The sequence below is a fragment of the Cupressus sempervirens genome, chromosome 9 (genome assembly GCF_028749045.1).
Source record: "Cupressus sempervirens isolate cs-2001-9-10 chromosome 9, ASM2874904v1, whole genome shotgun sequence".
NCBI classification, from domain to species: Eukaryota; Viridiplantae; Streptophyta; class Pinopsida; order Cupressales; family Cupressaceae; genus Cupressus; species Cupressus sempervirens.
Window position 1 is genome coordinate 652,273,452 of NC_143126.1, and position 72,089 is coordinate 652,345,540.

Consider the following 72,089-nt stretch of genomic DNA (forward strand, 5'->3'; position numbering starts at 1 on the left):
GAGAGGATACTTTTATCTTGAAAAGGATCTTTGGAAAACATAGAAGGTGTGCTTGTCGCTTGATCTTTAATAGGGTCCTTGGAAATGGTATCTTGATCTTTTTTAGGAAGTGGATTGGAAATGGGAGATGGAGGATGATCTAGCTCTTCAAATGGAGGGAGGAAATCTTTTAAGGAATGAAAGGGGATGAAGGAATCTTGATCTTGATCAACACTTGTTTCTTCATCATTTAGGTAGTCCTCTTAACATGAGACCACTTCTGAGGATGAGGGAGTATCTAAATCTATATCCAATTTTTTTACTTGGGTCTACATGGTGGGTTCTTGAAGTTTAGAGGAAGGACTACTTGGAGTGGACATGATAGACATAGCAATGCATACAGGTCTATGATTGTTAGTCATACAAGTAGTAAACATACTTGCAGTCCAATATTTTTTAGCTTGGGTTTCTTTCAAAGGTAGCCCTTGAGGATACATGTAGTCATTATAAGAAGTGTTAGGTTCTACAATGGATGGAGTCATGTCTCCTATATTGGATGTTGTGGGAGATGCATGACTGTTGGAAGAGGTGCTAGACATAGTGTCATCAATCTAATCTTGAGCAAGAATAGTGTCTTCTTTTTTGAATTTTATTTGAGACAAGGTAATGAGATCTTCTACAAGAAGTGTTTTCAAGGTTACTTTACAACATTCTCTCAAAGGAGTAAAGATTCTTTTGTAAGAATACTTGGGTTTCTTTTTGTATTCTTGCATGTGAAGAAGATTTTCATTGCTAGATTGGAGCATAGCCTCTTGTTTGCACATTGGATAGGAAAATTGTGGAATTTGTCTATTTGAAGAAGATAGCGAATTCTGATTAGATGTAGAAGGAGAAGTTGATTGGAAGGAAGACTTGTTTTGCAAGGTTTTCTTTGCATCCTCTATGGCTTTAAATTTGGCAAGCATGATCTCCATAATCTTTAATTCCTCCAAGAATTTTGAAATTTGAGCATCCTCCATTGTTTAAATGTTTGATGTTTTTGATTATGCAATGGATGGTGTCAAGGTAAAACATCTCGATGTCAAAGAAAGTATTGTATTAATGCAAGGGTGTTGCTCCAAAAAATAAAGAAATTGATAATTGATTACAATAAAAGGTCGGTTTTGTAACAAGTTTTGATAAGTTTCAGCGTCAAAAGGATTACATACCTTGATGTTAAGGCTGAGAACCAAATAGGTAGATTGATTATTGGATAAGATAAACACAACTTGTAATGTTGGATTTTGATCTTTGATAATGGTTTGAGTTTCCTTAACAATTCACTCAAATTCACTTTTGACACTGAGATTAAACCATTTGAAACAAAATGAGTTGATTTTTGTTTAATTTTTGCATAGGATATTAACTAAGTCTTTAATTGGAGGATTTTCTTTTGATGTTTTTGCCCACTTTTAGCTAAAAGTCTAAATTTTGGATTTGTTCATTTAAACATAAGCATCATATTCAAACTTAGCAACAAAATTCCAATCACAAGCCTAGAAAATGCAAAACAGCTTCTTATCAGTTGGCTCTAACAGGCTGGTGACTACTAGGTTTTAGTGGTAGATCATCCAATAGTGTTCAAATTTACCTCTCTTAAAAGAGAGCTTCCCACCAATGCCAAGGAGGTTTTGCGCAATCTCTTATGAAACTACTTGAGGAAGGCTATATTTTGAACACTATTGTCTTGCATCCCATTACAAATGCAAGTCAAATGCTTTCCCTCTCACCGGCCTCATTAAGGAAAATTCTCAGGAGGTATGCCTTTCTATGGTTGTATAATCTACCTATGATAAATCATGGGAAATAGAAATTGAAAGCAGGTTGGGGAGTTTGATCACCCTAAAAGGTGAGAGCATATCCCTATTACTCCAACTTCTCAAACACAACAAGCAAGATTTGTCTAATTACAAGCCTTTAAACTAGAGAAGACATGAGGCTCCTATTTAATCTATGTGTTTGTTCTTTCCGAAATTGATCTCTATAGACTTCTTTGGAATGTTTGGCATTTTGATCAACTCAAAGAATTGAGAGCATAGACCTAATTCCAATGAAATTTTAGAGATCAACTTCTTTTACTTATCTAAGTGTAGAACTTTAAATTGACACAATTTAAAGAAAATTGAAAGGTTTAGGCTTACCTTGTTCGAAGCTAGTAAAGGCTAGGGGCATTTTTAAGAGTCTTCACCTTTTTTTTATTGTTTTATGAGTTTGTCTTTGACATGTCTTTTGCAATACAACTTTTAGAAATTCAAGTTTTGTATAGAAACCTCCTAGCAGCATCCCAAACCTGCAATAAAATTTTCAAATTAAAATTAGTTGATTTGGGTGATAAATGATTTTGTTTTAATAAAAATCATTACAATAAATTTATTAAAAATAGAGGTTTGATCCAAAAACTCTAAGATTTTTATTGCAGGCTCTTGAAATCATCCTAAACCTGCAATAAAATTTTCATATTAAAATTCCATGATTTGGGTGAAAATTGATTTTTATAATGAAAATCATAAAACAAATCACTAAAAATAGCATTTTTTATCAAAAAAAAATCTGATTTTTTTTTATTAGCTCCTGCATGAATCTCAAACCTACAAAAAAAACTTTAGATCAAAATTCATTGATTTGGATGCTAAATAAATTTTTTTATTAAATATAATAAAATAATTAAAAATACACTATTGCTCCAAAAAATATGAATTTTTTATTTTAGTTGCAAGACATTTTCTAGAATCTTCAGTAAAACTTTCAGATTGAAATTCATTGTTTTACATCTCTAAATAATTCACATATAAAATATCAGTAAAAAAAAATAGAAAATATAGCATTTATAAAAAAAAATCTAAAATTCTGCATGTGATTTTGCCCTATTTTTTACAACCTTAAATAAAAATTTCAGACCAAAATTCATCAATTTGGTCTACTTTTTATGATTTTTATGAAAAATCATAAAAAGATTACAAAAATAGAATTTTGATCAAATTTTTAAACTTTATAACATGAGAAGGAAAAATAAAATGAGAAATAGAAGAAGAACAAGATGGAGAAGAGGAAGAGGTCTCTCAAATGCTCCTTCTAACATGATGATTTTTGGGTGTCTTCTTGAAGCATCTTCAGACCTACAGAAAAAACAAGATGATGAGGCTTTCAAGCCCTGCGGTAGGCGCCAATATGTACACAGTGGAAAATTGTGTATTCATGAGACTTTAATTTGAGTGTGTGAGAGAGAGTTAATCTAAAGAATATGTATCAAATATAAACAAAAAAACTCTCTCAACTCAAGAACATCTCATCTCTCCCTAACTACGATGGCTAATTTGCTCTCAAATTGGGCATCTTAGTGACATCCTAGAAAGGGATATTGTATAGCTAACATGAAATGATGCAACACTAGTATGAATATACAAATTAACATGAACATGCAAATGAAACTATGAACTACAATATTAAAAAAAGTATAGATATGAGATTGCTCTACAAATAAAGATCCTAAAAATGGTAATGATAACAATGATAATAATAATGCATATGCTTCTCTTAACAATGAACTATAATGCCAATGCCTAAAAACTTGATGATTTTTCTCTAGAAATGCCTTGTATTTATAGATTTTTTAAATAGCTTGGGGTAAGGTTTGGTTTTTACGAAGGGTAAAGGTTAAATAATAAAATAATAATATCTATGAACCCACTTTGAATATGATATTCATAATGGAGAATCCACTCATTTATTAAATTATTATTTGAATATAATAATAATATCCACTAGACCCACTTTGAATAAAGTATTCATAATGGAGAATCCCACTTCAAATATTAAATTATTATTTTGAATAAAATAACAATATCCCTAAGATCCACTTTGAATAAAATATTATTTTGGAGATATTTGAATATAAAATTAATTTTTGAGGATAAATGCCCATTTTAATTTCTTTAAAATTGAATTTCATGTGTATATTTCAAATGGGTTCAAATAGTTGATTAATTTGAATTTTTGATTTAAAATCAAATTTGATTGATTTATCCTCAATTCTCCAAAATACATATGATTTTAACCTTGAAACCCTTGCTAATTCAATGAAAGGCCTACTTAAAAGATGTGCCCAATTTTAGGTGTCTACAGACAACACTAGAGTAAGCAACTCTAATTCAGCACATGGTGTCTACAACACTGGAGTTTGCATAATTAACTGAGTTGTCATGTAGACAACACAATTATCCACACTCCTATTTTAGCACATGGTGTCTACAACATAATTTTGTGTGCTACACCTTTGTAGGCTTATCCTGTCATCATCACACTTACTCCTATGCTTAATGGAGGATAACCCACACCTGGTGAACATGTGCCTGGTTGTATGACTTATCATGTTACTGATTCCTATGCATTCTAGAGGCCTTTATATATAGGCACTCCTTGTACTTTCATATCGAACATTGAATTGAATGACAATAAATCAATTGTGGATATTGTTATTTTGATCGTACTCTTTTGGTCTACTATTGTGCTTGTGGTTGAGTTCCTTGGTCTTGGGTGATTTTTTCCCTAAGAAAAATTCTTACATGGTATCAGAGCTATACCAAATTCTTACAATATCTATAAGAGGGAATATAGAATATAGCATATGTATATAAGGAAGAATACATAAAGGGGGGAATATAGCTATGTACAGCAAAACTACAAAAATAATTTTGAAAAACAAAAAACAGAGTCATTATCAACCGAGTATTAGCACAATAGTCAAAATCGAGTTATAGACCCAAGTACATCGATAGGGGGATTTTTCACTTATTTGTTTGAGCATTCAGAATTTTTGGTATGGTAAGTGTTTTTGTCACTAATGCCAAAGGGGGATATTGTTGACCTTATGGTTAAATTATCTGTTAATTAGTGCCAAAACACTTGATCATTTGGTTGGTCACATTGTTACCAAGATTCACAGTATTAACTGAGCTACTGCAATGTTAATCGAGCCTCATAGTATAAACTAAGTTGTTGCAGTATCAACTAAACAGGAAGTAAGTGTTAATTGAGTAGAACAAAAAGATAGTGTAATTTGAGCTAGTTGTGTTAACCAAGTAGAGAAAATTTAGTGTTGACCAAGCTTCAGTGTCAACCAAGTTCTACAGTGTAATCTTCAAAACTTGATTTTCAACATTGAGCCGACTTAGTGAAGATTGTTAAACTTGGTATTATAGCCGACTTCATAAGGTAATTATTTGGATTGGTAAATATGTAATATATATTACCATATCCAAATGAGAGAATTTATGAAACAAGTATGAATGTGAGTTGAAGAGTAAAAGGCTACAAATAGTATAAAGAAAAGCAAAGTCTCGTCTATCACAACAAGGTGATCATTTCTACATAAAAGGAATCTCAATCAAAAAACTAAGTTGTAGAGAGTAGAGATCAGCCACTGGTTCATCCTAATAGATGCATCAATCAAATCCTCTAACAAGGTGGACTTAACAATTTTATGCTAAATCTCCTAATCGGGTGCATACTTCATTGTATTGTATAAATCCTTTCACAAGGTTGACTGAATAGTCATTATTGTTCCTAATAGGGAAGATCACCAGAAGTGATCATTTGTAAGCGTTAACATGCCAACCTTATACTATAGTACTAAAGTTTTTGGATATCATCCCCACTCCAGTTTTACTTTCTATTTGGAAGGTTTTTGGGTTACCAAATATTATGTCAATTGTTATGAATATTTTATTGCTTTCAATCTTTCATGCATGTAATTAGATCATATTACCTTATAGAGGAATAATTGGTGAATTGAAGTTAAATTTTGGTTCCTGATTCACCCCTCCCCCACTCTCAGTCACCTAGCCCACCATACATTTCTGACACAATAATATATATTATTAACATGGATAAGTATATATAGGAAATGATGATTACCAATAACGATAATGCATATTAGATCGAATCAATCTGACTAAAGCTACAACTTTAACACTCCCTCTTAGTTAGGGAGGATTGATATAGAACACATTATGCTCTCAAGTATATGAAGAGATACCATATCACCTTTTATAACACACAATTGAACTAAATTCCAAAACTTTAATATAAGATTAAACACCACCTTAAGTGTGGTCTATAATAGTAACCATGCCATGGAATCTGACAAGATTCGGCCCAAAGAACCATTAAAAGTTGGTTATCATGGTGTCCGGCAAAATTCATCCCAAAGAACCATGATGAGTTGGTTATCATAGTGTCTAGAGAAAATCAGCCCAAATAATCATTATGAGTTGGTTATCATAGTGTTTGACAAAATGTGGCTCAAAGAACCATGATAAAAAGTCTACCATTTATAAGATTACCACCTTACAATGGTTAACTTTTGTCTATTCTTTGTCATGATTTCCATCACTCGGAGACAACAATGTAATGAAATCTATCATGATAACATGTCTATCATTTATAAGATCTCCATCTTATAATGATTACCTTCTATTTATATATGTCAATGAAAGAATGTCACCTTTCATTAAATATCATATGTGAAATAGTAACCACCATGAACCTAGTCAGAGGGTGGTACAAAGGCTTTCACCTTAATTTTCTCTCACATAGAATAATGCATTACAAAGAGTTTCACTTAGAACTTCTCCTCATAGATAAGATATCATTCACAAGGGATTGCACCTCAAAAAAATTCTCCCTCCGAACAATGATCCTGGGACATTAGGTCCATTAGTTACTCCCTTAGAGACTTTCTTCCCCAAAGATTCTTGTCAAACTTACTCTGGATCTGATATCTAATTTTCTAGTGATAATTCATCACTTCCTCATGATATACATAGGAGTGAGCCCACCAAAATCATGCAGTTACACACATGTATTTCTAGACTCCCTTAGAGTATCAATCTTCTAAGCTCTTGTGTTGCCTTAGAAGAAGTGTCATACTCCCTCTTAATGTAGAAGAATCTCATAATCTCAATCATCAAAGATGTTTGCTTCAAGAGCCTCGCTTTATCCATCTTGATCATCAGAGTCTTTGGAGCTACTATCATTAGATTGAGTCTAAAAAATATTTGGTAGCATATGTAAAGTATAAACCTTCTTTTCCTGTAAGAATATCCTCAAACATCAAGGAAAAGATCAAGGCAAGTAACCCTTATAGTATGTATAGAATTACAAATAAGAGAGAGACTACAAAAAGTAGATAAATGTAAAAGATAAAAATGCATATCCGCACATGAAGATTTAGAAATTGTCTTTTTAGATTATTTGAGAATGGAACATCTCCCCACTAAATAAGGCTCAAGTGGGAATGAAACATTCACTATTATTACCCCCACAATGTAAAATTTCCACTCATTCTTATATTGTTGAACAATTTTGTATCAAATATGACAACTTCTTTCTAAGTTTCAACTTTCTCTTTTTGTCCATTGAAGGTCCAAACATTCATTTAGTTTAATAGTAGAAGCAAACATGTCTCCTCCATTTTATCAAACTTGTCCACAATACGCCAATATCTTGATTAAGTATGATTGTGCCACATGAATGACTCTACAACGCATATGTCAAGTTTCATTCATCAAGGAGAGACTTGTAGATGGTTCAAATGAATTCTTAAAAACTTCATTAACGTCTCACAATAACTCAAATTTCCTTACAGTAACTTCTACAAATACAAGTGACATCATTTAGAAGTCATCACTTCCACATGATGTAAACAGGGGTTAGGCCCATTAAAAATCACATGATCACGATGTATGAATCACATTCCTCTTGATAGTGATAATTTATTGATGGGTAAAAGCACAAACCTGTGTCACCTTTTATAAAGAAACAGGATATCAAAATGTGACAATTCAACTTTAATGACAAAAAATTTGGTATTTGTGTTTAGAATTTGAAGATGATGTAAACTGATGAAATGTGTAGAATTGGGTGAATTTTATGCCTATAATTTTTATAATTTTTTTGAGTAAGAATTGATTTATTTAAAAAAAATTGAAGTCCCTTTTTTAACTATAAAAAATATAGGGTGTAGTTCCCATCAAACAAGTATATGCAAATCACCTTTTTTTTGTCCTGATCTGAGAATATCTTATGGATGACATGTATAGCTAGGGAACAAAAAAAGAAATAATTATTTTTTATGTATACTTTCTTTGTTATAAAACTCAACATTGACCTTATCAAAATCTAACAATTTTTTCCTCTTGTCAAAACTTCCCTATCAAATCTACACCTTTTTGAAAAAAAATTACATATTCATGAAGATAACACTCTTCTCTAGAGATAAATATAATTTTTAAATTTTTTTGATATGATTTACTATTTTTTCTCCTTTTATGAGGGAACATCTTCTGAAATGTTGAAATATCGAGTTATAATATTTTGAAATTATAACATGTTATAACTAATAAAAAAACTCTAAAATTTATATAATGATGATAGTGAATCTAAGATCTTTAAAAGGGTATTTTTAGTTTTTTTTTAAAGTTGAGTTTTGATAGAGAAATGAGATTTGACCAAAATAGGTTTTGGTATCCTGAAAGGTTACACGGATCTATGCTTTTACCCTAGATAAATCAATCTCAACATTTTTTACTTCCTCTTAATCAATAAGAACGAGATCACTGAAGGTTGACTTAATCATATCCTCTATTTCAAGGTTGCCTCTAATGAAATGTCACTCCCTCTTTTTTCCTACAAGAACATTCTTAAAGGAAAAAGATCAAGGCACATGTCTCTTATGGTATATATAAAATACAAATAAGATAGATACTTCATTGATTAAATAAAATAATCAAGGGTAATAAATAATTTTGTATAATAACATAAGATCTATATAATGCAATATAGATAAATATCAGATTTAAAGATATAATTTAATCTATATTCACTTATACTCATAAGAGATTATATTACTATCTTGTTGCACATCAACTAACCCTCTTACATTTAATAAGGTCAAATTATTAAATAACACTTTTGTATGTATGTATGTATGTATGTATGTATGTATGTATGTATGTATGTATGTATGTATGTATGTATGTATGTATGTATGTATGTATGTATATATATATATATATATATATATATATATATATATATATATATATATATATATATATATATATATATTAATCCTTTCTCTTTAACAATGTCAAATTATTTTCATCTCATTACTAAATATTATCCTTAAATATTTGCATCTATTTATGTTTTCATACTTAATTATATACTTACCATATATCTATAGCATATCAATAATGTAAGGACCTTTTAATAATATTTTTAAAAAACTTTAAATAATACACCCCATACTTACCTTGATGGGATCGAGACTCAATGTCCTAAACAACCTTCGTGATGTGTCTCAGTGCTAAATTGGCTTGTCTTAATTGCGGTGTGTGACCCTTGCCAACCACGTGGCTTGTTTCCATTAGATCTTGCAAGGTTATAAATGTATATGATATATTAGTATGTTAGAAACACTAAATTAAGAAATCAAAAGCATTTACAAACTAAAATATCATAACATAAATGAGAGACTAAAGAGGAAACCCCAATTGGAAATGTGAGCCAAATGAATGGACTCTCCCAATAGGATTTAGCTCTTTGCTTGGTAGATAAGTCTAAGGATTGGGATGTATGCTCAAGCTTCAAACTAGCTTCAATGGAGATTTTTGGGATTTTTGGTGTGGATGTATGAGATTGGTATAAAACTTTGTCTTAAAATGGCATTATAACTTTAGCTCAAAAGTTGTGATGAAATGGCTTGGGAGGGGATTCAATTTATAGGCTAAGGGCTTGAGGGATGGAGGGTTAAGATGGAAGGAAAGGAAAAAGCTTAAGGAGGGCTAGGATACACTCAAAGGGGAGCACATGGATTGTGCTTGTTTAGCACCAATCAGGGAGTGACACATGTCACAAGGTGAGTGGATGGAGGAAAGGGGAAGGATGAGTCAACAAAGGAGGCTCAAGGGATAATATCTTCATAAAGACCCTTCATTATGGCTTGTAAGAGCTTGTAAGAGTTTTTATGGCCTTTGTAAGAGCATTCATTGTTGGGTGGTTGGGATATTTTGGAGGGAGTTGAGATTGTTGACTTTCCTTGGCTTAGGAAAGTCTTAAGCTTGCTTAGGGAATGTGACAAGTTTAGGAGGTGGATTAGGCTTGGGTTTAGGATTAGATTAGGCTTGTTAGAGATTTGCAAGTGGATGGCATTCATGAGGGTGGGTGAGTTAGTGGCTAAGCTTGGTTAGTATGGGTGGATGGGGTGGATTAGGCTAAATGAAGGGTTTAGGAATAGGTTAGGGGTTATTAGATTTGAGGGATTTATTTATCAAATAGATTTATTTAATAAATGAGGATTTTGGAATTAGATAGAAGAATAGGATTAATTGATAAATAATAGGTTATTTGATTTATCAATTAGGACTATAGATAATTAATTAAATTAATCAGGTAGGGGATGGCAAAGGATTAATTAAATAGAAATTTAATTAATGATGCCTTTATAGATAACTAAATAGGATTACCAAAGCGATGTAATCAGATTTAGGTGTCTACATTTTGCCCCTCTTTGACATAGTGTTGAGACAACACTATTTCAAAGAAGTTCGAATGAAGAAGACACAAAGAAGATGTTTTAGCAACAAGGTTGCCCCAGTCTTGAATAAAAAGACGAGAGACTAGACATAGAGATGCCCCCTCAAGAAGGCAACAGGAAGAGGAAATGAGGCTTGATGACTTCTTGAAAAATACAAGAATTCGGGATGGGAGGACGAAGAGTGGCTTAAGAGAAGAGGCTAAATTAGCTCAAACTCTCCCTACGGGAGAATGATAAAGGGGAAAATCAGAAGCACAAGAGTAAATAAGCTTAAGACTCACAGGATTGGGGGGAGGATGAAGGAGCAGAGTGCTATAAAAGGAATCCAGGATGGGGAGATGGATGAGGGGATTAAAAAGCTGATGCAATAGGATTTTAAAGAGTCAGATTGGCGAAAGATGGGCTTCAGAGATCCCTAGGACTAGGATTGTGGATCTCGAAAGATGAGGCTTGGTGGATTGATTTGGATTGGTGGATCCCTAAAGCTAAAGGTGAGGAGTGATTCAAAGAGATACTAATGCATAAGCTGGGGGAGGAGCGACAGATGTTGGAGATGGATGGGGGATAATGGAGATGAAGGGAATCCATTGAAGCTTTTTTTTTGAGCAGGGGGATACTTCAAAGAGAAGTACCACCATGTAGTTGAGCACTAGATTTGCTATAGGACTGTTGGTTAATTGCCAAGGTTACCAAGAACATCAAGGCCTTTTTACCAACTGTCCAGAGGACTGACGGACTGACTCAAAAAAAACACACAAGGATTGCCCCAGCATCACACATGAATCTCGAAAGAATCAGAGTGGAACCGACACTGGGTAACCCACAAGAAAAAGAAAACAAACAAAAGACTTGATCAATACCTTACACTCAGATTACCCCATTCGTAGCATGCCATGATATGGAAGATCATGGAAGCCTTGAGGAGGGAACAAAAAGATTGCTTGGAAAAGATACTTCAAGACCCAAAAGGGAAGAGTCCAAATCAAAAGAAAGCGAAAATCCAAAAGAGAACCGTTTACCAACGAGATGGGTAGGACGAGGTACTAACGGACCAAGATCAGACATGAGGAAAGCTATATCCTGCAAGGATCTATCAGAGAGAACCTAAGCTAATGGATCTGGATGAGTGATGCGTCTGGCAAGCTGAACTAAGAAGGATAACACTTTGGTGACAGGAGATCTAGCTAAACGATGCATTGGAATAGCTAACCAAGGGTTGTGCGATGTGTGCAAGATGTTGATCAAGGAGGAACTAACACAAAATTTGGATAGATAAAATGGTACTAAGCTAAAGAGGATGTACAAGCTGACGGACCAAGATATGTTACAAATGTACAAGGGTTTGTTCATATTTGGGTTTTGTGAGATGGAAATATTGGTGAAGGGTGGGATGTCTGTAATAGTTGATAGGCGGATAGGTAGATGGTTTGCAAAAAGCTTAAGTAAAAATGGGATTCTTTGTGTGCATGTGATAGGATACAAGCTAGGATACAAGCTTATTTACAAGCTTATTTACAAGCTAGAATATGGTACAAGCTTTGGACAAGATTTGGATATACAAGAGATGATACAAGATTTACAAGGTATAATACAAGCTTTGATACAAGATTTACAAGCGAAGGTACAAGATTTACAAGCTATACAGGAGGTATTTACAAGCTCCATTAGATTTTGGATATGTGGTTGGAACACCAAAGGAACAAGCAGGTGTGTTATGGGATGGTAGATGAATGGATGAGGGATAGGATAGTGATAGATAATGGATTAGTCTTAGTACACAAGGCACTTGAATTACCAGGTTTTCACCAAGGTACCTATCCAAGGCGCTTGAATTGCCAAGTTTTCACCATTGGACACTTATTTCTCTTTACTATTTTTTTTTTGTATTTTTAAAAAGCTGGGTATACCAAGGATCTTCAAGCATAGAACTTCTTGAGATGAATGATGTTAGTAGGATCATTCAAGAGTTCCCCTTCTAGTGTAGATAGCTGATAGGCTCCGGAGCCAAAGGATGCAGTGAAAACATAAGGACCAAGCCATGTAGGTTCAAACTTTCCTTTCTTTTCTTGATCTGCTTGGACTTTCATGTTTTCTTTGAGGACCATGTCACCTGGTTGAAAGTGTCGTGGAAGCACCTTCTTGTTGAAATTTTTTTTGAGACGAGTTTGATAGACTGTGAGATGATCATAGGCTTGTTGTCGCTTCTTATCTAAGAGATCTAGCTGGGTGAGTCTGGCTACTCTGTATTCTTCATCTGATATTTGCCCTTGCAAAGATATGCGCAAGGAGGGAAGTTCAACCTCTATGGGTAGTACCGCTTCGGCACCATAGACTAGGGAGTATGGAGTTGTTCTTGTGGATGTACAAAAGGAGGTTCGATAGGCCCATAGGGCTGGATTTATTTGTAGGTGCCAATCACGGTCGAAATCATTGACAACTTTCTTTAGGATTTTGAGGAGGGTTTTGTTAGTTGCCTCTGCCTAGCCATTACCTTGTGGGAAATATGGGCCAGAAAAGTGGTGATGGATGTGGAGGGAAGTGCATAATTCCTCCATGTTGAGATTTTCAAAGTTACCTTTGTGGTCAGTGAAGATGGTGGATGGGACGCCAAAGCAACAAACAATGTGGTACAAGATAAACTTGGAGACCTGAACTCCTGTAGCTGAGACTAGGGGGACTGCTTCCACCCACTTAGTGAAATAGTTTGTAGCTGTTATTATCCATTTATGTCCATCAGATGAGAGGGGTGTGATAGTTCCAACTAGATCAAGGCCCCAACAAGCGAAAGGCCAAGGTGGTGCAATAGGCTGTAGATCCTGTGCTAGAGTGTGTACAAGATTTGCATGTTGCTGACATGGGAGACACTTTCTGACAAAGTCACATGAGTCTTCTTCAATGGTAGGCCAATAGTAGCCTACTCTAAGGATTTTTCGTGCTAGGACAATACCACTCATGTGGGCACTACAAAGTCTGGAGTGTACTTCTTTTAACACCATCGCAGCCTCATTTTGGTCTAAACATCGAGAGAGAGTATCGTGATAACCCTGACAATGTAGAGTATTGGCTATGATAACATAGCGGGATGATTTTTGAATCATGTTCTGGCGTTGGGTACATGTGAGGTGAGGGGATATGATACCATTGTTAAGGTAAGCATGAATCTCATGGTACCAAGGGGATTGGGGACCAACCAAGATACAAACACGATTTGAATCCTCATTCGCATAGGTGGGTGTGAGGAGCTGCTCGACTAAAAACTCATACTGTGTAGCTGCTTGGGGGATTTCCAAGAGTGAGCTGATAGTAGCCATAGCATCTGCTGCTTTGTTCTGTATTCGAGGCACTTGTGTAAATTGAAGCCTTGTAAAATGCTGGGTTAGCTGATCAACTAGCTCTTTGTAGGGTAATAGCTTTTCATCTTTGGTTTGATATTCATTTAGGGTTTGCTTGATGATGAGCTGAGAATCGCCAAAGATTTGTAACTCAGTGATGTTCCATTTTGTAGCTATCTTTAATCCTGCTATGAGAGCCTCATATTCAGCTATAGTGTTGGTGCTAGGGAATTGTAGCTTGAAGGCTTTTGGAATGTAATCCCCTTGAGGTGTGACCAACAATATTCTTGCCCCTGATCCACGAGATGTGTGTGAACCATCAAAATAAAGCTTCCATGGGGGTTGTTCTTCAATTAGGCAGATATGCTCATCTGAAAATTCTGTGATCAAAGGATATGCATCCATTAGAGGTGCATCAGCTAGGTGATCTGCTATAGCTTGCCCTTTGATTGCCTTTCTATCCACATATTGGATGTCAAATTTGCTAAGAAGCATAACCCATTTGGCCAAACGGCCTGTAAGTGTTGTTCTAGAGAGCATATACTTGAGAGGGTCAATCTTGGAGACTAGTTGGATGGTATGACTTAGCATGTAATGGCTAAGTTTTTGAGTTGAGAAAACAACTGCCAAAAAAGCTTTTTCCATAGGAGTGTAATTGAGTTCATAACCAACTAGGGTTCTACTGATGTAGTAGATGGCTCTTTCTCTACCGTAGTCATCAAGCTATGTTAGAAGTGCCCCTAGAGCAGTAGGCATTGCTGATATGTACAAAATTAGGGGACGACCAAGAACTGGTGGAACCAAGATAGGGGGATTGGTGATATATTGCTTGAGCTGATCGAAGCTGTGCTGACATAAAGGATCCCAATTGAAGTTCTCATCTTTCTTTAGTAAATGTGAAAATGGTGTACACTTATCTGCAAGCTGAGAGATGAAGCGTCGAACAGATTGAAGCTTTCCCTGAAGAGAGCGAAGCTATCGCAGTGTCTGGGGAGGAGGCATGTCTAAGAAAGCCTTGACCTTCTTGGGGTCGATCTCTATACCTCATTTAGAAACTATAAAGCCTAGAAGCTTGCTAGATGTGACCCCAAAGACACATTTCTTGGGATTCAACATGAGATGATATTTGGCTAACCTATCAAAGACTTTCTCCAGGTCAGCAAGATGATCCATGAAGGTGTGAGATTTAACCAAGATATCATCCACATAATCCTCCAAAATGCTATGGACGAGATCATGAAAAATGGCTGTCATAGCTCTTTGATAGGTAGCCCCAGCATTCTTTAGGCCAAAAAGCATCATGTTGTAACAAAAGGTTCCCCAAGGGGTAGTGAATGTTGTCTTATGCTGATCCTCTTCTGCAATCTTGATTTGATTATACCTAGAAAATCCATCCATGAGGGACAAAATTTCATGTCCAGCTGTAAGATCTACAATCATATCTATGTTGGGCAAGGGAAAATCATCTTTTGGACAAGCTTTATTAAGATCTCTAAAATCAGTGCAAATTCTGATGTCACCAGAAGGCTTAGTGATGGGGACCATGTTGGAGATCCACTCTGAGTAGTCGATAGGTCAAATAACCTTAGCAACTAACATTCTTTCTAATTCAGCTTTGACCAGTAATGCCACCTTTGGGTGCATTTTTCTAAGCTTTTGTCTAACGGGCTTGATCTTTGGATCGACTGCAAGATGATGAACTACAAGCTTTGGATCAAGTTCTGGCATGTCTTCATATGACCATGCAAATCAGCCAATATTCTCTCTTAAGACCTCAAAGAGGAGGTCAACTTGGTCTTGTCATAGGGATGCAATAATGTGAACAAGTTTGGGGATCTCTGAAGAACCGATGTTGACTTCTCTAGTATCTTCAATTAGAATAGAAGACACCTCTAGTCGATTATCTTGAGGAGGCAATGCTAAATCCTCATGTTCTACTTGTGGCTCTGGATGTTCTTGCTGAGGGGTTCTCTTCACTACCATAGCTAGTCTCGGATTCACCTTAGTTCCAGTTTTGGGTGTATCGGAACTAGGTTGGGGATTTTCTCCAAAATACCCCTTGGGATCTAGCTTGTAGATATAGGCAGAATCTGGCTTTGTTTTCTTATGAGGAGTTTCGGCTCCCATGAATCTCAGAAACACTTCCTCTAATGTGAACTAATCAATGTGTATGACGCTTGTTTGGTCCCAATCTATGAGTTGTGGATGGGTGAGTGGTAGGTCAATGAGGTGGATGGATAGTTCTTGGAGAATAGAATCTTCGAGGGAGATTTGGTCTGGGATATCATCGTAGGCTCTCTTTTCAACTTCCTTAGGAATTTCTTTGATTTCAACAAGGTCATGGTGAGTGTTCGAAAAAGCGTGACTGTCCGTATTGGTGCCCCTAGTTGTGGGTATGCCAAAGCCAAGACCTGACTTCGATTCCCACTTGTGTGCGTCGATGGGGCACTGCATGCCTCTTTCTTCTGGTCCTAGACCACCACCTTGATAGTTCCATTTGTCAGTGATGAGCTTATGTTCTTGGGGATACTTTTCGCTAAAGTGATCAAGGCATGCTTGATTTCTTTGAGGTGCATCCTTATGTAACCAATTGTTGATATCTGGAGTGAGCTCCTCATAAAGAGGGATTTTTGAGGATACAAAGGTTTTTGGGCCAAACTATTTGTATCAAGGAGGTGGAATCTCCTTAGCTTTGTGATATGTCAGTTGCCCATGGGCATGTGGATCAAGTGGGAGTGCCCCGACAGCAACTGCATTTGACAGACTATACTCTCCATAGCCTTTGTTATTGATCTTCACGGTAGACAAGGTGGAGGCGAGGATGGTTTTTGGGTCATTACAAGTGTGGGATGAGTTGGCGATGGATGTGTCAATATCAATTCTAGGGCAATGGTTTGTATATGAAGCTTCAACCGCATTGCAGTAAGCAAAGGGTTCTGGATCAGCATGGATGGTTACCTTAGTGCCTTGATGCAAAAATTTGATGCACTGATGGTAAGTGGATGGAACGGCTTTCATGGCATGAATCCATGGGCGACCGAGGAGGATGTTAAATGGTAGGTTTAGATCAATAACATGGCAGAGAGTCTCTTGGATGACTGGCCCAACCTTGATTGGCAGCAAAATAGTTCCTTCTATGGTTCTTTCCAACTTGTCATAAGCTTTGATGGTGATAACCTCACTAATGATATCTGCCTCAGTATACCCAACTTGTTTTATGAATTTTAGGGTGCAAATATTCAAGGCTGATCCATTATCTATAATTACTCTTTTCATGGAAAAATTGGATACCATGATGGCTATGCAAAGTGGAAGGGTGTGATCTAGCTCGACCACGGGCATGTCGGTGGGTTTGAATGATAGGGCACATGAGGAGGATTGGTGTCCAACAAGATTACGAAAATCACTAGCGTTGATATCTGAAGGGACACAGGATTCTATAAGAGCACTGTCAAGGATGTTCTTGTACACAAGATTGGTGCGAAGAAGGTCTAAAATGGAGATTTGGGCTGGCATGTTCCCAAGGTGTTCCAAGATATTGTACTGGCTTTTTGATGGAGCTGATGGTGCTGGTGAAACTGGTGGGCCTGCGATGTTAAATCGCGCTCTTCGAGTGGTGACTGCACACTCATTGTTTCATCCTTGGATATTGATAACATTGATAGAAGGCTCTTTCTTGGATATACAACCTATAAGGCTACCATAGTCTATGTAGGATGAAGTGTGGTCATGTTCTTCCCATGCTGTTGGTTTGGCTAGTGGTTGTTGGTGTTGTTGTTGTTGGTTTGGATAGGTGCTTTTCCAAGATTTTGGTTGTTGTGTGGAGGAAAAGCATTTTGATAGATCTGTAGGCCTACATTGGGAGAGGTTTGGGCACCAACAGTGATTTCCTTTCGATCAATGAGGTCCTGCACATAATCTTTCAGTTTCATGCATCTGAGGGTGGTGTGACCTTTTACCCTATGAAATTTGCAGTACTCATTGTCTTTGTACCATGCAGCTTTGGATTGGCTTGGGTCAATTTGCTGGGTAGGAGAAAATTTGATGAGGTTTTCCTTGACTAATTTTTCAAAAATGACATCCAAAGGTTCACCAAGGGGTGTATAATTTCTAGGTGCAGGTTGGAATCTGGGCTTTTGCCCTACAGCTACATTGATGGCATTAGCTTGATTGCTAGACCCTTGGAAGTTGGTTCTTAGATTGTGGTTTTGATAGCTTTGGTTATTCTGTTGTTGGTAGTTGATAGCCTGCTGATTGTTTGATTGATATGGTGGGTTAGACGTATTTTGGGAAGGACCAACAATATTCACATGTCTGGTGTCAGTGACACCATCTATTGCAACATGCTTGTTTTTGTTCCAATACCTAGACTTGTCATTGGAATGTGATTGATTTTGGTTGGCTTCCTTGTAAATCTTGACCACACCATCTTTAATGAGTCCTTGCTCAAGGATCATTCCTTTCTCTTTGATATCTTTGTAGGTCTGCAAACAGTTCATGATCATGTGGTGAGCCAAGCTAGGATGGGCATTATCAATAAACATTTTCACCAAATGGCACTCTGGCAGGGTGCAAGATATGCGAGTTGTAAGGGTTTGCCATCTTTGCAGATATTCAAGAAGGCTTTCTCCACCTTTTTTCTTGGTGTGGACAAGATCAACTACTGATAGCTCTGTTTCAACAAGATGGGCATATTGGGCTACAAATGCCTCAGACAATTCAGAAAAAAATTTAATTGTGCCATAGGGGATTCTATAAAACCATTCAAGAGCTTGTCTGGCCAAGCTTTTGGGAAAGAGATGCAAGAGGAAGACATCATTGTATGCCACTTCTTAGCAATGCATGTAAAATTCTTTGATATGTGTGACAGGGTCTCCTTTTCCTCTGAATTTGTCAAACTTGGGTGTCTCAAAATGCTTGGGAAATGGTGTCATGTAATGGCTCTGTCAAATGGGTAAGGACACACATTCTCAAACTTGAAGGTTTTTGGATCATTTCCCTCTTGGATGTTCTTCAAAGCTATTTTCATGGCTTCCCATTCTCAATTAATGGGTGATGGCTGGGGTGCCCCCAATGTAGGAGTGCCTTGAGGTAGGTATGTGCTAGATGGGGCAATGGAATACGGATGGCTTTGAGGTATGGGTTGGTAGGGATTATACATGGCTTGGGCAACTGAATGGTGGATGATGGGTTGCTGAGGTGGAGGTGGCACATATTGCTGCATGTGTTGTGAGGCTTACTGTTGATATTGGACTTGAGGTTGGGATTGAGGAACATAAGCTAGCTGTGGGATAAATGGAATGCTTTGTGGAGGTAAGGTATAAGATGGTTGTGAAGCTTGGGGAAAGGATCAGGGAGCTTGTGGAACTTGACTTTCGATTTGAGGAGTTTGACCAATATATGTGGGTTGTGCCCCCGTCTGGGAAGGTGTCTGCATGGAAAAAGAGGCCAAGTAATTGGTGGTTGGTGGTGGTGGATTTCCTTCTAGAAGTGGCATAGAGAAATAATTGGTAATAGGAGGTAATGGATTGGTTGGTGGTGGAGGTGGTGGGAATTGAAAGCTTGGAAATGGAATTGATGGGGTTTGATAGCTTGGTGGCTGAATTTGAAAGCTTGGTAGAGTGGTGGCAGGAGCTTGGGTCACTTGAGAGCTGGGCAGAACATTGGTAGTAGCTTGTGGGGTTTGATAGCTTTGTGGAGTGAGGGTAGTAGCTTGTGGATTTGTGCTGATGTCACTGAGCTCCACGGACCTAGTGGAAATGATGGAATTGTGTTCTGAGCTGAGGTAAACATGCTAGGGGTGATGAAGGGTTGATTACTTGGCCCCATGGGTGGCATGCCTATTTTTTATTGTTGAGGTTGGCCAAAGATACTAGCACTGATTTGAGAGATGGGTGGATTTGGAAGGCTGGGTTGGAGAGTAACAGCAGCAATAGTGAAGGGAGTGAATGATAAGGTGTTTTGGGCAAAGGGGGTTTGGGATGAAGTGGTATGGACCAATGGTGGAGTGGTGGTGGCTGGATTGGCTTGTGGAAGGGAGATTTCAACTTGAGTGGAGGCTGGTATGTTTGGGTCTGTTGGATCATATGGACTGGTTTGAGGCTCTTCTTTTGGCATATATTGAGGATAATTCGAATCATAAGAGCCTATAGGTGGTGGGAGTTGCTCAAACAAGGGGTGAGATGGATTTGATAAGGGGGGAGGTCTTCCAAAGTCGAAGGCTCCAATGTTGTCCCTTCGAAAGTTAGCCATGATTGTTTCCTTATTTTTGTCTATAATGGCGTTCACCAATACTACATTTCTTAGTTGTTTCATGAAAGCTTCAATGTCAATAGGTGATGGTATAGCGTTCTTTGGGCTGAAAGATGGTTGAGTCCTCAAGGGGAGAGATGTTGTTGGATCCAAATGATAGGGCTCCATTGTTTCCTTCTTCTTCTTGCCTAAGCGAGTGACGGGTGGCATAAAAATGCAGAATGTTTCCTAGGGATGAGATGCAACAATATTGATGGATGCAAAAGGGGAAGGATTTTCTATGCAAATGATTTCCTAGGTTGAGGCAAAGCTATATGACCAAACCTAAGGGGGATTGGGTTGGGGATGATAACTTCAAAAATATGTTGCCAAAGCACGAAAGTTTTGCTTTCCTATGTGCAAGCTTGGTGGTGATTGTGTCAACTTAAGGATAGACTGATGATCCTTTAGGAAGAACACAAGATTGACCACTTGTGGATCCCAACCTTTAGCTCAAGGTGATGAGGGATAACAAGTGACAAAGCTAGATTACCCTAGACAAAGCTCTTTCAAAGGGATAACCTTGGTGAGATTTGTGGATTTAGGAATGGCAAACTTTTGGCAAGGTGACAACAATTTTGAAGGCTTGAATGTGAAGCTTTTGGATTGCTGGCTAGATGGTTTGGTTCTAAATGAGATGGATGAGCTAAAATGCTTAAGGGGATGACCTAGAATGGTTGGCTTTCCTACAAAGATGACTCTAAAGTGAAGCTTATGCAAGAAGATATGGAGAAACAAGGGGGTCTAATCATAGAAATCATGCCTAGTTCGTAAGGCATAAGCATTTTTAACTCCTGGATGTTGGTTAAGTTGGATGGTGCGATCTAACCAGACGTCTTGAAGGGCTTTGTCAGCAGCTTTATCCTCTGCTTTGTGGAGTTTGGCAATTCGAGGGCTTGGTGTTAGTTCTTTTCTCTTGGCTAAAAGTTCTTGGTATGCCTGAGATGGTTTGAGTTTAACTTTGTGAAACTTCTGTTTGGGTTTGGTTTGTTCTTACATGAATTTTTGAATCTGCTTGGTTTTGAGAGATCTCGATTGTTTTGCTTCAACTTGTTCAACTTCTGGAATAGGTAGTGACCACGCTAAGTATGCCCTAAGCTAGGATTGACCAAGTTTAGCAAACATTAATTCAACAAATAAAAAATCAAGCAATAGATAGAAACAACCAAATAGAAGTTTTTGATTCTCAGAATGTGATACTTGCGCCGAGGAGTGTGTATGTTCTAAAAATGTTTCGATCAGTCACTTCAAACACATTAACATCCTAGATGGTTGTCTACAAGGCTGAAAGTTGGTTTAGCTAGGGAGTCCTCGATATACCCAAGGTATGTGAGGCCCAAATTTGTAGATGAAACCAAAAAGATGTCACACAACCAAGAGGAGTGGTAACCCACTTCTCCTCTTTCACTTCTCAAGGGTATAAAGTTCCTTGAGGCTTGGCCCGAGTGACAAAATCTTGATCCCAAGAGAGGTGTCTTTCAATTCACCTCTCGATTCTTATACTCCACCAGAATGTTGGAGTTGAGGTCATCCCAAGGGGTGATGAAATCCCCAAGCAGGCCTCCTAAAAAGAGAAACAAGGTTTTGGATCCTAATCTTATGCACCCAAGATGGCCTCGAGAGACGACAAGGGGAGAGAAGACTTGGATGACCTTGGGCTAAAAGACAGGATTCTTTTCCAATTGACGCTTAAGTTTTCTGATCTAGACTTTGCAAGCACTCATGTTTAAGAGACAATGTTCAATTCCAACTTTGAAATGTGCCAATAAAGAAAAATCGATCGAAGAATGCGGACAAGAAGAAGAGTTAGGGTCAACAAGAAAGTAAACCTGCGCGCCCGGAGGCCCTCCATGTCAAGTATCGATTAATTTTCTTTAAGGCATTCAAGATTGAGTGTTTGTTTGTTTTAAACCCAAAACAAAGATGTGTGAAACTCGATTGTCAAGCGCGCGCCCGGAGGCCCTCCACGTCAATAGTTGTTCAATTTTAGTGTCCAAACTTGAAGTGTGATCGATTTAGTCTAGAGTTTTGGTCATTTAAGAATTTTGATAAAGTTAAAGCAAGCGTTCAAAGACCAAGTGAGTGAGTTAGATTGTGGAACATTTAACACCTTTTTCAAGTAGACCCATCCCCATAAAGGGCGCTGAGATTGCAACCAATGGTTAAATTGATGGGTGATTAGAAAAGAGGTGAATCCAAGGAACTACTCAAATTGATTTTTGCAAATTTGTGTTTAACTTAACAAAGTTTTTTAAATGTCCAAAAATCAAACTTTGCCTAAATTGCATATGGAAAAGAGATTTGTTTTGTTCAATTTTAAAAGCTCCAAATGAAGTGTTTGATATTGCAATGGTTAATTGATCTTTTGCATTCAAGATTGAGTTGTTTGTTTTAAGCATGCATTCAAAGGAAAATTGATTTTAATCCATGGCATTCAAGAGTGTGTTTTGAACAACATACATTCAAAGAAAAATGTGTTTAACCATTCAAGTTCATTCCACGAAAAACCTAAAAAACATGATTAAATCTGTTGCTCCAACCTGCAATAAGACAAAAAAAGCAAATTGATTAGTCACCAAAAATCTTCGAAAATGAAAGCTTAACTATGGGCTAGGTGTAAAAATGCTTAGAATGGTCTAAATCCTACGGAACCATTAAAAGTCAAATTTTGATTTATACTTCTTTTTATAAAAAAAAAAATTTAAAAATAAAAAGTGTAGGAACTGATATGCTAAAACAGAAATGTAACATAAACAGGCAGAGACGACATTTCATCAGGCGGAGACACCAAAATTTGAAGACGTTGATCTACGGAGACACCAATCTACAAAGATGTCGAAACTCGCAGACGCTGAAACTCGCAGACGACAGTCTGATGAAGAAGGCAGCTGGCAGCATCGGAGACGATAGTTGGCGGATTGTGGCGGCGAAGATGATAGTTTGACTGCTGGTGGCACCGAAGATGACAGTTTGACTGCTGGCAGCAGCGAAGACGATAGTTTGACTGCTGGCGGTAGCGAAGACGACAGTTTAGCTGCTAGCGGCAGCGAAGACGACAGAGTGTGTTTTGAATAAGAAAATTGGCCAGGTGGAAATGGTGGTTAGAGGCAGAGATGACGATAAAAGCCAGGCGGAGACGCTGATCTGCGCAAACAACAGAATTCACTTTGGAGATGACAGTTCAAGATTCGGAGACAATAGTCATCCAGTCGGAGACGCTGATCTACGGAGATGACACTGCACAGAATTGGGTTTAAAACACGCAGATTTTTTTCAGAAAAATTTTGAAATTTGATTTTTGAAGCTTTGTTTTTTTCTCCCCAATGCTTCCTTTAACCTGCAAGAACAAGATTAAATCCTACAACACACTCAAACAACAAGAAACATTAGATTATTAACAAAAAACAATATATAGATAGAAATAGATGATTAAATGACCCATAGTGGGGTCCCACTGGGCGTGCCAAAATGTATATGCTATATTAGTATGTTAGAAACACTAAATTAAGAAATCAAAAGCATTTACAAACTAAAATACCATAACATAAATGAGAGACTAAAGAGGAAACCCCAATTGGAAATGTGAGCCAAATGAATGGACTCTCCCAATAGGATTTAGCTCTTTGCTTGGTAGATAAGTCTAAGGATTGGGATGTATGCTCAAGCTTCAAACTAGCTTCAAAGGAGATTTTTGGTGTGGATTTATGAGATTGGTATAAAACTTGGTCTTAAAATGGCATTATAACTTTAGCTCAAAAGTTGTGATGAAATAGCTTGGGAGGGGATTCAATTTATAGGCTAAGGGCTTGAGGGATGGAGGGTTAAGATGGAAGGAAAGGAAAAAGCTTAAGGAGGGCTAGGATGCACTCAAAGGGGAGCACATGGATTGTGCTTGTTTAGCACCAATCATGGAGTGACACATGTCACAAGGTGAGTGGATGGAGGAAAGGGGAAGGATGAGTCAACAAAGGAGGCTCAAGGGATAATATCTTCATAAAGACCCTTCATTATGGCTTGTAAGAGCTTGTAAGAGTCTTTATGGCCTTTGTAAGAGCATTCATTGTTGGGTGGTTGGGATATTTTGGAGGGAGTTGAGATTGTTGACTTTCCTTGGCTTAGGAAAGTCTTAAGCTTGCTTAGGAAATGTAACAAGTTTAGGAGGTGGATTAGGCTTGGGTTTAGGATTAGATTAGGCTTGTTAGAGATTTGCAAGTGGATGGCATTCATGAGGGTGGGTGAGTTAGTGGCTAAGCTTGGTTAGTATGGGTGGATGGGGTGGATTAGGCTAAATGAAGGGTTTAGGAATAGGTTAGGGGTTATTAGATTTGAGGGATTTATTTATCAAATAGATTTATTTAATAAATGAGGATTTTGGAATTAGATAAAAGAATAGGATTAATTGATAAATAATAGGTTATTTGATTTATCAATTAGGAATATAGATAATTAATTAAATTAATCAACTAGGGGATGGCAAAGGATTAATTAAATAGAAATTTAATTAATGATTCCTTTAGAGATAACTAAATAGGATTACCAAAGCAGTGTAATCAGATTTAGGTGTCTACAATAAATAGGTCACCTTATGTTTTGTTTTGTTATTGTGAATCGTCGTGTCTTTTTTTGTCACCTCTGATACGCCGTATTGACTGACAAGCATTCTTTGTTTCTATCTGTTGGCAGGGAGAATTTTTACCAATGTTAGAGTGTTATCTTGCAAAAATGTATGTGCTCTTTCATTCTTCTATTTCTTATCCAATGATATGCTCTCTAGCATTGTTCATGTTTAACAAGAGAACATTTTTCCACCAAATAATATAACCATTGATCACTTTATCACTTCCTCCTTAGCTATTCTATGGGGCCCAATGTATAATCATATTTCTCATCCTGAAAGTGTGGCGCCTATGAGATAACATTTCACTATGGTATCTAGTCAATCAATTCACTATTTTGGGAAGAATCTTTCTCTACCATGTTGAATATTCATACACTATGTGACAGGCATGACAAATGCATGCAAAGGTTGTTGAAGTGTAGTTTTAACCTGTGATTTTCATTCCATGAAGAGAGATATCTTTAGGCATTCTTTGTGAGAAATAACACCTCCTAAATGCCCATTCCATGCCTACTAAAAAAGCATTTAATGTCTTGCACATGGGAAAATCCACTACGTCCAATGAAATATTTTTTTAATTACCTTGCTAGCTCCAAACAAAATTTTGATGGTTAAATATCCATATAATATAGTTTCTACCACACTTTATTTCCTTGTGGCGTGACTCCACCACCAAGCCCCTTTGATTTTGTTTTATCACATGTCCATATTGGAATGACAGAGGGGGATCAATCCTTATATGAAATCAAACTTCCCATCTATATAACAAGATGAATCAGTCTGACCAACTCAGAATGGATGTCTATGTTTGTTATTTTGTATCACAATTTCCAAGCACAACCCAAATGATATATCTTGCATGTGGCTCATGGTATTTGTTGACAAAGATCTAGTGATGAATAAGCTTGTGTCAACTATTGTAGATGCCATTCAACTAATTTGATCTTTGGCAATATCCACTCTTTATTGTTGGTTCTAGATTTATGTGTTATTACCTTTCAAACTCTTATTTTCCATCCATTCAATATTTTTATCTTATTTTGTTCCATTTAACACTTTTTTTTGTGATGATGTAGCTATTAACGATGCCAATGAGTTCATTCTCTATCCAAGTCTTTCGTTCAAACAAAAAAATTGTACGTTAACTCTCATTTAAAACAATGATTGTCCTCCTTCATATCTCTACTTGATGAGTCAAACCTCTGTTCTAAGATATCTCTCACGCATTTAGAACCCACCACTGATGTATTTAGAACCCAAAATCAAAGAGATATACACAGTAACAAATTTGTGTATCAATAAAAAAAAGATAAATACCAGTAGTGGTAGAAGAAAGATTGTATAATTATATAGCACAAACACAAAATCTTTCAATCATGTCTTTGACAACTTTTTTTTTTCTTTGCATTTATAGTCGAGCTCTGATACCATGTTAATTTCTAGGATTGTTTCTGCAAATGTAGAATCATGGCCATTGTTATTGATGATGTCCAAATGCGGATTTGGATCTCATATAAATATGAGGAGACATGTCTCTATGGTGTAATCATCATTTAAATAATATTATATTAACATGAATAATAATACATATAACTATACATATATATATAATATACTACAATATATATTTGTATTATATAAAATAATATATATTATTAACATGGATAAGTATAAATAGGAAATGATGATTACCAATGACAATAATGCACAATAGATTGAATCAATCTAACTGAAGCTACAACTTTAACACCTCTGAATTGCATAAGCTATAACTCCCTTGTTAGATTTACAATGAATCCCTAATCTAAATAAACATGTATATTTTTAACCCAAAAGTATGAAGGTAGTCCTACTTATTCTTAGATAAGTGACTTCACCAAATGTAATTTTGAACTGATCACAAGAACTTGGATAAAGAGCAAAGCTTTCTAGGTTCTCATGGAAATAATTGAAATGAACATCTAAATGACAATAGTTGAGCTTCAACCATAAATATAGTCAAAATGAAAAGATAGTTCAACACATAAAGGTGAATATTCTCAAAAGAAATATCGCATTCATCAATATGAACACAAAAGATTCAAATTGCAATACTATCTTTTACCACTATCAGAGTTCTAAAGATTGAGATAATTTCATTTATAGCATGTAAATCATATCAGGTTCAACTTGTCAAAATAAAAAAATAGATCAAAACCTCTAACTAAAAAATGATATAGTCATTTTCTGAAATATTTTTTCTAATACCTTAATCTACTTCTAGTTCTCTATATATAGTTTTAGATTATCATGAGGTCTCCTTGAAAACTCAACCTCTTTGTGATAGTTAAGATAGTTAACAAAACTAAATAATGTATGGAGGACACTTGTCCTTTGAGTTCAATCATGCCGGGAAACATAAAATAGAGTGAATCACCCTCTAGTTGTTTAGTTTGCTTGTCCTCTCCAATGGTTCTATGTATCAACTTCTAGTTTTGGTACGCATTTACCATTTATTAAATGACACTTGTGTTGGGGATCTTCAAGCTCAAGGTTCTTATCTTCTAGGTGTCTCTATCCCATCTCATCTTCAAGATCTTTTCTGCATAATTGGGAAGTTGAGTTGTACATAGACTCCATATGTGTGATCTTCATGAAATCTGTCGTTGTAAGCTTTAGCTCTTCTTTAATTAGTTTCATGGTGTCTTTGAAGGCTTTGACCACTGTATCTTGGTCTAGATTACCCTTTTCACAATGTGGCAGACTAGTTGGATTGACAATTTTCATATATTTAATCAAATTGTCTTACATATTTTAGATTTTGTTTTCAATAACCTGAGCTTGGACAATCACAAACCCATGTATGAAGCATTTCCATTCCATATTTTTCTTCAATACAAAGAACATTCTTGCATCCACTATCTTCATGAGATTCTTGATTAGGAACTCAATAACTCCATATTGTTCTATTTTAGAAATATGAGTAACTCTTGCCTACCATTTTGCTTGGTTTGCCTCCTAGAGTGGTAGTTGGGTCTAAAATTCTCCAAGAAAGGCCTCTACATCATTAAAGATTGTGTTGGGTTCCTAAATGAACTTCACCTCGTCTTCAATTATTTCGTCAACCCATTTATCCATTGTGACAATGATAGTGTTCCCTCTTTGCAATTGGTTCAATAGTTTTTTGCTATCAAGGGAATTAGGGTTGAAAGCCTATGGTGTTTGTGCTAAAGGTAATGCTCCAAAACCACAAAGGAATCTATGTATTCAGCAAGGGAGATGATAATCTATTTGAGTTAACCAACATATTCTAAGTAGACTACTCCAACCAATGCTCATTGGTCTCTCTATTAATCACCCCTAAATCCACTCTAGTTTTTTCAAAATCACTAGTGCTTAAGTCAATGCAATCCCCTTTGGGTATTTGATAGGAAATTTTAGCAGTAACCTCCCCTGTTTTCGAATAAGTGAACATCTTGGTGGAATTCTTTGTTCGTTTAGTCTTAGGAGTCTTGACAATATACTTTCTCACAATGTCCTTAATTTAAATGGACATAGGGACCAGGCTGCGCTATTTAGTTATAGAATTAGATAAGCCAGTTCAGCACCACTTTTGATGTTCCTTTCATTAATGTGACCTTAACTGGAGTAACTAGTGTATCAACTACCTAAGAAACGATATCCATAGGTCCTTGAACCTGGAGTTCACTGTCCATGGGCATGACATCATGTTCCTTGTCTTGATCCAAATTCATTACAATAGGTTCTTGTCATTCTTACACACTTTTGAGCTTTAGTATTGGACTAGGTTCTGCGAACAATAGGCTAGTTGTCGATTAGTTTGTGATTGGTCTCACTTAAACTCTCTTTCTCACCTAAATGATCAAACAAAAGAATTTCATTAGCTACAAGGAAATATTTTGAGATTTTTTCTAGTACTTTTGATTGTGTTCTAGGTGTTTTCCCTTTTCTCTTTTGTTTCAACCAGGTACTTGTGTGCTCAATAATGGGCTTAATCCTTTGGGTGATGTCAATCTCTTCATCCTTCGTCCAATCCATAATAGGAAAAGTCACTTCTTCCTGGTGCAAATATTCTTGTTCAACAACCTCTTAACCATCTTCCTGCAACCCATGTGTATTCATTTTCAATTGGAAAAAGACATTTTGGGATAGTGATAATCTCAAGTGATACTTCTCTCTCATTGAGATGATCTTCCCATAAATCTTAAATTTGAGGGGAAGAGGTTATTTTCCCTTCTAGCTCCAATGTTCTCCTTGTAAATCCCTCATTATCAAAACCTTCTCTACCTTCATAGAATTTGAAACCAAAATTACACAAATCACAACCTATATTGATTGCATCTTTTATCAATTTACATGAGAGTTTACCTAGTTTGACAAGCAAAATGGTCTCCCATTTTTCCTTAGGAAGGTATCTATTTACTACAAATGCCAACTATCTACATACTTTTGCCAATACAAAACAATCTACAAAGTACCTAGGTAGCTTTGTAGGTTCATCTTCAATATTAGAGTAATTAGATATTTTCTAATTAACTATAGTTTGCTTAAGCTAAACTTTAAGCATCTAATAATTAATTCTTTTATTAATTATTATGATGCAACCTAGGTTAGATTTTTTTGGGGGTTTTGATCTCCTTTATAAGGATGATCTCACATTGAGAATCAAGATTAATTCATTGTTGATTATAGCAATCTCTTTTTTTGCTCATCAAGAATGTCTCATCTATGGATTTGGCAATTCCAAACTCTATAGCTTCTCCATAGCTTTTTGCTTCTCTCTTCTGTGATAGGTGTTTGCATGCAAGTGATTCTTGGGAGTTGTGGGGTTGATCTTTCATCAACTTCGACATGATATCAGAGCTTTGTTTTTTTGCATTTTGGTAGATATCTTGGTTGTCTCAGGTCTAGGGATCAATTTCTTTGCTTCAAATGATTTGTCATGACTTGTACTATCTATTGTACTAGTCTTATGTCTCTTCTAGTCTATTTAGACATCATTTGTATGCATTCTTGCAAACACACTGAGATAAAGTGTGATACTGCATTTGTATTTTCATTTCAATTGTTTGCCTTGTTTTGCCTTCTAATTTGAGAAGTGTCATCTAAGGACACTCATGCAGATTATTGTATTCTTGGGATTCATTATATCTTGTGCCTTATTGTACATGCACTACTATGATAAAGTGTCATGGTGGGTTGATGTTTTGCCTTTGTTTTCCATCTTCCTTTGTCTAGTGAGTGTACCTTCTATGACATTAGCCTTATGATGTTTCTGAGATTGATCACCTCAGTACACACATATGTACTCTTTTGTACATCTTGATCATGGTTCCTTGACATGCAGTTCTTTTGGCCCACTTTTTCAGTTGCCTATCACACCACCCTTATCTACATTAGGGGGGGTTCTGTTGTTGTTTCTCATGCTTTCTTGGTTTGACTAATCAACTCTTCAGGCTTTGGTGTTTCATGCCATCTATATTTTCGAGTTCACTTGTTTGCTTCTGTGTGCCTCCTAATTTGATGCAGATTACAGTCTTCTCTACTTAGTTAGGTTCTATTTTAATGGAGGTTCTTTAGATCAACAATTACTTTTGACAAAGCTTTGAAAATTCTACATTCTTTAGTGATGTTTTTCATGATCATTTTTTTGTCCATATCTTCTAGGACATTCCTAGTTTGGAGGCTTCTTCAGTTCTTCACTAGTTTCTTTCAGTGTGTTTTCCATCTCTTTTTGGAGTAGGGTTTTTCCCATGTGGTTTTTGTTATTTCTCCTCTTTTTAGAAATTTGGTTGTGCTTGGGTACCTCATCAAGCCTTGTTTCTAGGACCCAAATCTACTTTCAGTAGTAATTTTTGGGTTTTTAGCTACTCTCTATGTTTATCTTAAGGGGAGTATTAGAGCAATTAGATATTTTCTAATTAACTCTAGTTTGTTTAAGCTAAACTTTAGGCATCTAATAAATTTTATTTTTTTTTAATTATTATTATGCAACCTAGGTTAGACCTTTTTAGGGTTTCGATCTCATTTATAAATACGATATCTCATTGAGAATTGAGACTAATTCATTGTTGATTATAGCAATCTCTTTTTTTCTCATCAAGAATGTCTCATCTATGGATCTAGCAATTCTAGGCTCCATAGCTTTTTGCTTCTCTCTTCTGTGACAAGTGTTTGCATGCAGGTGATTCTTAGGAGATGTGGGGTGGATCTTTCATCAACTTCAACATTCAAAACCTTCTACTCTAATGTAGGTGAACCTAGGGAACTAAATGTATACATTGTCATAGGTTTGAACCACTTGATAGGCTTCAAGGAATATCCTCTATTCTAACACGCCAGCCAACTCAAAACATAGTCTACTCATGAACACATTATTCACTCTATTATACTTAGCCACGACATGATCTCTCTATAGAAAGGGGCAATAGTCATAAGAAATATTGTCATTGGTCCAAGGTTCATGTGGGATTGCTACTAGGTTTTTTGTGCATGTTAAGCAGTACATCAGGTATGAAGACATACAAATTCTTTCTTAATTGTTTGAGTAAGTTGCAATTCTTCCCTTAGCGAGCTAGGAATTAACTCTCCCCAATCCATATATTATTTCTCATCCAAAATAATTTCTATATAGCCATACATCTAGTCCTCAAAAAGATAAGGTTCGACAAACCCCTTAACCCTATGCAAAAAGAACACCAAATCGTGTATATAGGGTTTCATGTGATCCTTATTCAAACTCCTGAGCAAACATGAACCTCCCTTACACAATTTATTTCTCCAAGTCCTAGTTATGATACTACGATTTTTCTCAGGGGCTTCATTGAACACGACTAGGGATTGGGTAGGAGTGTAGTTTGAGAAGGTCTTATTAGGGATTTTGAAATCAAACATGATAGTTTCCCAGTTTACCCATAGCAAGACTTTTCCTTCATTCCCCCTAATGCATTTGGACTTGACATCATAATGTCTTATGCACTTCAAAATTAGCTCAGGGCTCACAACATGTGGGAAAGCGGTGACTGACAAACAAACCATAGTCAAGAATTTCATCGGAGAAGGGTTTATCTACCTAATCACACAACTTGATCATGATGGTTTCTACATTTACTCATTTGAAGTCTGTATATGTAACCAGGGGCCCCTTACACTTCATACAGTGACCACTACCAAACGAATGTAGAGATGACTTCATAGCTTTTTAGTAGAGGATAAATAAAAACAACCAACTTATGTACAAAGGAAACTGCAAGAAAACAATACTGAGTAGAGTTGTAAAAAATTTAACTTGAAGCAACCGATAAAGCCAGATAAGATAATGATATTAATGTCCAACAAGAGACCAACTAGGGTCTATGGGACTGAAAGATACAACAGTGCAAAAAAGAATAACACGGTGGGAGTGCCAAAAAGGCGTCTAGGGAAAAGAACAAAAACAAAAAGCAACGATCGAGAACCACCTCGACAAGGAGTAGGGATCCAAGCTCAGAGAGAGAGAGAGAGAGAGAGAGAGAGAGAGAGAGAGAGGAGAAAAAGTGTTGTCACCAAAGAGATGCTTGTAGCATTTAGGGCCTACTACGAACTCGACTCCCAACCAACAGGGAAAGTGTCTCGAATCACAGCCTTGAGGTTTCTAATCACTACCCAGAGGAAAACTCTCTTGAACCTTTGTACCTCACCCTCTCAGTCGATACCTTCATAATTTAGCAAGTTGTCACCTTGGAAATGCAATTTTTTTACTAAAGAGATAATTAATAGCAAATATCGAGGCAAAAAAGAAAGATTTGCATGTCATGAAGTTTTAATGGAATTGACATCTTGCGGCCAGCTAAATAAATACTTGCCTTTTCATTTTATTCATTCCTTACTTCATAACGATTAGTACCATGTGAGAAGCCTCCTTTTATTACTTAAACCACGTGAGACACAATTTATTATCCATTACCTCACAATTTAATGATTGCCCTTAAATATTAGTACCATCTAAAATGTCATATTTTTCATCAGGTTTTGTCATGTCATGGTACTCTATTACACACTTCCCTGAGCTCTCGACCACTTTATTTTATGATAGTACTATTATCAGAGCCTGAGTTTCTACATTGGGAGCTCTGGGTATATTGGAACGCCACTAGTGTTAACTAGTTGAGCAAGAACGAAAACTTTAAACTATTATGTGTATTTTTTTAAAACTGAAACTTGAAATAGTTGAACTGAAATTAAACTTAAACTTTTAGTTGTATATTTTTCATATTTCAACACTTAGACTTTAAAGTGAAATTATACATAAACCAAAACATAGGCAAAACTGAAAACTGAACTTACTTTTTCAAAGCATGTATCTTTTATCTATACATCATAACTTGTATATTTTCCAATGAATTTGGGATGTTGATCCTTGTTTAGAATGTTTTAGGGAATCTTTTTCAGTATTTGTTAAAGGAATGAATGTTGGATCAATATGGTTTTCGGTTTACTATTAAACCAGAATTATATTGCTCTAAGTGTGTTGTAGTGTTCTCAGTAGAGTCATATTCTCCCACAAGGGGAAAGGGTTCAATGGGACCCGCATAGTGAGTCCTTAGCTTTACTTTTCTTGTAGGTTTCCAGGAGTAAGCCTAAGTCAAGGGGGGGTGGATGTAGTGTTTGCCCCTAGTTTACATTTCTATTATCATTATCGGACTCTTTTAGGCTAGTTTATGCTTATGATTAGTAGCATTACTTTGAGTTTATCAGATATTGTTTTACATTCAGTTTATTTTATAATGAGATTATGTAGTACTCTATATTTCATGTATGTATGATGATTATTCAGTGTTTTAAGATATTGATGATGATTAGTTAGATGGTTTATTATCACATGTGCTTCCTTATGGATACTTACCCCATACTTGCATGTGTATGGTGTGCGTGTTTGTTTTCTTTATGTATGGCATGCTTGATGTGGTTAAGGAAGGGAGTCGTAGTCACCTGCTAGTCAGGATCTACACGATGCACCACTTTTTGCCATTGTCTGTTTAGCTTAGAATATTGTGTCTGTACATGCATGAATTTTATGCAGGTTGCAGGTACTGGGTATCGACTTCCCTGAATTGTCAGGATGAGTGTACCCTATCGAATTATCTCAATGGTAAGAGGGGAGATAAATTCTTAAGTCCAAATCCTAAACCTTTAAGCCATTTGTCCTAATTGATAATTAGGACAAGTATCTGAGTCGAGTACCCTCTGAATGTGTCGGATGACGTTAATTCGTGATTATAAACCTTTAGTTTGATTTACTATGTGTTTTGCTTTGATGGGTTTTCGTATGTTGCTTTATGAGTCTTTCGTGTATTCTCTATTAATTAAGTCTAATTAAAAGATTAATTAATGATTTAATTTAATAAAAATTTAATATGATATTTTTAATATTTAATTAATTGAAAAATTAATTAAATAAAAAGAATTAAATTTGGAGATAAAAGTTTAAGGATAAATTTAGAACGTGATAATATTTAGTTAATTTAATAATAATATATTTAGAGTTTATTTTTAAATAAATGCTAAATATTATTGTTATTTAAGTTAATAAATATTTTATCAATTAAATTCTTAAAATAAATTAAAAAGTGAAAGGATATTAATTTATGAAAAGTTGTTAGTTCGCATGACGTATGCATGAGTTTAAAGTAAAAGAAATTAATTAAAAAGATAAAATAAGTGAAAATAATAATGTTATTTTAATAAAGCGCACATGGGATTAAAAGTAATAAATTAATTAAAAATAGAAGTCAAGTGGAAAATTAAATAAAGTTATTTAATTATGCATTTAACGTGCATGGAAAGGATAAAAAAGAGTAATGCAAGATAAAGCAAAAATTAATAAAATGTTAGTATGGAGTTAAAGGTTGTGAGCAAGGAGTTCTCTCGGGTGAACACACAATCAATGCCCTGATTTAAGGAGAGAACTCTTTATCACAATTAGAAGGTTCATTTTAGAAGGACCGCAGATTTTGGACAGGAATTGGGAGACGAATTTGGGAGCAAATTTTGGAAAGAGAAATTTTGGGTAAGACTGTTAGAAAGAAGTTCTTGGATAGAAGCAATTTTTTTCGCAAATCTTCTGGGTGTTGCAATTTTAGCATCAAAACCAAGTAGGTTCTTATGTTTTAAATCACACAATTAATTACACTATTTAAATAATTATGTCTTCTTCGTGCCTGTCGATTGTAAATCTGAATTCTCTGTGATAAAACCCTTAAAACGTTTCAATATTATAAATTGTTAAATACTAGCCAATGTCTTCTGCATGCGTAGAAATTGGATAAGTAATCAGAAACCCTTGTTACGTAGATTAAAGAAATTAGAAATTTAAATTTGGTAAAGGTTTAATTTGGAAGTGAAAATCCTAAATTGAAAATTCGATGGTTCAATTTATTGTTCCTATCAAATTAAATTTGCAATCATTTATAGTACTTATGAAAGAATTGTTTTTAACAAACAAGATTATTTAAAGAATAATAATAATAATACACTTTATGAAATTTTAAAAAAAAAAAAATTTAATAATTGAATTTACAATGCAAATTATATATATATTAATCAAATTAAATTGGAAGAAAATTCGTTATATTAAATTTGATATAAACAAGGTTTTATAACAAATAAAGTTATAATAATAAAATTGGATTACTTGTAATCCCATGGCATGCATAGTACTGTACTGTGAGTTCACAGTAGTACGGCTGCTGCCGCATATATTAAGCTGTGCACTGCAGGCGTACACAGCGATTTTCATATCGCTCGATTATATGATTTAAATCAGCATTTATATGCCTTGTCTTAGTTACAAAGTTTGTTTTTTTTTTTGAAGTTTTTAAAAGTTGTAAACTTATTACTATTACTATTACATTGTTACGTATTACTAAGTTTTAAAGGATATATGTATAAAATAGAATTGTTATTTTTAGATAACTTTTTTAATATGATTTATAAATAAATTGATTATTATTTTATATTTTTATTAATAGATTTTAATATTAAATATATTATTAATTAATAATACTTAATAATAGGTTTTATAATGTAAACTTATTATTATATTTATTGATAGATTTTATTATTTGTTCATTAAATATTAATGCATTTTAATATAGTTTTTATAATTATTAATTTATTAATAGTTTTTAGTTAAATATTAATAAATTGATAAATAATGAAAATATCAATATAAGTATGTAGATCAATAATTATTAATTAATTAAAATTAGCTTAAATAAAGTTAATTAATGATGGATATTATTTGATTATATATATATATATATATATATATATATATATATATATATATATATATATATATATATATATATTATTGATTTAAAACATGATGGAAGGATAATTCTAGTTTCATTCGAACAAGTGAATGAGTCAACCTGTAAGTTAATCTAGAAATCTTTTGAACTTGAATCATACCTTGAAACGAAAATTGAAATTCTAATGTTTAACTCAACTGCGTGTTTTCAAATCTAAACTGTTAGACTATTATTTTCTCTTTTTATTGTCTATGCTTTGGGGTGTTTCAGGGTTGATTTAGCGTGACCAGTTAGGTTGTTATCAGAGGCTCGGGGGTTATGTGATTGTGATGTTATGATTATTTGTTCTCGATCTTTCTAAACCCAACCATGGTGATGTGTGATATGCTCTATGATGGATGAATTTACTGATCGTTATTGCTTTCCAGTCTTCTTGTGTGAAGCTAAGGTGTATGTTTATGTGATACCTGACTTGACCATTTTGGAGTCTTCGATCAGTATTGTGATCTATTATTGGGATTCTTTTTGGTTGCTCGTTGGAGAACTATTGGATATTGTGATTTATCATTGATGCCTTCAGTTGTTGATAGAGAATTGTTGTGATCATTATGATTATTATTTGATGCTTTCTAGTTTCTCATGGAGAACTGATGTGATTATTGTGGCTTATCTTTTGATGCTTTCCAGTCGCTTGTATAGGGCTGAGGTGATTTTGTGATTTGTGATTTCATGAGCCTAGGGTAGGTTATCTATATGTAGTGTCGGGAAGTGGCTTGCAACAGGGGTCGGGGCCCTAAGTGGCTGCCAAGGTAACTCATTGTAAGTTGTTTTAATAAATGATAACATTTACACTAAATGAGAGTAAAATGAACCTAACAAGATTAATTGTATGTTCTCTCCCATGCCTTGAGTGCTAGTATAGACTAGGATGGGGTAGAGAGAACGCTTGGTTACGACCTTGCATTTCGTAGTATGCCTCGTCAATATGAGAGGATACTAGTGGCTGCAGGGATCATTAGGGACCCGAGATTTCTAAGGGATTGCTCGGGTAACTTCTACGTGACTTTTGCGATAACACTTTCCCGCTTGTAGAGTAGATTCTTACGTGTCTTTGTGTGCCTCTGGGTCTAGATGTCTATCTAGGTTGGAACCTTTGAGTTAGTGTACTTTTAAAATTTCCTGGACTTAGAGAGTATATGTATCTTGTGTTTTGTGTTCTGATATCCTGTTTGGGACTTGAGACTATCTCCTCAGCGTGGTGGAGTGGACCATTTAGGTTCCACACGGTCGGGTGGTAGTGCTTTTTACTCTTACCATTGAGATCCGTTCGTAGTCACCATAGTTGGGGCTTCTTGGTATGCTTGTTTATCATGTTTAGATGATGTTGTATACTTATGCTTTATTCTAGTATGTTAGATTTCTTTATGCATATGTTGTAGCATGTTTAGGTGTGGCATCCCTATTATGATAGTACCGATGATCTCTTTGGTGGCTTGGGATGTTACGCGTGGGGGATGGCTAGGGCCCACGATGGTCTAATGATGCTATTGATGGTTGGGAGGAACCACACATTTAGTTAGTTTTGTTTTATGATGTTATACCTTTATGATTGATAGATGTATCATGTATGTTATTAGTTTCATTTATTTTATTATACTTGTATCATGGATCCGAGGAGAATGTTGTATTTTATAATTCTACTTATGTATATTCTTTTAAGCCTTTCATACCCTGTGACATGTACAGTGGATGATTGAGTATTCTGAATTAATTTGCCAACAGGCATTCAAAACAAATGTATATTATGGACATTGGACTTTCTTATTATTCTTTCATGTGGATGTGGTAGTTGTTAGACTTACAATTAATTAAATTTAAATGTGACTCAACGTCTTGGGATCCTTAAGGAATGTAACCTGTTATGTATGTTTGTTGATAATTACATGTTATTGCTTCCGCTACTATGTGTTTGATGTGTATGTTATACTTTCTTACTTCAAAAAAAAAAGTGTTTAGCAAACTTAGTAAAACTTTAGGTTAATTCTTTTGGACCCCTTGGCTGGGCGTTACTATCTAAAAATCCAACTTGGAGTATGGGGTCCACCACCATCAACAACTTGGAACATTTTTGCAACTGCTTGACCTCGTTTAAACCATTTTGAACCCGATTTAAAGTGGTTCAATAGGTTCAAAAAGGTTCGAAAGTTCAAAATCTTCAAAGAGATAACTCAAAATACCAAGGCTATTGTACCAGAAAGAAATAGAGCAGCTCAAGGGAGAGTTCGACAATAACTAAAGATGAGGACCATCTAATCTGAAGGGTATTTGGACATTAGGAATCGAATGAGTGGTTCCAAACCACAAGTTCAATCAAGCACATAAACAAATTAAAAAGGTGACTCATAATAGCAAGGCTAATATTGATTAATATAACTATTTACAATTTGTGGCAATTTTTATTATTAGATTTTTTTTAAATCCCTTTGAAGTTTCCATATTGAATTGTGCTACTATCGATGCACTTATGCACTATGTTAGGGAATTCAATTTGCAAGGTAAAGTATTGGGAAAGAAACATTTACATTTGGGAACTTATCTGATGTAATTTGAGGGTAATCAATTAGATCAATGATCGATTAGACTAACAAATCAAAGAGAGGAAGAATAAAGAAAATAAAAAGAAGTTGACTAACAATATATTAAGAGAGAAATAGATTAAATAGGACAATGTCATATAGTGTTGTCAATTGCAATTAATGCCTAATCCCCAAAAATTTGCAATACAACTCTTTGATGGATAAAGTAGTGGTTTCATCTTATAATTTGTTTTTTCACAACAAAATTGAAATAAAGTTTGGTTAAGATGCTTCATTGTTTTTCAAAAAAAGAACACTAAGTAAAGATGTCACATGATTTTTCAAAAAAAGTAGACTTACAATAGACACTTGCTCAAATTGAAATCTACTACTTCGCTTATGAGAAGCGCCACCTTTTGAGCACTCCATACAACTGCACAATTAGCTAAGTTGAAACTTTACTATTTGACTAGCTTCCATGAACATCCCATAAGACATCTCATTTTCAATAACTCCAACTACCACTTTAGAAAGAGAACTTCCAAACCAAACTAACAATCGGGTCATAATAAGTTGTATAGATTGCTATTAGCACTATTTCTTTCAGAAGAGTAAATAGGTTTTAATGAGCTCCTAAAGCCATTTACAATTAAGCAGCAACTGAAAGCAATAGTCCAACAACAAAATAACTAGCAATAAAAAAAAGTTACAAAACAAGGTTCAATAGGGCCGTAAACCTTAAAAACAAGGGCACCACAACTAACAAAGTCATTCTACAACACTACAACCAAGATATCACAAAAAATAGCCCACCTTATAATATGTTTAACCCTTTCCTTCAACACACATACCCTTAACTCAATGATGAGATTTTGAAAATCAACCCACCTTACAAAATGTTTAATCCCTTTCTTGCAAAACACATATCCTTAACTCGACGATGAGAAGATAAAACAACCCACCTTAACTCAGCGATGGAAAGTTAAAACAACCCACCTTATGATATGTTTGACCCCTTCCTTGCAAAACACATATCCTTGACTCAAGGATAAGATTTTGAAAAACAACCCGTACGATATGTCTAACCCCTTCCTTGCAAACACACCCTTAAATTGTGGATGAGTTTTTGAAAAAGATTTAGGAAGATTTCCTTGCACCATCACTGAAGACATGCCATACTCTATCTCCTTTGATCATGAAGGTGGAAATCCTCAAGTGACTCCTCAAACATATTGACCTCGTGCAATGAGGAGTAATATCTAACTAAAGAATAGGAGCAAGAGCCCCTGACTAAACAACTAGTTAGTGGAATTAAACAAGAGATGATAGAACCGGTTCAAAAAACTGTCCAAGCAAGAATTGACAAAATCTACTAAACCATGCCTACCTTAGATGAAACCCCCATAGGAACCTCCAAGATCATATTTAACTCCACAAACACGAGGGCAAGACAAGAAGACTCATCCACTAGAGAGTTAGAAATTGCAGAAATATCCCCAATCAAATGTTCAAGAAAGGCATGCCACCACCATGTATAGCTAAACCTAGTATACTATAGCTATACCTCGCTTTTAGATATTCAACATAGCAATCAAATGTTCAAGAAAGGCATGCCACCGCCATATATAGCTATACCTCCCTTTTAGATATTCAACATAGCAACTCTTCCTATAAACAATGTGTAATGTTCTTAACAGAATTAAAAAATCAAAAGAAAATATCCCTCTATAGGACCAATGTAGCCTGGCAAATTGTATTTCTAATAAGTTGTTTAACTTAACAAAATAAACAATCCAAATATACTATGTATTCTGGCCAACTACAAATTTGAAAGCTTAAGTTGAAGATTCTCTTGAAGTTCAAAGCTTCCATCAAAATTGTAAGGAAATTATTTATAAACCATTTAATTACAAGCTTCGCTTCAATCTTAGGAAACGTACCTAGCAGACATCCAAAATAGGAACAGGCTAATCTCCATCCAAAATGCACTAAAGACAACAAAATCAAACTTCTTTTTTTCCAGATTCACGAAAACATAGTGATTTTTTTCTTAATTTTTTGTTGTTTTCGGCTACAAACTATGCAGATGATGAAGATCAAATGCTGAAATTTTCAGAAAAATCCATGATGTTTTTTGTTTTTTGAAAATTAGTCAACTATACAATTTGGATGGAGGATAGCCACGTCCTCCAAAATATATTTGGTGCCTTAAGGGCATTTAAATCGTAAACCTAACCATAAAACAACCAAAAATAATAAATTGTTATATCAACAAAGCTAATGAAATACTAACAGTTTTACAATTTCATAGCTATGCTCCGGCTCTTGCGCCTAGCTTTAGCTTCGGCTTCGGCTCCTGCGCCTGGCTCCAGCATCAGCTCCTGCGTCTAGCTCCGACTTCGGCTCTTGCGGCCACTTCGGCTTCTGCTCCTGCATCTGGCTTTATGGCGGTCACTTTGGCTTCTGCTTTTCGGGCTAAGGCTTCTCTTGATTTTGGTTTTGCTTCCCCTCGAAGTAAGGCAACCTCTTATGCTGATGTTGCTGCCTTTGAGGCCAGTTTGCATGGTGCCGCCCCTTTTGCTGATCTCTCTTCTGGGTCTTTTCATCCCCGGGAGGCTTCACCTAGAGTGTTTCTAATCCTGTAAGGGTTGTTTTAGATCAAGTAATTGCTGATGAAATCTACAATATGGCAGAGGAGTTCTCTTCCTTCGCTGCTATCTTTCGTTTTCAGGGGTTCTGGCCCTCTCTTTCTAACCTTCATGCTTGGATCTCCAAGCATTGGAAACCAATTTTAGATTACGGTGTTCAAATTTTCTCGATTGCTAAAGAGTTCTTCATTGTTAAGTTTGCAACTGCTGAAGATAAGAAGTCTATCTTGTGTGATAACAGCTTCTCTTGGCATAATTGTTACCCTCTTATGGCCAAACCGTGGCATATAGATTTTGATCCATTTATGGAGTCCTTCAATAAAATCCCTATTTGGGTTCGGCTTTCGTATCTCCCTATGCATCTTTGGCTGGATTCTGTTTTGGAATTTGTGGGGAACACTATTGGAGATTTTTTGTTTGTGGACTCGGCTACTTCTAATATTTTCCATTCTACTTGTGCACAGATCCTTGTGGAGTTGGATGTCTCAAAGGGTCTTCCTGAGAAGATTTGCTTGTCTCCTTCGCGGGGATATTGGAGACAAATTTTTGGATTATGAAGGAATCCCCTTTCGCTGCACGAAATGTCACATGTCAAGTCACTTGGCAGCTCAATGCTCTATTAAGAATGTTTCAAAGCGATCACCTTCTTGGTGGTCAGGGGCCTCTTTCGAGCACTACACGGTGCATAAGCCTCAGGATGTGGTTCAGGGGCCAACGAGGGGCTCTTCTCTTGTAGCCACTTCTGTGGCTACTAAGCATGTCTGGTCTTCTAGTCAAGAACATCTTTCTGCTGATCAAGATTCTGTCCTTTCAGCTGCTTTGTTGCCTGAGGCTGCTGTGAATGTCCGGATTGCTGGTATGGATCCTATCCTCACTGCCAATCAAGATCCTGTACTTTCTTTTGTCCCTAACTTTATTGTTCCTTCTGCTCTTGTCGTGGTTTCTCCAAATGAGAAAGTTGAGATGGTTGCTTTTGCTCCTCATGTCTCTTCAGTGTCTTCGGGGATTTGGCAACTACAGCCTGCAAAGGTGGAGGATAGATGGACCGCTGTAAAAATGAAAAAATCTAAGTCCTCTATTCCTCCTCTAGATATGAATCTCAGTTCCTGCAAGGGAGGCTCTAAATCAAAGAGTAAATTGTATGTTCCCTTGTTGTGATAGGCCTTTTTAAGTTTTGAGTTGGTTGGTGATTGTCTTTTCTTTCATGGGGGTTGCCCCTCTGCTGGGTTGGTAACCTATTTCACCTAGGTCCGTTGTTTCTTTTAAGATAGTTCTTATTGAATATCTTTAGCATTGTACAGAATTTCAGGCACCCTTTGAAGCCTGTTTTTCTTAATCAAAAACCAAAAATAATAAATTAAGTTCCATCAAGTATTTTTAACTAATCCCCACTTTTACCCAGGTTCTCTAGACGCTTGTCAACCATTCAGCGTCGTTCAAATTTTCTTACATTTTTGTCAAAAACACCATTGTCCTCACATCTGCAACTAAATCAGCATCCTTTCCTTTCGTAAAAAGAATTTCAATCAATGTCTATAAACCAAAACCAAGAGTGTGTAGCTTAAGCGAAATGTTGCTTTATATGTTGAGCCTGCAATACTTTTTAGGCCTTGCAACATCTGTCACTATTACAAGACCTGAAGTTCTAAACCAGCCATGTAGTGACTACAAATATGATCACTTATTTGCTGCAAGGCCATTTAGATCAATTAATAATATAGTTTCTGACGGATGTCCATGAAAAGTCATCGTCCAAATGATATTTTCACTTACTCCTGGTATTTTGGCTTTTCAAGCTCTGCGTAGCTCTCAATACTATATTACTATGTATGTTCACTTTTTTATATTTTCCGTTTGGCCCTGTCATGATCTTTCTAGAAATCACCAGGAGCTCGGAGAAGTTTTTAGGTCCTTAAAAAGGTCCATATTTTAGAGGTTTCTATCCTGGTCTGTTTTCCATCGCTTTCGTTGTCCTCCTCCCGCCAAACTTTGAATGTAGCCTCCCCTGTTCACTAATGGAGTCTGCGGTAGTTCTATTCCATGTCTGCGAGAAAAGAACTATGGCATTTAAAGGGTCGGTCAAGCCAGAGAGATGGAACAAACTATTGAACCCCATAGATGATATGTCTAGGTTGGTTGTGTCTAGGGCTTTAGAGGAAAATATTTTCAATTATGAGTTCATATGGCGCACCAATGATCTCCCTTATAGCTTATATGGCCAGAGTGCAGGTTGGGAATGGGGAAATTATCCAACTTCGCAGATTTCTATTTGATGAAATTTGGTTGGAAGGCCTGGAAAAAGCAGCATTAAGTATCTCTCCGACTTTAGAAGTCTCGTATGTTGAAGATTATATGGTTTGTCCCCCTGGTTCTTTGACTGAAGCAAATGTCCTTAGACGCCCTATCCTGCACATCAGATATCGCAATCTCTTGGACGAAATTTGGCCCAGAATGAAGGCTAGCATCCATTTTCTTATGAGATGGACAAATATCATGGAGGACGTGAACCAGAAATGGCTATTCAATTACTTACGAGCATTCGGGTTCTACGCAGCGCCGGAGGTGGATTTCTTGAACTTGAGCAAGATGGAATTTTCCACCCCCCAATATCAACAAATCGAGGAAAAAAGGAGCATTCGTCCTTATACCTGGACAACTGGAGGTCGATCTAGATGAGGCAAAGGACTATATTGTGATCTATATGAAGGACCCCTGAGTAAGCTAATTAGACTCCCCAAATTTTGGGTTGTATTAATCGATTTTGTAAATACAAATTATCATTATCTGGTTTCGGTCCTTTTGTCTTTTAGACTTCCTTAGCTTTGTTCAGCTCCCTAGCTGTCTCTTGGTTAGGCCAATTTTGTTAGTTCTGGCTCTAACTTTTGTTTTCTGGTTTTTGTCTCCGTCTTATTTTCCAGACTTGGCCTTTTTTGGCTCATAACTGGGTTTGAAGTTTCCTTAGGAACTATATAGGTCTGTCCCTTTCCTCCTGCATCTGGTGCTCTGTCCGAACAAAGGATATTATAGCATATTAAGAAATAAGAATTTGGTGTCCATCTTAAATGAATGAATGAAGTAAATCTCATCTTCAGTTATCTTTATGCTCTATTCACTATAGTTTCTACTCAGTTTAAATGAGGTGGCAAAAGATTCAGATACTTCTCAATAATTAATGATTTGAGACAATAACTAATATTAACACTCATTGATTTAATTTTAAAAACTCACTCAAGTTAGCATTAACAACAACTGTATAACATAAGGAAGTTCTTCGACAAGTGATGGCAGGCTGGTACATTATCAGATTTTCAATATTTCTCCCACTATACCTCTACCCTCTTATTTGACCTCTTTCCGACCAGGTAAATCACAATCCTAACATCATTTGAAGAAATCTTATTCAATCTATGACATAAATTTATGCGACTCAAATCAAAGGATCGACTCTTGAGAGTAGTTAATCATGAGACTTTCCCCTGGGTTGATAACACAAACTATGACTCTCCTCGGTCTCCTTCAAACTTACATTGTGCTATTTGGAAATTCAATTCAAATTTCAAAAGGTTTGTAAAATGAGTAGACAATGACTCCCCCCTATTTTCGACAAACTTTCTTTGCATAACCAGGTAGACCAAATCAATAAGGTTGTTAACATAATAAGACTGTCGATGCAAAACTAATTCCTAAATAGTATAATTCGGATTCTTCTTCATTTGTTGGACAAATCAAATAGTTAAACTCTAGTACTAGTTTCAAATTATGATAATTTGAAAGCTACAACTTTTCTTGCAAGATAAAAGCAGTATAGGTACCACCGGAATCGCAAACTATAAAATTTAATTATAAATAAAATGCCCAAGGAATCATGAGGATCAAAACCTATTCCCAAAGTAGAGTATCAATCCCTGACTTGGATCAGCACATAACAAGGTATGATTTAAACTCTCTAGGATCTGAATAGCATTTTATACTTAGATATTAGACGAGATTAAGAACTTCCGGTCACCCAGATAACCTTTATCACGATTTCCTCTCTTCCACCTCTTATATGTATTTTTAAAAAGTAACGTAAGTTTTCAGCGACTATCAAAACTTAAAACTGAGAAATCATGTAAATTATAGCCATATTTTCTAATAAATTATCACTTCTATCCTAAATTGTATTCTCTAACCCTGAAATAATAGATAGCAATAATCTCTATACTTTGATTAAATCTTATCATACAAAGATATCTCAGTACGATAAGAAGGATACAATTAAATAAACAAAAGAATCTCGTTAAACTAACCTTTAAAAAGGCCCTCTTCTATTTAAAGACTAAATCACCAACTCTTTTATTCGAAAGAATCATAGCTAACAAATCGAATGATGTTTGAGACTAACGAATATGGAGTATGAAGTTTTGTTGAGAGGTGCAGAGTTCCAAGGGAGTGCTTTGAAGCCAACAGGAAAGTTTCTATTTATAGTCATTTGAATCTGCAAAAGGCTCTCCACAATGCAAACTCGGCTCAAGATTCAAATGATAGCCAACAAAACCTAAGAAGCATGTAAAGGAAGGAATGCCTTCCTAAGTCCCCAAACATAAAAGGGACAAGTGTATATAATTATTCCAAACTTAAAAAGAACTCATGTTTGCAAGATACCAACAATGTAATACTGGTGTATGCCCCTTTTTGTTTCTGCAATCTGTATAGGACTATTGTTCCTTCTCCTTTCTTTCCTACGGGTGCCTATTTGAATGGAGACTCTTGCAAAATTTTGCCATTTTAATAAATAAAAAATATGGCTCTGGCCTTTTACCGATAAAAATAAAACAAGGACGTATATCTTTTATAAGCTAAATAGTTGTAGGAAGAAAGAATGTTAAATGGAAAAAAGAACTTTGGAAATGGTAGTTCCTTATAAGTCACCCTCGTTTAACAATTATATCTTTAAATACCCGATGCCCATGGCAACCTTCAATAACAAATTTAATTTCTATTTGTTTTCACAATAGCATATAAATTTGAAGGGATAACTTCAAAGACTAAATTGTAATGATAAATAAAAGAGACTTAACAAAGAAGCCACTGTAAAGGTGCAAATAGTGCTAGAGCTATGAAAGATCTTGTCTATTGCCAACAGCATTTGATTATATTTCCTTAATAATGCCTTTTTGTACATATTATTCCTTGTTCCAGGTAGTAAAACCATTTTCAACTGCTAGAGAATTAAACCACTATCTGACTCTTTTGTCCTCAAAGATAGCCTTTCTAGAAAGCATGTGCATATTAAACAGTGCAACCCGTACCGTACAGATAGTATTCTAAAACTTAAATCTATACAGAGCGATTTGTTTAATGAACATGAATTTGAATGCAGAATCCAACTCATACAATTATAGTAGCAATATTCTGTTTCAACTGAAAAGAGCATATTACCTTGGATTACTTTTCCACTCGATTCTGGCTACTTTGAAGCCTTTCCCAGAACAAGATATTTCTCACGTCAGGCTGTTCTCCCATATCCTTTATTATTATTATTATGTACTGTTTCTTCTCGGAATAGCAATAATTGTGCCCTAGGATAAAAGGATAAAGAATCTAATGGAAACTTCTTATATTTGTCAGTTTGTCGTTTAACGAATGTTGGTTTTTTAATTTTTGCCGCAAATTCTTTTGATATCATATTTTAACCACAGTAAATAGTGACGTCCATTACACTGTAGCGCGCTTATTGCAACATTTTTCCTAAAGAACAAAGAATGTATACCCTGTTCAAAGTTTAAATTGTGCTAGGATGGTACTCAAGATAGTGCTAGTAGTAGAAATTGCAACAGTACTGGACTAGAGATTTAACTTTAAAAACATGGAAATAGTTCTAAATGAGCAATCAGAGCAAAACTATTTAAAACTGTAGAAAAAGATATAGCACTTAAACGTTAGTACTTCTCAATATGCTTTATATATATATATATATAAAGAACTCGTCACTTTATTGATTTTCTTTCAAATTCATGGATCAATTTCATATCGACCAAGTGAAAAACAGCAAGAATCCATACCCCAAATACATATTACTTGTTTATGACCCAAAATGGTCAGCTACTATTATATTGGTTTTGTTAACACCTTTCCCCCATAGCTTTACATGAAATAATCCTCAAAATAAATTATAACATCTTAAAGATTTTTAAATACTTAAAAATAAGGCACATATTCTACTTTTTTGGCAAAAGTATGTTGGTTAAAATAATTTGAGGCATGGGTGCCATAATAACAAAATTCATTGCATTGAAATGCACCTGTAATCTGAGAATGATTAGAATTGGTGGATTCTCACAGAGACAAGCCAGGAATCAGGCCACTGAACACAGAACAGCTAATCCTTCCTGTGTGTGATTCAAAAAAATAAGAAATACTACCACGATTGAATTTGAACATTATCATTCATCGCTGCTTGCAACATTTATAAAGTGCTAGTCCCTAGGACACTAGTCCTTATACGAGCATAGTCCTGACTTCATAAATACAACTTCAGTCCAAGAAACATCGGCATGGGAATAAACAGGAGACTTCAATTGGAGAACAGGCATAATTAATAGTATTACATAGTATCACATTGTTCTGAGAACACCAGAAAAGAAGAATATTAACAGGGAATGAAGAGGAAAAAATGACCATCATTAGATTCCAATATTTCTATTGATTTACACTTCATTGCGAAATGTCAACATATATGTGCTTTGGTTATATTAAATATTTTGACCTCAGCATCAGGAGACATTAGTCCTGACTTCATAAATAAAACTGCAGTCCAAGAAACATCAGCATGGGAATAAACAGGAGACTTCAATTGGAGAACAGGCATAATTAATAGTATTACAGAGTATCACATTGTTCTGAGAACACCAGAAAAGAAGAATATTAATAGGGAATGAAGAGGAAAAAATGGCCATCATTAGATTCAAATATTTCTATTGATTTACACTTCATTGCGAAATGTCAACATATATGTGCTTTGGTTATATTAAATATTTTGACCTCAGCATCAGGAGACATTGTGCTCATGTCTTCCCTCTATACACACATTGTGATTCAAGAATAGAGAATTACTTTTTATGCAAAGCAAAGTTGAGATTGCAACTAGGATGTGAAGAATATGTCAAGGAAATTGGAATATGGCAATAACAGCAATCTGATTCAAATTTCCAAACTGATTTTACAGATAAGCTTAGGGATCAAACTTTAGTGATACAACTCGAGACTGTCGATTATGCTTTGCAACCTTCACAAAAACAGCAGACAGGCAGGAAGGAGCCCACCAAGGCCTGCGAACTTCTTGCTCGCCTTTCAGGCATGCCACTGGAAATCAAACAATCAAAATATATCTCAACACGAGCATCAATATAAAGCATGCCATTAAATCAGACATTATAAATACAAGAAAATGGAAGAGCTTCTGACTACATAGATAGTACCTAGATAGTGATGGATACAAATTGGGAATCAACTACAAAAGATTTTAGCTACTGTCCTAGAAGCCTTATTTAACACAAACATGACACCTACCTTTGATAAGTCGTAGTTCTTTGCACAATGTTATAAAATCTCCCCATTTCATGTGGCACCGCCTAATAAATCGCAAAATCTGCTCTGTGGTGAATGTAGATAAGCTGTCCAGATATTCTCCATTAACACCATTCTCTTTAAAAATTTGTCTGTAACTGCCAAGGCCAATTTCATCTAGCCATACCCCGACATCCTGTATAATACTTTTAAAAGTCAATTTTTGCTTGTTGAGAAATCTTCCTACACTTTCAAGATTAGTTTTATAGAATGTAATGGGGACTAAACAATCAAAGATATCAAACAGGTGTCGTTCAATTTCACAAAACTTCTAAAATTGCAAACATATATATGGAAAAAGAAAATCGGTTCCCCCCAGCAAGTTCTGTCATCCTAACTCATATGATAATGTAGAATTGTCCCTACAAATTCAGAAGTAGCCCACATTCATGCAATATCTAGCATCAACAGGTCATAATAATATCTAGTCAAATTGCAATCTACACCATCATGCAAATAGATTAGTAACATATCCAGTGCCTTGTCAATCTTTGCAAGTGCTAGATCACAGTGCCTGTGCCTTCTGTCCTGAAAGAGTTGAACTTAATTTGACTCAAAATAAACTTGAGTTCTAATCACACAATAAATCTTGGGTGCAAAAATCTAATTCCCTAGTTTATTGCAGCCTCCATGAATGCTCACATGAAATCCTTAAAAAAACTGTCATATCCTATATCTATGTATTCTTCTCCAAAAGTCACATACTAGGAGTGTTTCATGTCTGTAAGGGTGTTCCAACTTCCTGCACAACCCTATATTTACACAAACTTTACATACATCAGGCAGATCATGAACCAATACAAATAAAATCTTGCAGTTCATAAATTTAATGTGGTAAGAGTCTTAAAGCTCAAGATCTGAGCCCCATTGAGGGAAAAACATCTGGTATATCCTATTATCTTGTTCAAAATTCTGATATGAGATATGGAAGACTATTGAAACAACATTAAAGTTTCAAACAGAGTAAAAGGATTGCTACAATTGCACCTGTAGTATATTTGCTGTGTTTGAAAATACAAGGAAACTTCTAAAGACAGAAAGTTATGGTTCTAAAAATAAAAATAATACATGTATGTATTTACTATTTATATATGAGACTATATGAGTGACTAAAATATAACAAAAGAAAAACCACTGATTATGAATGCCATTTTCTATAAATGGTAACACTGCATATGATTATTTCTCATCATTCATCCCCCGCCTACTTAAAGCTAACTCCAATTCTATATTATATGGGGAACCCTTTTTGTGAAGGCTGATTCAGAGAGCCACTTGGCTTGTGTTGAAACAGTGCCTTTGCAGCCAAGCAAGAAGTGGTTTTGTTTCTTGCTAATAATGTGAGCTGTGAAATCAAAGAGAAAAACAATGCAAAAAACAATGGACCAACAAATTCAGAGAATTTTGTATGGCTTGTAACACAATTTTGGTTTTGAAACCCGTGCTTATCCAAATGAAACCAAATACAGGCACCAACTTAGACATAATGACATACTAGGAGCAATCTGAATTAGGCCCAAGACTGTTGTGGGATATCTTAAATTTTTGCATTAATTTGGGCCAAATTTCAAATAATAATCTTGCTCTTTGATATTGTCTTTATCGTTGCTCTTTTATAAGAGCAAATGGGAAGACACACGAGAAGTCCGGTTGTAGTCATGAAAATAATAATAAAAATTCTACTGTTGAATGTAGATGCAGAGAACATCGTGTAAGGTGCAATTGATGATATTGGTCTGGCCATCAACATGTGAATATTTGGTAGAGGAGAACAATGTTTGGCACCTATAGAGCTTCCACAGTGATTTACGAAACAAGCTCAAGAAGGGAGATTGAAGATAAGAAATAATAAGTGGCACCCGAAAATTGCTCTCAGCATGTTTGAAGAAAGTCATCAGCTTTTGAGGCATTAACTGTATAGCAACAAGGCATAAAAGTGTCATAAAAGACAAAGACACACTACAACAAGGATAAAGTATCATTTACGCTATGCTGAGGGTATACTGCTTGAAATCCATGGAATGAATCACCAAAGTTACAAGGGTGCCAAAAATGGCTGATACAATTAAGTGGAATAGAAGGCTACAAAGAGAGTACTGCCAAATGAGATTGCCAATTTTCTTCCACACAAAAGGCCAAGAAAAGTAATGCTTCAAGCTTTGCAAGTCCTTATGCATGCAATCATGAGGACAAATGGGCCTTGCTGAGTAGATGTTGCAGAAAAGGGCTAATATAAGCACAGATTTGAGTAAGGTTGTAGAATAAGCCATCTCTCGAGCTGTGTTCAGTGAAATGCATTTAGTTATCCACTGTGGGCTGCTCCAAAGATCCAATGTTTGGACTGAAGCAAAGCCCCATTAAACATAAATGCTTCCATTCATCATAAGCTCCATATCAAACGTCCCAGATGACTCGGACAATATGCCACTATAATAGTGATGCACATTTTATGCTTGATCACTAAATGAAACTGCTGAATACGAGACACCTTCAAATCCCAATGTTCTTCAGTCTTGAATGGAGAGTTCAAAAGCCTCAATGGAATGTTGACCTTGAACAGACTGACCACCTTACCAGGAAGATAATAGCCCCACTTCTTGAGTGATGACTTGGACATAGTATAGAATTTATTGTCATATATTTTATATTGAGTTTAGATTATGAAAAGACCTCAATATACTTTTCCATTAAATGTCCTACAAGCTTAAGCACCATGCCTCTACATGGTAAGAAGCATTGGTTTCAAATCAAATGGTTGTTGTTGATCAAGGAGGGTACGCTTGATAATGTGGTAGAAAATTAGAAAAACAAAGAACTTACAGTACTATAATTTGATATGTCTTTAGCATTTACCTATATTTTCATTTTTTTGCATTGAAACATCTGTCTATTCAATCTTGTTTATATACCACAGCAATACACATACATACATGTGTGTGTGTCCGTGTGTGTGTGTATTTGGACACGCATGAAACTTTTTCTCATCAAATTTCATATAAAAACTATAATAGAAAGGAAAATAAAAGTTTGCGATCCATTTACTATTTATATAACTCAAGTGAATAAACTCAATGATTTGATCAAGTTATTCCATAGGCCTCAAACAGCACAACAAGAAATTGCACTGTCAAGAAACCATTGAATATAAGCTTTCTTAAAAATGTTGGTAACATTCAGATGGCTGCCTTGCAGGTGAAACAATAGAAGAAAAACTCAGCCTATTTTCGCACAAGACAGGACGAAAAAAGCTTGCCCTCCCACTGTCAACAACATTTTGCTTAATTGAAATTCAATACCCTCAAAAGAGAGAAAAGGGAGTGCCGAAGGTTGACCTGAGCACTAGTAACCTTGAAAAACATTTCAGATATTAAACTCCAAATAAGAGTCAAGACTTAAAACACTTGTATGAGATTAGCTGTCCCTTATATGAAATTGGCTGTCTGAATAGGTTAGTATTGGCAGAGGACTTAAACATTTAGTTAGACAAGTATTTTGGACCACTTCAACATTCTAATATCAGACTCAGACCAGACCAGGGACAGCAGGTTCATCTGCTGGAACAGCCTATATAGATAGTCCAAAAGAACCAACAACATTTCTTCTGCCTGATAAGAAGCCTGTGAGCCTGTGATAGAGGTCCATAGTACTGTTCAGTAAAAGGAAAATCCTCTTCAGCTCACAATAAGCATGCAAAACAATTCCACAAATGAACACATCCATGTCCAACCTAAGACTTCCTTAGCATTCAATTATCCTTGGAAGCATAACACATCAATCAAGGCTGTCCATATAAAAACACAAACCAACCTAGATAATAAAAAATCGACGAATGAACAGAACTATATAGATTATTGGTAAGAAAAAACAGAAAAAAGAAAAAGAAGATGCAACAAATTACAGGGAAGAAGAGTGCACAATCATGGACAAAAAGTTTTGTATATATTATAAAACATATAATTAAAGTTCAAAGAGAATTTGTGAGAATGCTTAAGATCGTATGAATCATAAAATGGCCATTATCAAAATTCAATTAGCTTTCCAGGGTAACTCAATAAATCAAAGGAAAGCCAAAGTTGGTTACTTGACCATAAATTCCAATCATAATTTACAAATAATGTCCCTAGACCCAGCCCTCTCCATTACAGTTTTAAGTCAAAAAACAAAAAATCTTCACAATGTTTATAGATTAATTGGACCATAAAACTGTGTACCATCAACTCTTTCAGAAACAATTGATGTATTCCCAGCCGAATCAAGTGCTTCAAAAAATTAAAGATTTGACAATTGAAACCTTTTGCTCAACATCCAAAGTTGAAATAAAAAATTCTTAAAGAGTCGAAACAATCCTACGATGAACAAATTGAATAACAACCAGCAAAAAGAACAAGTCTTAAACTCTAATTTAGCATAAATGAAGTTTTCAGAATCATTCGGTACAAAGAGGTTGCTTTAATTTGATTGAAAAAAATAAATCAAAGATTCAAGCATATAATTTAACAGTAAAACTACATAAAACAGAACTCAGAACAAATTGCTCGTACTCTTTAGTATTATATCTGTTGCGATAAGGTAGTACAGGAACTTTCACATACAAATGCAATCTATGAAATTCCCCAAAAAATCAAGTCCCTAAAAATCAAAGCTTTGATACATATGAATAAACCGCATCAGAATTTACTCCGGCAGCACTAAAATTTCTCAGAACAAGACTGAATACAACGAAAAAAATCCAGGCACTAAATTTTTCAAAACTACCATGATGATAATTTCTCGAATTTCTAACTATTGTACACCACACAATTTGTCCTGAGTAATTTTATCTGTCATTTGTTCACCGCACCATAAAATAGTAAATCATCAAAACTTTGGCAAACAGATACAATCTAAAGAACACTACCAGACTAGTCCATCAGCAAATTGAAAGCTTTGACTTCACAAAAGTTAAGTTAAGATCTAATGATAATTTTCCATGCCATTCTCTCTCACTATAATTTAAAAAAAAATCAAAAACAAAAGAATCTGAAATTGCTCATAATGAACAAATCAGAAGGCAACCAGCAAATACTGCGCGGAATAAAACCTAAAATCCCTCAAAAACCATTCCTCAATCCACAAAAATCCTTACTTTCCACATTCCACAAAGTCGTATATTGCTCACCTCACCAAAGCAAATCACAAAACCAGAATTGAATAAAAAACAAAGCAATAGCAATACCTCAGAAGTCCATATAAAGAAATCCAAGGGTTCGGGGACGCCGCCTCCTCTATTCATCTGCCTCACCCGCGGGATCTTCAAAAACCAACCCCTCCCACTCCAAAAATCCAACGGTCAAATTTTATCTGAAAAACGCAGCCATTGCTTCCATACCTTACCAAATCCAGTCCTTCAAAACCACACAAGCCGCCAAATCCCGCACTCAACTCCCACACACTCGCCGGAGACGAATAAAAAGGCAACCCTGGGGGCCAAAGACTCCTCAAATCTGCTGCAATTTACAACCTTCCTTCAACAGCACACATCTCACTGCAGGCTCCGCCACATCAAAACACACGAAGCCACGATCTGCTGAGAATCGATCCTGGACCCTACAGGACGGCGAATCGATTCACGACACACAAATCCATGGCCTCCTTTACGCAACGAACATTCCAGGAAGCCTCTCCATACAAACCCTCCGAGCCTACATTTTCCATGACGGCCCAGCAATTAGAAAGCACCTCGTTAAAGCCCGTGCATTTCACCCCGATCGCTCGGACGCCAGCAATCGATATGACGTCACTAGCCCCCGACCGCTGACGTCACCCGCCGCTACTTATTTTCTCGGCTTATATATTTTTTTTAACTGGTGTTTGTGTTGATAAGTAGGAGGTGTTGGTGTTTGTGTTTTTCAGTTTTCCCATTTTGTTCCTTCGAATCAAACCACCAGGTCATATGGGTCTTCCATATGACCCTGGGCTACGCATGACACGTGTCCCCTGTGGGATTAAGGGTGCCAGCTTTGCTTCAATCATTACAATCTAATCCACAGATATCTGTTTTATACAGACTTTGACGGGAAATTAATTAAGTGATGTGTATATGTTTGTTATATATTCACTGGATATATGTCTGGAGAAATGGGTGATGTGTATATGTTTGTTATATATTCACTGAATATATGTCTGGAGATACAGTTCTCTGTATAGGGATGTATAGGGAAAAATAGTAATGAACTCGGATTAGTTGGATATTTTACACGTCAGCGTCGGCGGTTGAACTTGTTTTGTGGTCCATTATTGTATGAGCTGTTTTCTATATTTTTATTTTTATTAATTTTTATAGTGGCCTTTTGGAGGGGTCATGGTTGGATGGGGTTAAAATGTAGTACATTGGCTATGTGGAAGTGGTGGAGGGTGACACGTGGAAGATGGTGGAGACAAGAATGTGACATGTGGAATGGTGTGACGTTGAGAACAATACACCTCGTGGAAGAGGGCTCCATGACACATGTTCCTTTACCCAAAACAAATAATAATAATTAAAATTATTATGCCTTTTTGTTTTTCTTGAATTTATGGGAAATTGGGATGAAGGGTGTAATAGAGCCCTCGTTTGTTGGGTGAAGGTAAATATGGGTGAAGTATTGAGATTTTTGGAGTGGTTGATTAATCTATTTTGTTTTCATTTTATGCTACTTTCTTGTATTTTATTTATTTTCAAAGTTTAAATATTTATTTTCTTTTATTGATGAGGGAGAAAACTTTTAGTCTACATAAATGCACAACATTTAATATAAATATTTCAAACATGCCAAAATAGTAGTCTTATGGGGGACATAAAGCTCAAAAGTATATTAGTTCAATGAGGATTTAGAGTACTAAGTACATTTATGTTTCAGCATTATAGTTTTATTGATAGATCTGTGATATGATTCGGATATAAATTAAAGGAATTGTTTTTATGATAAAAGTTTAAGATCCTGATTCACCCCCTGTAACGCCATTCACCCCCTGTAATGCCCCGCCACATAACCCGAAAGAAATTAACCTAAAATTTCACTAAGTTTGTCAAATATTTTGTTTTTGAAAGATAATAACAACAAGAGATAAAATATAGTGGAAGCATTAACTCACATACATAACAACCATCATAAAAAGGTTACATCTCTTAAAGGTCCCATGACATTGAATCACATTTAAGTTTAATTAAATTACAAGTACAAATCCACCATCAAAGAAAAATTACAAGTAAAAATCCACTCAAACAATATACAATTAAATAAGATGCCACTTTGTGATATTGCTATCAGGATTTAACTGTGTGATTTTTGAGTCAAACTCATTGACCCATGTTTCATGAGTAGTGATTCAACATGAATCCATCTCTCATGAGAATATATGGAACACTTAGCACTCATTGGATCTAGGTGATGCTCACAAGGGTGAAGCACCGGGACTTCCATCCCAGTACTACTCCAGCCTAAGCGCACTTAACTACAGAGTTTCCTCCATGGTTAAACCCAAAGCTTGCAACCCCAATTGCAAAACCTTCACCAAGTGTTGTGCCTTATGAACCATTCATTAGAAAGCCCCTTAAGCTCATCAATTGATAAGTAGGAGATAATTTCCACAAGTCAATTTGTGATATTGTTATCAGGATTTAACTGTGTGATTTTTGAGTCAAACTCATTGACCATGTTTCATGAGTAGTGATTCAACATGAATCCATCTCTCATGAGAATGAATGGAACACTTAGCACTCATTGGATCTAGGTGATGCTCACAAGGGTGAAGCACCGGGACTTCCCAAGAGGTCACCCATCCCAATACTACTCCAGCCTGAGTGCGCTTAACTACTTGGCAATAATTAGAATGCTTAATCATCTGTTGTACAAGTCACAAGGTATGAAAAGCTCAAAGAATACACATCATGAATATAATACATCATCTCATAAGATCTTTGATAATCAAATACAATAGCATAGAGTATAATCATTCAACAAAATACAAGATCAGATGGAAAGAGACATCTGCACAAATACATCTAGCTGTCGGATCTCAATGGTATAAGAAAAATGCACTACCACTCGACTTCGTGGAACCTAAATGGCTCACTCCCACTACGCTGAGGAGATAGTCTCAAGTCCCCAACTTGATAACAATACCACAAGTCATAACCAACATCTAGGTCAGGGCAACACCTGAAAGCAAACTATCTCAAAGGGTACCAAAACACAAGTATCATCTAATCCTAGAGGCAATGAAGACATGTAGGAAATCTACTATGTAAGTTGGAAAGTGTCATCGCATGAGCCAACTCTAAGGTTACCCTGGCAATCTCTTTAGACTCTAGCCCCCTAGTGTCTTTATGCGGCACCAATATCCTCTCGTACAGGCAAGGCATACTAATGAAGCAAGGTCACAACCAAGCATCCTCTTTACTCTCATCCTAGCTTATACTAGCACTCGGAATGGGTGAGGAAAACACTGACTCTTATTAATTGATTTTATTCACATTTAATAAAATCGTATTACTTATTAAAACAACTTACAATGGGTTACTTAGGCAGCCATTCTAGGCTTCAACCTCTATTGCAAGCCACTTCCTAATGTACACATAGATTACCTACCCTAAGCTCATAAAAGTATAACTCATAGAATCATAGTTTTCACCTCAGTCCTTTACAAGTAATTGGAAAGCACCTATAGGTAAAACATAGTAATCACCTCAGTCCTTTACAAGCAACTAGAAAGCACCTAAAGACAAATCATAACAATCACCTCAATCCTATGTAAGCAACTGGAAAGCACCACAAGACAAATCACAATAATCACCTCAGTCTTATACAAGCAACTAGAAAGCATCCAAAGATAACTAATTGAAGACTTAAAGGTTACACCAGAAAAGTCACACCATTCACCTTAGTTCTACACAAGAAAATTGAAAAGCAATAACAACCAACAAATCAAACTCATCATAAAAGACATGTGACTACATCACAATGGTCAGGTATAAAAGATTATATACATAACATCATCATAGAACATAACCCCAAGCCTCTGGTAAACATCCTAATTGGTCAAAGTACTAAGTCAAACCCAAAATCCACGACAATAAATCACACATCACATAAAGTACATACAAAAGTAACTTTCATAATTCCTTAGGTTTTGAAAAGATAAAGGTCAATTTTCACTATGGTTTTCAAGTTTCCATTTCGTTTTCAAGTATTACAGTTTGATAAGTTTTTCAATTACAATTCAAGATTTACATTTTCATTCTTCCAAAAATAATCATAATTGATAAAGTTTTCATTTACATTCCTAAAAGAAATAAAAATCAATTTTGTATAAATTGAATCCAACTTTTAAAAATAACACCTTATAATTTAATACTATTATTAAAATTTATTAAGTATTATTAAATTATTAATAATTATTATTATTAAATTACTAATAAAATAATATATAAACTATTATTTATTAACAATAATAATTATTAAATTAACTAATATAATAATATTAATAATAATAATAATATCTCTTTTATTACAATTAATATTTCATAATAATTAATAATAATTATAAGTTATTTTTAAAAAAATAATTAATAAAAAACTATATTAAAAAAAAGATTTATTAAATTGTCCCCCCTTCTCAGTATCTTGTTGCTCATATACTTTTTCCAACAATTGGTATTAGAGCTAGTTCTCTTGTGAGGAAGCGTAACAACTTGAGAGGATAAAATCATGGAGATGGAAGTGTATAAGTTGGGAAAGATCATTGAGAATTAGATGATTGAAATCTAGATCAGGTTGCAACAATTGGAAATAGTAAGAGAAGAGTTAAGGAAATCTCTAAAAAGGAGAAGAGAGATGGCTATATAGCTTCATGACAATCAATACATAAAAGTTTATACAGAAGGATTGTTGGACAATGGAAAGACTAGTAACAAAAATGAAGCAATGACAAAATTGCTAGAAAAGAATAGTGTCATAGTGAAGGAAGTAAAAGATCTCAAGACATAACAAGAAATTCAATTAGTTACACTTATGAAGCTATTGAACAAATTAAGGAAGAAAGCAATAGAAGATAAGCTCATGGCTGAAGATGACAAAATGCAAATAGTAAGCAGACTTGAAGAAACATCATTTAAAGTTCAGAAGCCTACAAACGATCAGCTTGACATGATAAACCAAAAGGTAATTGCAAATCAGGAAGCAAATAGAAAGGATGTGGAGATCACAAATCTAAAGTTACAAAATGTGCAATTGAAAAATGAGTTAAGGCATGAAAAGAAACTCATGGAGAGGATGAACAAACCAAATGAAGCAATCAAGCTTTTTGAAGATATGATGAAGTCTCCCAAAGCAAAAGACACCTCTGGACTTGGATTCAAGCAATATTCAACTACTGAAGGAGAATCAGCCAAAAGTGGAGAACAAAGGAATTTAAAATCAAAAGGCAAACCTACATGTTATCACTATGGGAAAATTGGACACATAACCAACATTTGCATAAGCAAATAGTAAACAAATCCCTAAACCTAAGCCAAGCGATAATTGTCTAAATTACAAGAAAATAAGACATCAAACACATGAATGCAGATCAAAGAAAGATGACTCAACCAAAAAGGTATCTAGATTCTAAGGACATTGCAACAATTGTCAAAAATATGGACCTAGAGCTTATGAGTGCAAACTTAAGAAGAAGTCACACTTGTCACCTAAGAAACAAACTCATACAACAAAGAAAGGCAACTCCTACAATTGGGATTATAACACGTGGTACAACTATCACTATTGTGGAGAGTATGGACACATTTTAGAGAATTGCATCAAGGCACACTTCATAGGAGATGAAAAAGAATGGCTAAATGGAGAGATAGTATGCTTCACTTGTCTCAAATTTGGACACATTAGTAAGAACTAAAAAACCAAGACACTAGCACCAAGCAATGGAAATGACAAATGAGAAGGAAAGAAGACATGGATAAAGATAGTAAGAGGTAGAAGCAGCAAAGTAGAAGACATTGTGATCACCCAATCTAATGGAGTAGGTGATCACACCACATCTAACTAAAGAAAGAAGGTATGTAGGAATTGTATGCTCAAAGCTATATTGTACATCAGTTCCTAGCATAGAAGTAATGCAAAACCATATCTGCATAAATTAAGATACATAAAGAATTATTAAAAGTAAGAAATAAGTAAGTGTTGAGCATCACTGGTATAGTCTATATTGACCAAGCCTTACAGTATAGACCAAGTGATCAAGAAATTTTGCTTATTGACTAAGTGAAATGGTTATGACTGAGTGAATAACCTTGGCCAAACTAAAGTGGAGACTGAGCTAGCTATCATACACTATATGAGTACGAAGACATTAAGTACATACCTAAAATGAAAAATTGAAAGTATTTATCGAATTTGGACATTAATTTTTGCTCATCAAGTGATCATAGATCTCACGAGAAGATTTAAAGGTGACAGAAGTGATTTCAGCTACAGAGAAAAGAATATGAGCAAGGTATCAGAAAATTTGTGAAGAAGTAAGGAATACTCTCATTATTGAGTAAGGTATTTAGTGAAGGTAGTATGTGGTATTGAAAACCCTAGTTCATAATGACATTTGGTAGTGAAATAGTAAAGGATAGTAGTGCACAAAACATTATGAATGATCAGATACCTCCACCAAATTTTAGAAATTCAGTTAACATCGAAACCCCTATTGATGATATTGGAGCGTTGTCATCAATTCAACCTAGAGTCTTAACTGTTCAAGATATCAGATCATGCTATAGATGTAAGATTAGAGTGATTGGAGATTTTGAAATAAGAGTAGCATATGACAAGCTATACATTGATGGATTTCTAAAAGATGAATTCAAGATCATTGTTGACAAAGGGCTTTCCTGTGCCCTAAGTCTTTGTAAAGTTTTCAAGATTGAATGGATCAAGATTGTGTTTAGCTAGGTGCATAACATGTAAATATGGTTGGAAGGGGGACTAATAAAGATAAACAAGGCAATCATTTGAAGGGTAACTGGGTACCCTACATTGGATCGACCAAAGAGCATAAGGAGTGGAACCAAGAATAAGATTTAAAACTTGACCAAGGTGAAGTGGAATGGTCATATAATGTCAATAGACAATATTGAGGATCTATTAATTGAATTTGTTGCTCGTGTAATTGCACACAAGTTCTATCAATCAAGTAGATTGTATAATGTACCTTGTATAGCAATTGATTTCGGCTACAAAATTATGGAGCAAGATCATTCATATGACCTTGTTGAGCTGTAGTTGCATCAACTCATAGAGAACCTAGAAGCAATAAGGAAATCAAAGAACTCATCTTGTAAGTTTGGCTCCTTGTTAGCTTATATATTTTTCTATGTACATAATTATTTTCCTACCTTTGGAAGGATTGGATGGGATAGAAATAGAATTGTTGTAGAACAATTAAATGACCTAATAGATAGGTTGGGAGTAAATTTTGAAGTAGCAATGGACAACTATTTTGAAGAGTTTAAAGCTAAAATGAAGAACATGATGAGGATTCCAAATCTGTTGTAGACAAATATTATGATGAAATATGTTTCATGGTAGACACAAATTTTGTATATGCATAGGCAATATTATTGAGGGTATCATGGTTGAGGCCAATGCCTTATAAGGTAAACGTAGATGATGTTATGGCTGCAGTTATTGCACTGTTGGCTAAAGATATTAATGCAAGTGCCAAGCAATTTGGCTCATACAGAGATTGTTATTATCGAGCTAACTACAAATGTTGGCACACCTAAGGAAAGAAAGAAAAGGAAAAGAAAAGTTGTCAAGGCTAGTAGGATGGAACAAGGAGAAGGGTTTGGAAAACCCTCAGAGGTCGAGGAAGGAAAAGACAAAGAGCTTACAGTTGTAAAGCCAAAGGCCACTAGGCAGAAAAAGTTTGTAATAATTGAACCTAAGGTAAAGGAAGACCTTCAGAAAAACATGCAAGAAATAGTGACACCACAAGGCCAAAAGGCAAGGTGATCATCACTAGAAGAAGGTTAGCATAACCTCTTGCCGAGCTATTACCAGGAAGTCCATCAAAGAAAAGGAAGTAGACAGATGTGCAAGTTAAACCAACAAGGAAACTAATCATTGCACAAGAGGAGGAGGAAGATGAAAAAAAGATAGAGTCTGATGAGGCCAACAAACTACAAGTAGTGAACAGACTCCTTCTAATGATTATAGATCATATATTAAAAAAATTGAAAGAATCAGACAATATTATGGCACTCAAAAGTTTACAGTATGATTCATTGGGAAATGATGATCAAGTCAAACTTGAAGTCACAAGATTACATGTTGATCAAATTCAGATGTACACCCATGGAATTAGGACTTGGAGTTCCAATAGGATTGTACAATAGAGTGGATACCAAGTGGAAATGGGCATTGTCCATTGAAAAGCAAATAAGAGAAACAACATTAGCACAAGTTATGCTAGATTTGGGAAAGACACACATGTATATAGCCCTTAAAGATTTTGTTAAGAAGTTTATGCTGAGGGACATGGCATATACAATTTTGAAGAATAAAGCTCCTAAATTAAGCAAGATAGTATATGAGTATGGAAAGAATCATTTGGAGTGCTTACTCCAACAATAGAGGAGAGGGAAGGCTAAGATGTTATAGAATTTGAAGATGATTATAATCAAGAAGTGGCCAAGCTAACAACAAAAATTGAAGAACTTGTTAATGGATATGAACAAAAGGACACTGTCAAAATTGAGGATGACACTGACACCCCTCTATCTAATCCTAATATACTGACTGTAGAGGAAATTCAAAGTTTGATGAAGGACTCAAGAAAACTCTATACAAACCTAATTTTGTTACAAATAGTTGAATAGCCAACACTTGAAATCAAGATGATTGATGATATTATAGTCACACCAGTTATTGAGGCTATAAGTGTCAAGTAAATTGTTAAGGCATTAATTGTGTATACATCACTAATCTGTATGAAAATTTTGAACAAGGATATAAATTTTGAGAAAGATTCATACACCCAAATGACAAACGATGAAGTCACATTGAAAGAGAAAGAGGCCACTCAAGCTCTTATTCAATTGTCAAGTGCAAAGGATGCTAAACCTACACATTTGACACCTATGAAATGGGTGATATCTACACCAGTACAGTAGCCAAAGGAGAGATCAAGTGAAAAGGGGAAACAATTGCAACTATCACTGTCGAGTGATGCACCCTTCAAATCTTAGGATGCGACTCATCTAAGGATGATGATGATGAGTTAGTGAATCTTGATGAGGTAATTACATTACCTAAATATGATTTGAATAATATTCCATTAGAGAAAATGCAAGAATTACAAGTCTTATTGAACCATAAGGAAAAATAAGAACAAATTAAAATAGAGCAGAAGAGAAGATAGGTATTACATAGTGTCAAAGATATTTTTACCGATGCAATTGAAATTAAACATGTAAACAATCAACATCCAAAATTGGACCAACTAGTATATATGGTTGACAAAATTCAGACAGATGATATAGAGACAAATGAGAAGTTGTTACAATGGTATAAAAGGAGAATGAAGCATAAAGTGTTACATAAAGTCTTGCATGAACTTAAACAGAGACAAGTTGAGCTTTCTACATCTAATACATAGTTGGAAATAATTTTCAACATTATCAATTCATTACATGTAAAATTGTGTGATATATATTTCTTTACTATGGATACTTCACACTCATTAGAGCTACTACATGCAAGCATGAAAGCTAATGTTTGTTCATTGGGGAAGAACTTGAATTCAATCTCATTTTCTTACAATGATATTACACTCAATCAGACAAGGTTAGCTGAGCTCACAGCTAAAGATGTAGTGATAAGGCATAAGTTGGCATTGATTCAACTTCAACTATTGCCACACATAGAGATAATTGAGAAGGTAATCTTTGTAGCTGGAGATATTTTGAAGAGAGAGACAATTTTTTAGACATTGTAGGATTTATTGACCTAGTTTTCATGCTAGAGATTCAATTTCAGCTTTTGGAAAAGGTGCAAGAAAGATGGAATACTGGCTATGCCAATATTGTGGCAAGTTATACACAATTTTTTGAGAAATATCAACTCACCCCAACAACCCCAAGTTACATCAGTGACAAAAATAAGGGGGAATGATGAGAAATGAGAAAGGATGAAAGAACAAAGGGGGAGATAAGAATTAATGACTGAACATAATCAAATTTTGTTTTGGTCTCAAAGAGGAGAATACATTTTGAACAAAATGATTTCATGACAAAGTGTTTTTGCCACTAATGTCAAAGGGCGAGATTGTTGATCTCTAAGCCTATGTTGCCAATTAGTGTCCCAACACTTAATTATTTGCAAGTCATTTACTAGGCAAGATTACAAGGTCATCATTATGACTGAGTTATCTAGTAATGACTGAGTATACAACACTTATACCGAGTGAGATAGTGATTGTTGAGCATTCAATAGAGACCGAGAAGATATGCAAGCTAAGGAATATAGTATGAGCCGAGAAATATAATGAAGATCGAGCATATTAAAATGTAATTAAGAGCCAAGAAAATAGACATATAGAAGCCAAGTAACAACATGAAGGTTTATGCATGATAGAGCATTAGAACATTCAAGTGTCGAGTGATTCAATTCTGATATATGAGTTTGTAATAGCACAAACTCATATATAAACCATTTTGGCCGACATTTCTATGACATTTAATATTTTTAGAGCCATAACAAATGCCGATTACATGTCATTACAGAAGGTAATGATCCATAGGTGTACAAGTCAACCAATCAAAAAAAGGGATGTAAATGACAAAAGATGATGAAGTTTAAGTTGTCAATCAAGATCTAGAAACTTCACATAATGTCTATTTAAAGAGGATTCTAACCCTAGAATAAAAAACAATAAAAAGTGAAAGGGATATGCACATGTGGAGTGAAGTGAAGTTTTAGAGGCAGATCCAACAAAGAGAAATCAGAGCAGTGAAGTTTTAGAAGTTTTTTCTACAAGTTGATCTCTTAACAGAGTGGTTTTAACAGGCCTATGTAAATCTCCCAATAGAGTCCTTACTTTATTGTGAGTGTAAAATCCTTTAACAAGGTGATACCTAATAGTCTCTTAAGCTTTTAAGAGGGTAGACCCCTCACATGGTAGATCATATGTTATGGTCAAACATTGTAACCTTAACTGGTTAACTTTATTGTTGCAATAGTGATGATTTGTGGGTTTGATCCCCACCCTAGTTTTACTTTCATCTTGAAGTGTTTCTGTGTAACCAAATCATTGTGTTATGTGTTGAACTTTTATGGATGTAATGTATTACATTTATGTTTCAACATTACAGTTTTATTGATAGATCTGTGAAATGATATGGATATGAATTAAAGGAATTGTTTTTATGATAAAAGTTTAAGATCTCGATTCACCCCCCCCTCTTAGTATCTTGTTTCTCATATACTTATTGTAACACCCTGCCAAGGGATCCAAAAGAAATAACCTAAAGTTTTACTAAGTTTGGCAACAATTTTTTTTTTTTTTTTTTTTGAAACAAGAAAGATTATACATGCACATCAAACACATAGTAATGGAAGCAATAACATACAATCAACTAAAAGTATACATAACAAGTTACATTCCTTAAGGATCCCAAGATGTTGAGTCACATTTAAATTTAATTAATACTAAGTCTAACGGATGCCACATCCATATGAAAGAATAATTAAAAGTCCAATGTCCATTTAAATAATATACATTTTTTCTGAATGCCTCTTGGTAATAAAATTAAGAATGCTCAATCATCCACTATACATGTCATAGGGTATGAAAGGCTTAAACGAATATACATGTGTAGAAATAGAAATACATCCTCCTCGGATCCATGATACAAAGTACAATACAATAAATGAAACCATCCACCATACATGATATATCTATCCATCGTAAAATATAACCATCCATCATAATGATACATAGATAGAATGAAAGGAAATGTAGACAAAGAAGCTCCAACCACGGTGACTATAGACAAATCTCAATGGTAAGAGTAAAAAGCACTACCACCCGACCGCGTTGAACCTAAATGGCCCACTTCCACCACCCTGAGGAGATAGTCTCAAGTCCTAAATAGGATATCAAACCACATATCAAAAGTACACTCTCTAAGTCTAAGAAATCCTAAAAGCATTCTAACTCAAAGGTTCTAAGATAGATCGACATCTAATCCTAGAGGCACACAAGACACATAGGAAACCTACTATATAAGTGGGAAAATGTCATTGCATGAATCACGTTGGAGTTACCCTGGCAGTATTTTAGGACCCTAGGGTCCCTAGTGATCCCTATGCAGCCACTACTATCCTCTCGTATTGACAATGCATACTACAGAATGCAACGTTGTAACCAAGCGTTCTCTCTACTCTCATCCTAGTCTGTACTAGCACTCAAGGCATGGGCAAGAACATACAAAGACTCTTATTAGGTTCATTTTAATCCCCTTTAGTGTAATGTTTTCACTTATTAAATAACTTACAATGAGTTACCCTGGAAACCATTTAGGGCCTCGACCCCCATTGTAAGCCACTTCTCGACACTACATGTAGATAACCTACCCTAGGCTCATAAACACACAAATCAATAATCATATAAAAATCACCTTAGCCCTATACAAGTGACTGGAAAGAATCATAAAGACAATCATAATAATCACATCAGTTATCTGCAAGCAACTAGTAAGCATCAAAGATAAATCACAATATTTATCGGTTCTCAATGAGCAACTAGAAAGTATCCCAATAATACTGATCAACAACTCAAAATGGTTAAGTCAAACATGTCACAACAAGACATCACCAAGATCAAAGCAAACACTTCAGTCCCATCAAGGCGACTGGAAAGTAACCCAAGTATAACTGATCGAGGACTCAAAATTGGTTAAGTCAAGAATACCATACATTTCACCTCAGTTTCACAAGAGAACATTGGAAAGCAATAACGAACAATAAATACAAACATATCATAGAGCAAATCATCACAATACCATTGTTGGGTTAAAAAGATCAAGATCAAACATCATAACATCATAAACAAATAACCCTCGAGCCTCTAGTAACAACCTAAGATTGGTCAAGGCTAAGTCAAACCCCAAAGCCCAAAATCATAAGATATACCTCACATGCAGAATATACATTAAGCTTACTCAATACATTACGTTTTGAAGACACAAAGAAATAATTTTGCTATAGGTTTCAAGTTTACATTTTCGTATAAGTCCAAGTAGGAAATGAAACTTCACGTTACCTATTAATCATTCATAACTTCCATTTCCAATTTCATTAAAAAAAATCATCTAATTAAATAACTTGATTAAATATTATTGAGTTTCAATAATCAATTTGTTTTCCTAGAAGTATTTTAATAATAAAAAATAATTAAAACGTTTAATTATTTATCATTAATATTTATTTTTAATAAATATTTATTTTTAAATGTTTTTAATTAATACTTCTAAACAATTAAAAATAGATAAAACTTAATTTTAAACTAAATTTATTAAATTAATTTAATAATTATTTAAAGAAAACTATATTAAAATACATTATTTATTAATTAAATTAATAATAATTAAAATTAAAGTTAAAAATAATAATTTAAATTTAATATATATTATATAATATAAATATTAATTAATATAATAAAACAAAATTTAAAAAAATAAAATATAACATTATACTATGCGTTTAGGGCCCGCACGGCTTGCCACTCTTGGCAGCTGCTAGCCAACCATATGAATTTCTAAATTAAAATTCTCTTTTTTTAAATCTCAAACCCTCCCTAGTTTAATATCCAACTTTAAAACTATTGAAGGCGTATTGTAATGATATTTTCAATCTTCCCGATTACAAATGAAGTAGACATGCTTAATATAATTTTCAAAACTACTAGACTGAAAGATTCGTTTGACATGAAATATAGATGACCAATTTACAGTCACAAAGAAGATAAAATTATTTAAATAACATAATTCTAACTGGGTGAACAAAACTCAAGAGCCTACTTGGTTCTGATGCTAAAATCGCAACGCCCAAATGATTTGCGAGAGAATTCACTTCTATCTAAGAACTTCTCTCTAACAATTTTCTCAAAATTTCCCTTCCAAATTTGCTCCCAAAGTTTGCGTCCCCCATAAATGAACCTTCAATTGGTGATAAGGAGTTTTCTCCTCAAATCGAGGCACTAATTGTGCGATCACCTGAGAGGACTCCTTGCTCGCCAGACTCGACTCCAAATTAACTTTTCTTAATCTTTTCTTTTATCTTTTCCATGCACGTCAAATGAATTATTAAATTACTTTATTTAATTTTCACTTGACTCCTCTTTTATTTAATTAATTAATTTTCAATCTCATGTGCACTTTATGCAATTAAAATATCTTTATTTTATTCACTCGTTTTATCTTTTTAATTAATTTCTTATATTTTAATCTCATGCACACATTATTTGAACTTAAAACTTCTAATAAATTAATTCCTTTTTCCACTTTTTAATTTATTTCGGAAACTTAATAGATAAAATATTTATTAACTTAAATAATAATATTATTTAGCATATATTTAAAAGTGAACTCTAAATATTTTATTATTAAATTAAATAAATATTATCATGTTCTAAATTTATTCTTATAACTTTTGTCTTCAAATTTAATTCTTTTTATTTAATTAATTAAATATAATTAAATACTAAATATAATTAAATATTAAAATATCATAATTATTTTCCATTAAATTAAATCATTAATTTAATCTTTTAATTAGAATTAATTAATAGAAAATTTACCAAAGACTCATAAAACACAATACGAAAACACATACAAAATCAAACTAAAGGGTTATAATCATGAATTAACATCATTTGACAGATTCAAAGGGTACTCAACTCAGATACTTGTTCTAATTTTTAATTAGGACAAATGACTTAAAGGTTCAGGATTTGGACTTAAGAATTTATCTCCCCTCTCTTACCATTGAGATAATGCAATAGGGTATGCTCATCCTAGCAATTCAGGGAAGTCGATACTTGGTACCTGCAACCTACATAAAATCCACACATGTACAAATACAATATTCTAAGCTAAACAGGCAATGGCAGGAAGTGGTGTATCACGTAGATCCCGACTAGCAGGTGACTACGACTCCCTTCCTTAACCACATTAGAAATGCCATACATAAAGAAAACAAACATGCACACCATACAAATGCAGTATGGGGTAAGTATCCATAAGAAAACATGTATAATAAACTATCAAACTAATCATCATACATACATGAAGTAAGGAGTATCAAGTAATCTCATCATATCTCAACTGAATCTGAAACAATATCTGATGAACTCAAAACAATACTACTAATCATCAAACATAAAACTGGCCTAAAAGAGTTTGGCAATGACAACAAAAATGCGAACTAGGGGCAGACACTACACTTATTCCAATAATGACCAACATGATTGCCTATATCACCAAGAGGTTGATTTTACTCTGACCCATCATGTCATCTATGGCCATGAATATGTGAAATTTTCCCCTCCAAGTTCATCATAGTCTAGGAGTTCCAAGAGCGGCAAGAGAGAAAGAATAAATCAAGCCCATATGTTGATCCGTCCTTAGGTCTGGTCTCCCCTACAACATCAAATAATTGACATGCCCAGTTTCCCATAGAGCCTTATAATGATCCCAAGGCCAAGCTAGAAGAGCTCTGCAACCACATAGATGGCTTGTGCCTTGGATTTTCCAACTTGGGAAGGATTTTTGATGAAGTTCACAATCCTTATGAGTTTTTAAAAAATGGAAACTTTCCCTTCATTATGCTCCTCGTGAGTTCTTAGATTGATGTGATGTGTAGTGACAAGGGGATATGGATATTTGAACCTTATGCATGTCATGTGGTGTCTAAGATGTAATACCCCAAAATTGGCTCATTGCCATGACAACCAATTCTGGTCTATTTTGATCAATCCTAAAGTCCTATTTTAATAGGCAATTTTTATTCTTATTTTTGCTACTTGACTTAAGTGTCAAATGTAAGAAACCCTAATCCACATTAATCATATTACTCATTTAATTCCTAAAGTATTGAATTAGATTAGCTAAATTAAACATATTGATTAAATTAAATTAAATTATAAGTGTTTATACTTTAATTTAGTTAAATTACTTCTTTAGCTAATGTACAAAGGAATTAAATATATTTGATTTAATTAAATATTCTCATTCTAATTGTTGAATTTAATTATTCAATTTAGAACACTCAATTATGAGGTCATATTTAATCTCCTTAAATCAAATATCTTCTCCAATATTCTCTCTTTAGTTTAGAAATCAGTTGACTGAAATCAAAAAAGGAATTACATCAATTAATTCCTTATTCCACTCAAAATAAATTAGTTAACTTCCTTTTCATAAGGAAACTTTCTATTCCAAATGAATCTCATTTCTAATCTTGACCGTTCATCCCAATTAATCTTGACCATTGATGGATTTTGGAATAAATCCTTCATTAAAAAAGGTTGGAATTTGAATTGCATCGAATCTCTATTGAATTGCATACTCACTTGTTTTATGTTATCATAGCTTTTCTTGCTTAGCATCAACATCATTTAGTTTAATACAATACATACATATAGATTAAATGCTTTTTCTTATTTCTAGATTAACACCTACATCTTTCATCTAGATTAATTGCATTATCATATAGCTACATAAAATCCTTCATACTAAAAGGTCTAGTTGCCTGCTTCTCACTCTAAGAGCAAATAGGAAAAATTCTCCTAGTTAGAAGGCAACAGGTCGTTCTATTGGATCTTTCGGATGAATAATCCAATGTTTATTCTGGGATGATCTTGCAGGTAAGGACTATGTTGAAGTGTATGTGAGGATCAAAGGCCTCATGGTGGGCGCCAGAGATGTGTACGTGAAATTTGGGGCCTCTGATCCTCACATACACTTCAACATAGTCCTTACTTGCAAGATCATCCTGGAATAAACACTGGATTGTTTATTGACAAGATCCAATAGAATGACTCGTTGCCTTTTGACTAAAAAGATTTTGCCTATTTGCTCTCAGACCGAGAAGCAAGCAACCAGACCTTTTAGTATGAAGGATTTTATGCAGCTATATGTAATTAATCTAGATGAAAGATGTAGGTGTTAACCTATAAATAAGAAAAAGCATTTAATCTATATATATGCTTTGTATTAAACTAAATGATGTTGATGTTAAGCAAGAAAAGCTATGATAACATAAAACAAGTGAGTATGCAATTTGACAGAGATCCGATGCAATTCAAATTCCAACCTTTTTTAATGAGGGATTACAAGCCTCTTAAATAGAATTCCCAAAATCCATCAACGGTCAAGATTATTTGGGACGAATGGTCGAGATTAGAAATGAGATTCAGTTAGAATGGAAAGTTTCCTTATGAAAAGGAAGTTAACTGATTTCTTTTGAGTGGAATAAGGAATTAATTGATTTAATTCATTTTCTAATTTCAGTCAACTAAGAGTTTCCATTTCTGAACTGAAGAGAGAATATTGGAGAAGATATTTGATTTAAGGAAATTAAATATGACCTCATAATTGAGTATTCTAAATTGAATAATTAAATTCAACAATTAGAATGAGAATGTTTAATTAAATCAAATATATTTAATTCCTTTGTATATTAGCTAAAGAAGTAATTTAACTCAATTAAAGTATAAACACTTATAATTAAATTAAATTTAATCAATAGGTCTAATGCAGCTAGTCTGAGTCAATACTTTAGGAATTAAATGAGTAATATGATTAATGTAGATTAGGGTTTCCTACATTTGACACTTAAGTCAAGTAGCAAAAATCAGAATAAGAATTGCCTATTAAAATAGGACTTTAGGATTAATCAAAATAGACCAGAATTAGTTGTCATGGCAATGAGCCAATTTTGGGGTATTACATTTTGCCTCTCTTTGAATGAATGTGTGAGGAACACATTCAAGTCAAAGAAAATCAGAAAGCATGATGCACAGATCAAGAAATGAGATTGAT

At 34.9% G+C, this 72,089-nt stretch overlaps 1 protein-coding gene across 1 annotated transcript; it reads right to left on the reverse strand.

Annotated features, from left to right (window-relative positions):
• Positions 1 to 48,291: 48,291 nt before the first annotated feature.
• On the reverse strand, positions 48,292 to 54,665 carry LOC149540422 (uncharacterized). Its single transcript, XM_089801523.1, has 3 exons — positions 54,198 to 54,665; positions 48,926 to 49,118; positions 48,292 to 48,718 (listed from the first exon to the last, which is right to left on the reverse strand). The coding sequence occupies exons 1-3, from the start codon at positions 54,252 to 54,254 to the stop codon at positions 48,588 to 48,590; spliced, it is 381 nt and encodes a 126-aa protein (XP_089657649.1). The 5' UTR covers positions 54,255 to 54,665; the 3' UTR covers positions 48,292 to 48,587.
• Positions 54,666 to 72,089: the final 17,424 nt, after the last annotated feature.

What these genes read in the sequence shown, in the direction of transcription:
- LOC149540422 (XM_089801523.1), bottom strand. Translation starts at nt 54,254, where the DNA reads ATGAATAGAGGAGGCGGCGTCCCCGAACCCTTGGATTTCTTTATATGG. An exon ending in TCTTTATATGGACTTCTGAG is followed by an intron (nt 49,119 to 54,197) that starts GTATTGCTATTG and finishes AGTATTATACAG; the next exon opens with GATGTCGGGGTATGGCTAGA. An exon ending in AGAACTACGACTTATCAAAG is followed by an intron (nt 48,719 to 48,925) that starts GTAGGTGTCATG and finishes TTTGATTTCCAG; the next exon opens with TGGCATGCCTGAAAGGCGAG.